We start from the raw sequence: 61,319 nt of genomic DNA, 5'->3' as shown, positions 1-61,319 counted from the left end.
CCTGTCGTACGCTAAGACGCTATTCAAAGGCTCTTAATAAGCAAATTAGGCAATTACCGGCCACGTAGCTTAGAATGGTTGCACTGGTAGTATATATAAAAGAAGAATTAACGCTTGCGTTGGCAGCAATTTATAGCACTCATTCGAACACAACATAACTGAATTGTCCACTTGTACCCGCGAGGAAAACAACAATGCCAAATATTGTGTTTGTAAAGTATTTTGTTCACTGCGATACACCAAGTAATACTTTCAATAATATTGAAGAGGTATTTCTCGCCAAATTTGCCAGTACATTGTTGCACGACGTTGTATTTCATTTTATTTTATGCTTGTACTGCTAATACACAGAGGCTTTTTGAAGCTTCCTTATCAAGCTTCGGGGAGAGCGCTATCTAAGGGAGCTTATATACGAACCCACGTGTTCCCAGCAAAATTTTCACGACCTACACTAAACTGTTGCATCAACTTCCTCCTACATGATTCCGGATATCTTGATAGCACTATGAACTAATTTTTATCATACGGCTTTCTAAACGTGCGTGTATAGAAAAGCTTTATGCTTCTCACATACAAGCAAATCATAGATTGACAGAGAGAAAATAACTTTATTTACATCAAAAAGTAACACGCTGGATTTGTTCTTGCAGGCTGTTCTGTGTTGCGCAGACAAAGAGCATAATAGGCAAATGAAAACAGGGAGATAGCCTCACGCTGAGCACACAAAACAAATTGTATCCAGAGAACCAAGTGGAATTATAAGTCCAGGCATTGGATTTCGTCTTTTATTGGCACCATCTGAAATTATAATGCAGTTGATTTGACAACTTGAAAACCAAATACCCACGGCCTATTCACCATGTCCGAGAAGCAGCAATGCAGTATCTGCGATTTTGTGGCGTGAATGCAGGAAGACCGTACCCTATTTTATTGACCTTCACAACTGAAGGAAATCGGTTAGTTAATTGGAATAACTTACCTTGGAGCAGCACAATAAAGGCCCTCTATAATATTTCAGTGCTTTTACGTTTATCTTCCGCCACTAATTTTTCTTTGCAGCGCTGATGTAGCTCACATTGGAAAAGTTCAGCCTAATACAAATTGTTGGCAGCCACATATGGCGTGAATTATCAAGCAGCTCTACAATTTTACATGGCCCATTAGGACGGTAACAATACAGAGTCTTGAATAAAAATTATTAAATAAACGGATGGCCGCCTTTTAATGCGGACAGCACGGACCCCTCGGTAGGTACAGACTAGGTTTAACGACATTAAGACACACGTGTGAGCAAAAGTGTAAGGAGCATACTAAGCTGAAATAATTTTAATTTCATCGTTCCCTAGATTCTTGAGTTCACTACGGGGTTCATGAGGTAAGAGAGAGAAAGATAAAGTGGAAAGGCAGGGAGCTTAACCAGATATCAGTGGCGAAGTTGAAAAGAGCAAGCAGCCTCCTCTGCAAATAAATATGACTTTTCTTTGGAACGCTTCCACTATACACTTTTGCTCGTGGGTGTTTATCCATATTGATTGGACTTCTACAGGTCAACTAGGACAACGACATACGTATGGAAATTATTAAACACCCTATAAAACTTTTACAGCACCGCACCCGTTGACACCACCATATTTGTTGCCGTGAATGCACCAGAAATTAGGCGACTTTTGATCTCGCCTGTTTAAATGGCCACTGTAGCCACAGGTACGGCTCACAGCCGATATTTCAGCCATCTTGCTGAGTGGGTAGACACAAGAGTTTGGCCAAAGCTTCCGAGACCGTCGAAGGATATCTTTCGCAAGGCAGGCTGTTCAGGCGATTTTATGTTCCATAAGGTTTCCATAAATTAGTGAATCTCACAAGAGGGAAGGAAACAAGACGAAGACAAGGAAACAAGAGGCACGGGGTCGCCAATCTTCCAACCGATTTATTTCGTTGCTCTACACAGTCTGATATAGAGTAATCACTTTTAGGTTTCCGGTTTTTTTTTTTCTAGATCGTCTGTTGCAAAAAACTTATTTGTTGATCTTGAGCTGGATTATTCAGAGTGGCAAACAATACTTGTACAAAAAATCTAAACACTTATTCAACTAAACTAAAAATTACTAATCACGCTCTTAATAGTTTACGGCGGATATTGTAACTTACGAATTGTAGCTGTTGAAATGCAACCCATATCCACTTTAAATTAATTTCCTAAATGCCACCAGTTTGGAGATATGCGCCATCAAACCCGCTATAAAATACAGTGTTGTTCCACTTATTCTTCTTTATTAAATCTCTCTTTTATGCTTTGAAGCACAAAAGGAACTAGAACGCCGATCTACTCCGTCCCACACTTTGTAAAATCGTATCTCGAAACTGGAGTCATCTTGGAGATTCCTATAAGTGCATTAGTCTCGCAATGTCGCCAGCTACAATTGATAACTTATGTGCCGCAATTATTAGGAAGTTATCTGTGAATTATGGTCAATTAGTTAAACAAGTGTTACGATAGCTTGTGCTAGTAATGTCCGTTCCTGCAAATAATTCAGCTCGAACGCAAGAATTATGCGATCTGCTCTAGGCGATATTGAAAATTCAGGAATGCTCAAAAATCACCACGCTGTATACTAAGTACGAACAGCATGCACATAAATTGCTCTACACGGGCTGGCAAGTCCAGAAATGTCAATTATTTACATGATGAAGCTAAAGACGGCGCGCATGCTAACAACTGTCCGAATCTTCCTATGGATCCACATTGCTTTATTTTACGTGCCAGCTGATTAGATGACGTCCTGTAACCCCACATATGTTGAAGTCAGGTGTGCAGCCACAGGTCTTGCAGAGATGCAAAAAAGTGGCTTTGTGCGATCTTATTTTTAACACTCTTGCTATGCTCGTGCAACCTGTCATTCAGGCTGCGCCGCGTTTGTCGATCGTTATACTGGCACCATGACACAGCGATCCTATACGCAACCCATCGTGCACAATCTGCATACTCGACTCGCTGCCTTCTTAGGATTTGGGAGCCTACAAAGCTTCCCAAGGTCATTGGAAGCCAAAACAAAAGAAAAACACGCAACCACTCGCACGCTGAGCAATCTGCAATCGGTGAAAAAAAATGTTTTATGAACCTCAAAATTTTAAGGAGCTTTGCCGTTTCTAGCTTCAAGCAGAGACGGGATAAAAGCAAGTTACTTAGGGTGGCAGCGATGTAATAGCTCATGCACACACCCGCTGCTGCCGGTATACATAGCATCGCCCAAGACGATGAAAGTAAGCCGAGTATAAACGTCAAATCTCTAAACATTGACTACATGAAACATTCCTTCGCCCTAAAAACGTGCCGCGCCATATTAATCAATGGACTGTTACATTGTAGAAAACAATTTAGTTCGAGGGATCTATAAATAGAAGTCCTTCAGGTCCATCAAGAAGGCTTGGTAACCTTTGTGAGGATGAGCTTTCATAAAATCGATCAGCAGATTCGAGTCCTTAATCAAGAAAGCATAATTTAGGAGTATACAAGGAAGCTTGGTTTTTCAACATAAAGCCACTAACTTGTTCCAAGTGTCATTTTATGAAACAATTACCCTTAAAGGACTTCCGGCTTATGAGTTCAAGCACTGAACAACACATCAATCTGATGGCGGTTGATGTGACTTATGCTTTTTTTTTTTTGTTAAAGACAAGCGTAAGTAGACCGCCATGAAATTGGGGATATTTAGTTTGAAGCCGCCAAGGAAGTGAACGCAGGAGGAGGAAGGCGCCTGAAGGCGGAGAGGAGACTCGCGGGCCAGGAAAAGTACAAAGGACTGCCGCGAGCGCACGGCAAAGTGACGCCACCTAGAGGAAAGTATACACTCTGTTCCATACATAGCAGACAACGCTGTGGGAACTAGACAGACTTCTTGCAGTGGCTTCGTTCGCACTTGGATATAGTCCGATGCTTCTTGACCGCGATTGTGGCCAACTGTTTTTTATATAGGCGCACTATTGAATGAAACAAATTTTAATTCAAAGAAACAAACACACTGTGATACACAGCTGCTTATGCGTTGTTGTAGATCGTTTTTATTTGTATTGTTCTTTACGGGGTTTTTTTTATTTGCAACCCACCGCGAGGAGCCTCACGCGCATGCTCGCACGAGCAAACGCTCTGGGCACGCCCAGCGAAGCATAGACGGACCGCGCGGAGTGATAACATTTCTTGACCTAACTTCTTGCGTAGCTTCCACTGCGTTGACTGCTATGTATGGAACGCAGTATAGGTGGCATTGAGCGAAGCAGGGAAAGAGGAAGGAGGCGAAGCCATCGCGGAGGGGCAGGGTAGGCGGAGGCGCCCTGGTTGACCTAGGTTAACCGGCGCTGTCGGACAGGTTGCACGAGCACATTGACAGTGTTAAAAATAAGGTCGCTGTATGCAGCCTTTTGGTTCGCACTAAAAGATGTGTGACAATACATAGTATGCACGTACGTCATTCAATGATACTCCGCGAATTCCGGTTTACGGCAGCGCCATGTTGGGGAACCTATAGGCCTATGCGCGCGCCTGTTAATAAGGTACCCCAAGATGGCGGAAGGTAGCGGAAGCAGACGACAGCAGCGGATGTGACGTCATGTGCATACTATATATAGGACGTCATAATAATTAGCTGACGCGTAAAATAAAAGATTCTGAAGCCGCAGCAAGATTTCGACTTATGCATCTAAGCTCGCCGTCTGCAGCTTTATAATTCAAAGAATTGGCATTTCTTTGCCGGCATGTATACAATGATTTGTGTGTGCGTTGTTGTTTTCACTAAATATACCAGTTGCTTCATCGAACACTACCAGAAATTTTTAAAGATTGACTGTGGCAGATAGCACAATTCTTGTTCATGAGCTGGTCTACTCGAAGAGGCGGACATTACTGGGACAAAAAAGTGAAATGCATAATAAACTAATTAACAAAAAATCCAGATTTAAGTTTTCTACTAATTACCTTATCACCCACGTTGCAATTTTAAAAAATTTCGACGTGGAGTTAGCAAGGCGGCTCTACTTGGAACAAATTCCCTGGATGAGACTAGTTTCCAGATATTAATCCCCGAACTTTGCGGAGAAATGCATTGGCGTTGCAATCTGTACGGAGTATCGTAATCGACGGACACAAAAAAGTGTCCGTCGATTACGATACTCCCTAATGTGAAAATTGAGCACAGCTCTATACGTGTTTTTGTTTCGCGATATATGGAAGCAAAGAATCTGAGACTGCACCGTCTGGCAATAGGCCAGTGCGGTCAGCGCCTTCGAAGAGTGGCGGGCATTAGGGGAACGTTGGCATGACGGGAACGTTGACATCGGAACCAGCTGCGGAATACGACGACGATGAACGCGCGAGCAGTGGCACGACGACGTTCGCGCTGTTATTCCGAAGAACGACGACGCTCAAACGAAGAACAGGCACCCAAAAGCTGCGCTCTAAAGCGTTACAAGTGGCCGATCGATTAATCGTCGGCTGTTTGATTTTCAGCTTATGAAAAGAAAACTTGTGGCGGTTGCCTATTATTACAAGTTCGACTACACTGTTATGGAAAGTGAAATTGCTCCAGTGTGTCAGTCGCACTTGCATAGGGAGTCTGTAGCGCTGTCTTGCGCGCTCATCGACGTTAAATGTTCGGTGATATTTTGCGCCAGTGGCGAAGGTAACGCTGCGTTGTCGCCGCAGGTGGTGTTAGCCTGGCATACATAGCTAGCAATCAGTCGTATGTCATGGCTTGCACTTGGCTATCCTACGCTGTTGGTAGATCTTTCTATTAGAGAGTTTTAGCGTAGCGTTGCTTGCGCATCGCTCCGCATAAATTTCACGCGCATCGGTGGCTGCACAGAATGCATTGATTTCGCATATCTAACCAGCGCGTCTCCCAGGCTGGCCAGTGACGTGCTCTCCGCTTGGCTGTAAAAGGATAAATAAAGCACCTAGACGCAGCCTGACGCTCCGCTACATTGGTTTTACAAATTAGAAATTAGAAAAAAATGAAATTTTGTTGAAATTCTCAGTAAGGAATACTAGATACTTGTAATGTGACCCAAATTCTAACAATAAATTCTTATTCTGATGTATAAACTATTACCGCCGAAAACGAAACGAGTTCATGTAAACTCAATGTGGCTATAACACTGCAAAAATTAAATGTGAGGCATGAAAATGGCTTCAACAAAACAGCGCTTCACGGTCGTTAAATGGCTTCATGTCCGGGTGTCATAATTTGTTTGTGTGATATCTAGTATGGATGTGTCAGCTGTCTTATGGGGGGCTCTGACAACGTGTACAACGTGTAAAAATTTGATATTTCAGCTACAAACTATAAAGAAGGTTACACTTGTGGATGGCGTTAACGAGAAAACATTTGAAAATGCATGTGAAAAAATTGCAGGTGCTGGGATGTTTGTCAAAGAGAGAATTGGGTGCGTTAGTGTGGGACGCAAATTCGCCATGGCACTCCTAAGAAAATATTCGTATTTATTTAATAATAATAATAAATTTTATTTCTGCCTCATGTGTCACTGCCTTGTGTGTCATTTGTCACTAGCTACTGCACAATTAACGTTTATATTTTTACGTTTTTGCAAAGCTTGCATTTACAAATGTTTACCTTTTGATTTATAAATATAGTTGTGCTATCACTTATGCAGTAATTTGATATTGCATGGCAATTGGTGAAGGAATCTCTGTGTGGCAAGCAATTTTTATGCCCCTGTACCACACGTGTTAATAACCCGAAACTATCCGGGAAGTATCCTCGTTATAAATCCTTTACATTCGTAACTCATGAGCATGCCCAATACTAGAACAATGATGGCTTCTTTAGAAATATATTCGGGGAAAACTAAACTGGTATACTCGCAGACACCTTTCCCTGGCTATCAACAGAAATATAGCGGGGCAAAGCACGCAAAAGCAATATTGATTTTGAAAAATGTCTCTCATTGTCTTCCGCGTTATATTCCAAGCTAGGCCAGAGAAAACATAAACACCTTATTTACAACAGCTAAATACGGCAAAACACACGATTGAGTGTTGAAGCTGCATGATTTTGATGTTTGTGCCTTCCGCGTCTGGGCAAACGCCAAACCTACTCGCGTAGAACTTGCACTGAATCCTCCAACGTCCGTTCTGAGAAACCAAAAGCGCTGCCAAACGATGCCGGACTACTTGGCACGGTAACACGTGTGCAGAAGCTCCGCCTCCGTAGGTTTCGCTTCCCTGCCATTGCAAATCCTCCGCGAATGTAGTTGATCTACTTCATTGAATGAGAACAGGAATCTATCGGCGGTGACTCATTGGCCTCACGGTGAATACCGCTCAATGAAAAGGACTTTCTGGTTGAGACTGCCTACTCACCTGCTCTTGCACACAAATTCTCCGTCACAAAAAGCCTGCGCTGTGATTACTTGCATGTGTCGTTTTTGCACGCCTCTGGAAAAAGAACAAAATCAGTTGGTTTGTGTTTTTATCCGGTAGGACGGGTGCGACGCTTCGTTTTGCAAAGAAGAAAATGATCCAGGTTTATAAGTTTACTGACGCATTACGAATCTGATAAACGTCTGCACATTTAGCAAATCGCGAACCTAATTTGCAAAGCGCTCCTTTCATACGTGCTCTGGCCATTGGCCACTCAACTGTTCATATGAACAGTCTTAGCGTAAGAAACTTTCTTGTACATATGGGCCCTGAATTATCCACAAGGAGAATTTTACGATGTAGTTCTTGTACTATCACTTTTCGAAGAGCACATAACCAGTCGTCATGTTGAAGATAATAATGACAGAAAGCGGCCGACCAATGGCAAGCAGCACTTGCGAACAAAAGCTTTTTCAGTTCTCCCCGTATTTCTGTCGTCCACATATTCTGCCAGTCTGTTTATTTGGCTTTATATTCTAGTTTATTTATTTATTTATTTATTTATTTATTTATTTATTTATTTATTTATTTATTTATTCTAACGTCTAAACGTCAGAGCTCAGCTTTGCTCTACGCTTTAGGGGGGTCTCCGGATTAGTACTTTGACCCCATGAGTTTATTTGATGCCCACTGTATTCTAAGTACAGCACAATTCTTCTATTCAGCCCTCACGGGAATACGGCTGATCAAGCCCTAAAGTGAGCCCGCGGCGTCGTTGTCAGCAACACAAGACCTTAGTCATCGAGCCACTAGGGTGGTTGTTTCATTTAAAAGAAAGGACCGACTCCCTCAAAGCGGAAAGCAGAGCCCTCTGGGCGTCCTCTTTGTCGCGTCCCTACGTCTCATGATTCCATGACGATGCTCGACTACTATTCTCTCGATTTTATGTCCCATCACATTCTGACCATTGAGTCGCGGATACAAGCCACATTACTCCACTAGCGTGCCTCCGTAATTCCCACATATTGAGAAATTTATTTTCTCAATGTTGCAAGAGATAATTTGTACTCTGTTTTAAAAAAATTCTATGATGAATTTCCATTTCGCATGTGCGTTTTGCTTAAAGTACAACTTTTTTCCGTCCTGTCGTTTTTTTATACACTATAATTTTCACTGCCCCGACCATGTCATTCTTTGTTTGCTTCTTAAACATATTACGTGTGTGCTTTACGAGCTTCCAGCATGTCTTCTCTACACACAGTGTATTCACTTTTCTAATCCTTCTCCCCTCGAAGCAGGTAACAAAAACGAGGCACTCGCTAGTGCGGCTCCTGTTCTTTTTTTTTTTCTTCGTGGTATCGAGATTGAGACATTGTCGTCTTCATTTTTATTACCGAAGTCCAACCAACTTTACATATTTTACTTGACCTATGCAATCACGTAAGACAGGTGCATAGAACGCTGTTTTTAAATCGAGCTGAAGGAAAGAGATCGCTAGTTCCGGTTGTTACCTTCTTGAACTGATTTAAATCGCTACCAGGCATCAAGCGTATGCCTTGCGTAGACTAATGGCTGTAATTACTACTACTCCACGCACTCTGTGTTTTTGCTAACGCCCATCCTCCTCCGTTGTTTTGCTTATTTCTCTGCTATTACTTCCTCCAACACGCTTCTTAACACGGATTGGTCTGTTGTACATGGAAACTTCGGGTACATGGAACCACCAAGAAAAAAAGTTTCTTTGATCGCCTCTTGACATTTCATAAAACAGCAACTAACTTGATTACTACAACGCCGAGGCTCCGTTGTAATGGACCAAACAAAATAAATTCAAGGAGACTACAAGCGTATTCAAACCTATCATGCTCTTGCTAAAATGGAACAGAGAAAGAAGGCAACGGGACATAGTCCCCGTTTGGTTTTCTGCGCACTTCTTCTAACAGCGTAATACGTCTCCTTGCTCCTGGCGCCCCGCTGTAGTACAGTATTAGGCAACCTAGTTCAGCACGTATCCCAGGTCGCGTAACGGGCGTTCTTTCTAAACAGTCTCTAAATTTCGAACTGTCTCATTGTTAAACGTCACGGTTCGTAACAGTTAAGACCATCACGCTGATTTTGTTCTTGAAGCCCATTCTATGGCATCGCACGCAACAAATATAAACGTACATCGGCAAATGATAAATAAATAGCTTTCACGCGGCAGAGTTGTTGTACGGGGATGGTTGGTGTAAACATCTGAACTGCCTTCTTACGATTTCCAGCTGCGCAGGGACACGCACTGTGGTAGACGCCCCCTCTTATTTGAGATATGGTGCATCTTTCACCGAATAGTGAGTACGGCTGGCAGGTCTGCACGTGCTGTCGTTCCACACAACAGCAGTCGTCGTTGCACTCGTTGTTATTGCGGCAGACGCCATGCGACTTTCTTACCTGCATTTAAAGATAAACAACATCCTTGACATTATTGGAAGTGCCTTGTGCTCTAGTTGAAGCGATTAATAACTTTCGTTCACAAGTCATTCCATTTGCTTTCCTTGCATGTAATTAGGGGCATTATCCTTAAATATTCGCACTTTGCTTCACCACGAACCAAATTATATCGTTTCCCGTTCCAGAAAGAAAGAGAGAGGAGAAAGTTTAAAGGAAGGCAAGGCAGGACCGTTAAACATCCGCACGTCTGGTTTGCTACCTTAGGGGAACTTTCACCTTCAAGCTTGACATTCTGGACTTGCGGCCATTCCGATGAGGCAGGAGCGCGCATTAGTAAAAGCTACTCGAAGCCAAAGACGACAAATGAGTTACCTCCCGTCGTAGTAATCAATGTGGAAGGCGGAGCTTCAGGTGAGGATTCAGCAAACAAAGGCGCTGGTATTTAAGGTATGCCGAATTTAATTGGGCCAACGTAAGCTCGCGAGTAGGCATACGGAGTTTTCCCGCTGCATCCGTTCTTGACATCGAGATTGAATGTAGTCGACATTATCATCTGGAGGTCAAGCGGTTACATCTGCTTTCTCGTGTCCGAGGGTACCACAACTTGGAAACCATTGAAATACGTTTACCTGTCCTTTCTCAATTGCCCGATGGTAAATTTCTGGGGCTTGCGCGGCAAGTCGTCCGTGGAGTCTGCGGTGTAATGTGGAGAGCAAACTTTTGATGGTGTCCTTGAAATCGCAAAAGATGGACCATTTCTTGGGCGATTCCTGGTTGATCAATTGAATAGCAGCACGCAGAGCTACAAGTTCGACAGCCGTTGTTGATGTTTAGTGCCATGTGCTGAATTTTATCAGTGTAGGTTTTGTTAGGAGAAAAAAATCCGCGAATTCTGCGCACTGTGGGAATCGATGTAAGCAAATATGTGTACGCTGATTACTTTGATTGACGATAGTTAGCAGTGATATTGGCGGCAAATGTATTAATTCTTAAGCATTTAGTCGTGGTGAACTAGTGCAGTACGTTACCTTGCGTGCACCACTGCAGTTTGTCAGCGTAGTCCGCAGAACCCACAGGGAAACGTGTCTGCTTGAATCCTTGTTGTGCGTCATTGCTCATAATCTCTGAGAGGGTTGATCATTGTCTATGGCTCACATAGCAGGTGGCAGAAGTATTAAATTATATTTCTATTATGGACATTTACGCAATTCAATTATTATTATAAATTTGTTTGTACACATTGTATACATACAATACGGTCTGCACGACGTTTCGCTGCGCAGCGAAGACGCTTAAGCTCCGCACCACGCTTCTTTCGGGCCTGGGTTTCCTCGACGCTGAGTACACACTTTGGAGACATTTTTTTGGCTCATGTTTACTTTCTCCTTTTGCATGCATGGCCAGCACGCTGTTGAGACGCCAGCCCCAACCGCTGTCTTCAGGCTATGGACCATTGTAATGTTTACACTTTCACAGCCAGCGCGCGATCTCCACAGCCCAGTACCTGCATACTAAAGCAAGCATGACACTTGCCATACGCACAAACTGTGAAGCGCTGCCGCGGCAGCACCGGCCGGGATGCGCGGAGGCGTTCGCCATCTGGTGGTGTTGCAAGAAACCCTATGGTGATGCGAGCGAGACCACCGCAGCAGCACCCGGATAGTCGGGAGAAGAGGCAAAGAAAGCTTCACTTTAATATTGCAGCTGCTGAACTATAGTGCACAGCCGACCCATAGGTGTGAACATGTAAATCGCTCACCGAGGACTTCAGGTAGTGCCAATAATGCTACCTGCTCCAATGCTGCTCAATGCATTTGTGCCTTCTTCTTGATGCCTGGAATGGTAAGGCATACTGGAGGTGATAGCAGAGGCTACCGCAGCAACCAAATCCATGCTGCTTGGACGGAATTCGATGGATGGTAGCGCTGTTCCGTGAGTTGTCAGGAGACGGCTAAAACTCGTATGCGGCCTAGTTGCTGGCAGGCAAGCAAGATAGCGAAAGCGTGTTCTTGCAACATTTCGAATGTACACTCTTAGAGCGTCGACTGCGATGTACGCTGCTACGCCTGGTCACGCACTATGGCGATTGTGTGTGCTGTGGATGCACACTAACGACCTGGCTACTAACCTTTCACTACGGTGGTCGGAAGCCGAGAACATCGTCACGAGCCTTATGCTCGTCCAAGTGTAGCAAGCCATATGAATGATGCTACAGGCCGTAATGAAAAGCCTGGGCCCTTGCAAGCGTCACAAAGCTTCATAAAGCCGGCACGTTTGGTCCTGCACAACTCGGAATCAACTTCGGCGAATTCAGGAATAATGGCTGACGTCGAAGCCGAGAGCAAGAAACCTCGCCCAGAAGACAGCAAATATGACGATACAACATCGAATTATGAGCTAAGTGATGAAGAAGAGATGGGTGAAGATGCACCATTTACTTTGGTCACGTACAAGAAAAAGTGAGCAGAAGGCATTCCAGTTGTCTTTCTCCCAACAAGTGAAGGTACTACTTTTCGGGAAGTGAATCAAACCGAGTTTCTGCTGAAATAGTTTCCACTGCCAAAGAAAGTGCAGTCTTTCAGGACGAACAGAGATGGAAGTTTCAGTGTCAGCGTTGCTTCCTTAGCATCCGCAAAACGCCTTTTGATGCTCTCAAGTGTAGGTGGCCTGGAAGTCAAGCCCTTCATCCCAGAGTCATACACACGAAACGTTGGGAAAGTGAGACATGTGCTTCTGCAGTATACAGACGAACAACTCCTAGACTTCTTGAAAGACGCAGAAGTTATAGCAACACGCAGACAGATAAGGTATTCCCGCCAAGAAGATGGAGCAGTAAAGTCACATCCACTTCAAACGGTAATTCTGACTTTCAGAGACGATCGCCCTATTAAAGGAAGAACTTACCTGGGCTTCACCAGTTATCCTGTCGAGGAATATCTAGGACCAACACTTCGCTACTATAATTGCCAGAGATTTGGGTACATGTAGAAAACCTGCCGCAGTACACGTCGATGTAAAATCTGCTCAGAAGATCATGACCACAAGGAGTGCAAGTCACTTCTTCAACCTAAATGTGCAAACTGTGCGGGGAACCATGCCGCCTCTTTCTCAGGCTGCCCTCAGAACAAGGAAGCGGCACAAATGCGTTGACATGAACTTATCCATGGAAGACAACCGCGACGCAACGAACGCGCCCCAAACCTTGAGATTGTTCATCCAGTGCAAGATCACCCACAACAGTGGGCACCGGAACCACCACAGCCAAGAGAATCAACAAGCTATTCCTCATCGAGAGAAGAAACGACAGTGCAATCAAGAGACCAATCAAGAGGATCACAGTCAAGCGCCCAGTCTTATGCGTCAGTGCTACGGAAACCCAGACGACAACAGGCAGAAAGTAATACACAAGAAAGCTCCAATATTCGTACACATTCTTTTCAGCGACCTTATGCACCTACCGCAGGAGTAATGCCAGCTAATAGCAAACATACCACCGCATCGGTGACACGACTGATTTTGCCAATGCTTTTCGCAGCTCTTAACGCAAACCTATCTGCTCTGCCGGAAACAAACAACCTACCAGAAGTGAAAGCCTTGTTGCCTCTGGAAGCACTATTGTGTCCAATATCCGGCCGAAACTGCGGCAGGCAGTACATGAATAACCGCTACAAATATGTCGCTATATTTCAGTGGAATGCCAACAGTCTTCGAAGGAAGTGTGCTGACTTCCGTAAACTGCTTGTGCAATAAACCTTTCCAATACTTTGCGGGAGGACGACGACGAAGTGCCTTCTTCTTAGAACGCTTCTATCTGTGTTCTCGGGTTTTCGACGAATTCTACGGAATTTCCTGGTGCCTCGGCTCCCGGTTTTGTGGCCATGGACGCGAAGCCTTCCAGAGGCCCTCCTGGCCAGAGGTCATCAAGGCCGTCCCTCACGAGGAAGAGAGGAAGCATGCTCAGTGACACCGAGGACATCCGGCGTCGGCGTCGGCTTCACCGAACCACCTAAAAAAAGGCAGAGCCGCGAAAGGAGAGGGCCGCTTCCATTGTAGCACTCACTTTCTCCAATCAGGCCAAAAAGGGGCTGAACAGCACAAGGAAGTCGCCTGAAAGGAATTTGTCTCAAGAAGAATGGCCTGCGCTTCCGAGCCAGCAATCTCCCACAGAACTACAGATTGTCAAGCCCGCTCAGGAGCCTGCTCCTGCCGCTGATGCCACGCCCAAAGCAGATCGTCAAGTCCTTTCAATGCTGCGTCCCCTCATAGATGCCATTCGAGTGATTCTGTCGAACCTTGGAACTACGTCTGCTCAAAATTCACTGAAAGTACTGGACGCCTTAAACCCAGTGCTTGAGTGAATCGAATAGAGACATGGCCAGCCATCGCCCATCATTTCGAGAGGAAGTCAAGGCAGCGTCATTCATACAATGGAACGCAAGAGGACTAAAATCACGCCTTTCGGATTTTCGTCAGTATATATATACTAATTTGTTCCCAGTCATTGTCATATATGAGCCTAATGTGTCAAAACCAGTCAGATTATCGGGATACGAAGCTGTTATATCCGCAACAACTAATGCATGCAGCAAAGTCATCGTTTTTCTTCGTCAAGAACTGACATATGTTCGCCAGCCGATTCCGCCTCATGATAAAAATCAATACGTTTGCCTAACAATTAAAAAGGGCAAACTCATGTTTATACTTGTTAGCGTTTATATATCGCCTTCAAGTATTTTTGATCCCAAACGATTAACGAACATCTTGTCTGTGTGCCCTGCCCCATATGTCATCATCGGAGATTTTAATGCGCACCATATAGCATGGGGAAGCGCAAGAACAAATGCAAGAGGGCAAAGACTTGCAAACTCGCCTGTAACCACGGCCTTTCACTCCTGAATGACGGCAGCCCAACGTTTATACGAGGCGTGAATTATGGCAGCTGTCTTGACCTAGCTTTCGTCTCCAGCAGTTTCACAAGATATGTTAAATGGTTTTCGGATATCGAGACACACGGGAGTGATCATATTCCCACATACCTTGTCATCAAAGGAATGTCCAGTCCCACCCCACGGAACACCATTCGATTAATTGACTGGACCACTTTTACTTCCACCATGGAGGATGCTTGTCGAGAGGGCTTGTCCTCCGGATTAGAGGAAGCAATCAAGTCTGCAATGCTACACGCCGCGCGCACGCTCACGGTTTCTTCGAAGCACACGGAATTGGATATAGAGTTGGAGCGACTTCGTGCACTCCGTCGTCGTGCGGAGCGGAGTTCAAAATCTTCGAATCCATCGAAGACCTTAGGACAGCCAGACGACTACAAAAGAAACTTCAACGTCGCGTGGATAGATTGGCATCTCCACGTTGGGCAAGATTTTGCCAGTCACTAGACCATCGAAAGCCACTTTCCCACATCTGGAGAACCATACGTGGTCTACGTTCCTTCCCTGAACAACGCTTCACATTCAAAGCGCTGGCGCTCTTCCAGGGGCGGCTAGAGGCTGATGTTGCAGAAGACTTTTGTGAAAGGATCGCTGGCCAAGCAACCGGTCCAGGCATTCGAGCCCCCAGTCGCATCCCTGTTTCACGTGGCGGCCGCATGGATCTTCCTTTCATAATGGAGGAACTAGAAGCGGCTCTTGCTCTATGCAGGCGTTCTTCATCCGCGGGACCAGATGGAATATCCTACCGCGCCTTGAACAACCTGAGTGATGGCGCACGGAGAGAACTGTTACATCTCTACAACTTATTTTGGCAGGATGGCATGGTTCCCGAAGAATGAAAGATAAGCCGCTTGGTCCCTCTCCTGAAGCAAGGCAAGTCCCCACTTTAACCCACCTCATACCGCCCAATAGCGCTGGCCAGCTGTGTGGGAAAGATAATGGAAAATATGATCCTTGCCCGCTTGGAGTGGTACCTGGAGCACTACAACATGTTACCGAATCGCATGGCTGGTTTTCGTCGAGATCGCTCTTCAGTAGACAGTGTTGTTGATCTCGCTACGCACGTCCAGCTTCAAAAGTCACGCAAAAAATTATGTGCAGCTTTGTTCTTGGATGTCAAGGGGGCATACGATAACGTATCTCACGAGGCTATCCCTGATGCTCTTGAGATGGTTGGTCTAGGTGTTCGAGTTTTCCAGTGGATCTCTCATTACCTTTTTATGTGTAGTGCGGTTTTACCATCACATTACCGGTGATGGTAAAACCGCACTACACTACACGTACCGAGGTGTTCCTCAAGGCGGTGTACTAAGCCCTACCCTATTCAACCTCACACTCATTGGTCTCGTTGATCATCTGCCAGCAGCGATCAAGATATCAATGTACGCCGACGACATATGTATATGGACCTCAGGCGTGACACGTCCTCAGATACGTGCAAGACTTCAAAAAGCTGCTACTCTAATAGCTATATACCTCCGCAACCAAGGTCTTGAAATCTCGTCAGACAAATGTGTACTGATGGCGTTCACTCGCAAACCAATGACACCCTACGCCATATCAATAAATGGTCAGATAATTTCTTATGGGAAGACTCACAAATTTATTGGCATAATCATTGATAGAGATCTCTCATGGAGTCCGCACGTGACCTACTTGAAGAAGCGTCTGACAGCAATCTCCCAACTTTTCAAGTTTCTGGGAAGAAAGACTTGGGGAATGTCAGTGCATGCAATGTTGGAATTGTACAGGGCTCTTTTTCTGGGCTTCTTGAGATACAGTTTGCCCGTACTGACCAACACCTGCCAGACAAATCTTCGTGCTCTACAGGCTATTCAAGCTCGGGCTCTCAGGGTTTGTCTTGGTTTGCCAAAATGCACATCGATAGCAGCGACTATTGCGATTGCTCGGGACCAACCTATACAAACACACATTGCGGTAGAAGTGTTGAGAGTGCACATTAGGCACGTTGCCCGTGCCTGTTCCCACCATCTGGCAACACTACCGTCAGAAAGGCCGCAGGCAGCATTTTGTACTACGATTTCGGAGTATTACACCTGCCTCCCGTCAGGCTTCACCCCCGCAACTAAGCCATCGATTCCTCCATGGTGTTTGGCTCGACCCGCAGTGCACCTCACCGTACCAGGAATCAGGAAAAAATCTGAGCTGTCATCACCAGCTCTTAAACAACTAACTCTGCTCCTTTTGCACGAGAGGTACGCCGAACACGTACATATTTATACTGATGGATCGGCAACTCTCCAGTGTTCCTCTGGAGCCGTGATCTTCCCAGCGAAAGCCACCACCATCAGTTTCAAGACATGTCACCCAACGACACCGATGGCCGCGGAACTTGCAGCCCTTCGCGCTGCACTTCGTCTCGTCAGCCAAGAGCAACCTCGAAGATGGTCAATATTCAGTGACTCGAAGGCTGTACTGCAATTTTTGCTATCGGCCCTGCGGCGCGGACCACACGAACAACTGGTATTTGAGATTAGAGAACTCATTCATACCTTAACTGAGAAAGGACACCACGTGACATTTCAGTGGCTTCCAAGTCACTGCGGAGTCATAGGGAACGAACACGCTGACAACGCTGCTCGGTCGGCTCTTCAAGGGGACGAAGAGGAGCCGATACCCGTTATCAAGGACAGATGCCGCTCGAAAACTTCGAATTATCAGCCGGGACATCACGTTTTCCTTGCGGAACACTGGAAGTTTTCTCGACTACCGACTCCACAATCTTGACTACCCTCTACGCCTTTGTATTCCAGCTGGACTCTGCCGTCGCGAAGCTACCCTGCTTTGTCGACTATGGCTAGGGGTGACTTTCACCAAGTCTTTCGTTTACCGAATTGGATGGGCCGACGACGCCACGTGTGAGGACTGTGGTAACGAGGAGACTTTTCGACACCTTCTTTGTGACTGTCCTCGATATAATTTACAGAGACAATCACTCGCAACCGCGATAGCACGCTTTGACCAAAGACCTCTCACAGAGGAACTTATTTTAAGATAGCGCCATCACAAGCCATCGCAGCAGAGGGCGGCGAGGGCACTGTTGCGGTTTTTGAGGGCGATAGAATTGGACAGGCGGCTGTAGCCTGACCAGATGTTGATAGTGCGGCAAGTGTCACTGTGCTGTGCGATGACAGTATTCGGTGCCAGTGACCGATTGTGATTGTGTGTCTACGCTCCTTCCTTTCCTTATCTCTACTTTGTTACCACTTTACCTCCCCCTCCCCTCTCTCCCCAATGTAGGGTAGCCAACCGGATCTTTTTCTCTGGTTAACCTCCCTGCCTTTCCCCTTTCCTCTCTCTCTCTCTCTCTCTCTCCAATACTTTGCATTCAAGAGGCAGGAATCAATGACGACTTTCGCCTCTCGAATTATGTGATATATAAGACTTCTCGTCAAGGTGCTGTTAGCAGAGTGCTCCTGTGCTTCAGAAAAGACCTACCAGCTTATCAAATTCAGTCCAGTGACTCAGACTTCCCGGAATTCATCGCATGTAAAGTATCATTTGGCAAGCTCAGCATAAAAGTGAATAATCTATACCTACAACCTTCAAACCGGATTTCAGTAGAAGCGCTAGTGGATATCTTCAAAATACCTCATTCTAATGTATCTATATGTGGCGACTTCAATGCACACAACATCATCTGGGGCAGTGATCATTGTGATGCACGTGGTAACGTTATTGAGTGCGCCATAGATAAATGCAACTTGGCTGTTTTAAACAATGGGTCACCAACATTTCTTCGTGGGTATAATTATTCAAGCTGCATAGATGTTACCCTGTGTTCACATGATCTAGTGAATGATGTGGGATGGACAATAGATATGGAAACGCGCGGAAGTGATCATTTTCCCATCCTTGTAAATCACCCTAACATGCACTATGATATCAGGCGTTACAGCAGACTAACCAACTGGCAAGCTTTCCGGTACCGCCTCACGGATCAAATTAATCAACATGTAACAGCGGAAAGATTTACAGAATTTCTGCAGGATAACATGAACATATGCACAAAGAAGGCCTCAATTCCAAAAGATTATGCTGCAGTTGACGGAGAGTATGAACACCGAAGATCCATCAGACTCCGATCCGAAAGAGAGTACCGACGCAGTGGAAATTTAGAAGCATAGAGAAACACTCAGAAAATACACAAAATAATGCGCAGACGCTTGGAAAATTTAGGCAAACGGCGCGGGCGCGATTTCTGCGGCACACTGTCTCCTCACACGTTTGTCCCACGAATTTTTCTAGTAATTCGTTCTTTAAGCGGAGCTGTAACACAGAGCTTCCCATTTTGTGCTCTCGCTGTAGCTCGGGACACGTGTGAGATAATAGTCGCAGATGAATTTTGTAAGCTTATTTCCAGACCTCCTTTTTCATCGCAATGTACAGAATTTGATATTTCAGTAGTGTTAGCAAAGCTGCAAATTACTGCTCACTACTGGGCCCAACATCCTTAATTAGATCATACTTTCACATTAAGCGAGCTTCAATGTGCAATTGCATCATGTCGCCAAAAGTCTGCTGCTGGACCGGCCAGCATTACGTACAATATGCTAAGAAACCTCGGACCGACAGGTACAAATGTTCTCTTAGACATCCATAATAATTTATGGATAAAAGAAACTGTGCTTGACTCTTGGAAAGTCGCTCGAATCATACCAATTTTAAAACCGGGTAAGACGCCCTTGTGCCTTGAATCCTTCCGCCCAGTTAGCTTGACAAGTTGTTTATGCAAAGTAATGGAGAAAATGATTGACGCGCGACTTCAATGATGGTGTAATCAAACGTATGTGTTGTCCCACTGTTTAGTAGGTTTTAGGAAACATAGATGCACAATGGATGCAATATTAGATATAGTAACCTCTGCGGAACACGAGCGTGCACGTAGAACCATGACGATAGCAGTATTCCTAGACATCAAGAGGGCATTTGACACTGTTAGTCACGTTCACGTTCTGCTAAGTATGTTGGAACTTGGACTGGTGTGACAGGTCTTTGTGATGGACTTCTGAATTTTTATCAGGTCGCAAAATATTTGTTCAGATGGGCGAAGGAAAGAGTGCTCAACATGCTGTCAAGCAGGGAGTACCACAGAGAAGCGTACTCAGCCCCTTTCTTTTTAGCGGCGTCATGGCTGATTTAGCAAGTAGACTGGGGAACGCACTGATAGTAATACCATGGCAAATACAGCATGTAATACAATACCCAGGTGCTTACAGTATTAACATTTGGCCGAGTTATGGTATGCGTACACATGTGCTTTTGAGATTTTCAAGAAAGTCGCGTATTGATGACGTCTTTACTATTGAGTCTGATAATAGATCCCATTGTTTTATTGCTCTCGGAAAGAAGCTGTATTTAAAAGAATCATTGCGAGTAGTAGGAGGAGGGATATACATGCTGTGGCGATGACGAAAATTGTTAACTATACGGAACAGCATAGGCGTTGTTCTAGAGGACGAAACTGAAATTGCGCAACATAGATTCGTTGTTATAGATTTTGATAGGTACATTAGTAATTCCTATATTTATAGCTACGCGTGTGTTGTTAACTGCAAGGTACCACATTAAAACTTAAATTGGCGGCGTAAATTTGCAACTTTTCCTTTGGAATTAATATGTTCATGGGTGTACTGAATGACCGTTCTTGCTTCGTTCTATTTGCGTTTATTTCCATGAAAAGCTATTTCAGCAGCTTTACGCGTTTATAGATCATTAGATGTGTAAATCTGAAACTGATATTTTTATTTAGGTATTTCTTTAACACACTGAGTATGAATGACAACGCTGACGTTTTCATATATGATACCCCTGTTCTTATAAATGGTATTCAATTGACCTAATGAACAAGTGTTGCGCCAAGACCAAACAAACAAGACAGAAGACAACACGGGTGCTTACTTCAACTGTTTCAGTGCAATTGAACAGTTGAAGAACAGTTAAAATAAGCGCGTGTATGCTGTTTTCAGCAGCGCACATGCATGCATAAAAATACAGTTCAATTGTCGACGGCAGCCAGTTAATTTCTGGACATCTCTGACATGCTGCTAATGCGATGCACTGATACTTTGGCCTGCTGGTGATACGAAAACTTTGCGCTTTCATCTTTGTCGTATTGATGCAATAGTACCGCAGAACGTTCGAGAATAAACACTACTATTGTATTGCGTCGACGATTAGTACAACTGGCGGCTGCTGTACCGCGATCCACTACATTTACTTCAAAGACACCTTCTGCTTCGTGAGCTACTTACTGGAAGTCGATAGGTTCTTATCCCACTATGTGGTGGCCCGCTTTGCACACGTGTACCTTGATTCACTTCGTTGCGAATGGCGCTGTTTGCTACAGTTCCCGCCAAGACGACGATAAGCAACACTGCCGCTGCGGTGATACGAGTGTCGATCGTGGAACGTGCTGTCAAGAACACCATGCAGCAGACGTGGAAGGCAGGTCTCGCTCCTGGACTTCTTGCGTTGAACATGCTTTTGTGTGTAACACGCGGGATCATGCTACGTATTGCAGGCTAACCTTTTATGTTGTCTGTCTGTTTGTATACGACAACGCAACCTAAAAACACAGCCAGACGATCTCGTCCGAGTTTCCTTTGTATAGCGGGCCTGAGAGTTTTCGTAACAAAATTGTTTCTCAAAGAGAGCTCAGTCTTATATGTAAAAATATACATCACACACTTTGTTTTGTGCCGCTTTCATGTAAAAGCGGCAAGATGTTGCATTGTGTGCATCGGAACGTTTAGTTCGTTAGGTTTGCCTTGGCAGAAAAAAAAAGGAAAGCAGTATTATACATGCGCAACAATGGCTTACCTTTGTCTCTGAATTTGTTTCCGCACGTGCAAAGCATATAAAGCATACTCAGTGGGAACAAGTATTTATGGCGAGGTCCGCTAAAATATTTTTCCTCTTCAAAAAGCTAACCGCTACTGAAATCTTCCAGCGCAAGTGTCTGTACAAACAGTTGCATAAAGAACCTAGTGTATGGCTTCGTCATGTGGGTTTATCCTAAATTTGTTACCATGCTATTGTGTTCCGAAGCTTTGGCTGCCAATCAATTTCTTTTTTCTTTCTGGTGGGACACAAAAGCCTATTGTACCATTGTGTCCTTTTCAATAGTGTTTTACTGCATAGGCATGCAGTCAGCCCCGTTTACAACAGGCAGTTATTCGGGAAAAAGCCTTCGCTCAAGGAGAACATACAGGATGCAATACTCAGTTTTAAACACAACGGTTGATTTTGCTGAAGCCCAGTCGTGAAACGGTGTCAGCTCTCAACTTAAGCGACCTTGAGACTTCGAATAGCCTGTCAGAACCTCGCTACATCTGTTTTGCAGAAAATATGCCCTTGTGTGCATGGTAAGTGCATAAGATAACAAGGATCTCATTTGTTCTAGATGTTTTGGCTCTGCAACCATTAGGTGGCGAGTGAATGGAGCCGCAAAATCTTCTTGCGTAAAAGTAAGACCATCTTTAGCTTCACTTTTATTGCTCCTTTATTTTCTCAACCTTTTTTCTTAGTGCAAATTAGCAGGTCTAGGCTAGCTAGCACAGGCCGATTCGTCTGCATGCAAGTGTATTGTATCCATCCCTTCGGACATTCGAATGCTCTTCCTGCTATGAAAGAGTGCTCTCTAAGAAGTATCCCTAAAATTAAGCTCCACTGCAAAACCCACTTAGGAGTAGTTGCGGCAAGATTGCTTAGCCTAAGAAATATCATCATCATCATCATCATCATCATCATCATCATCATCAGCCTGGTTACGCCCACTGCAGGGCAAAGGCCTCTCCCATACTTCTCCAACAACCCCGGTCATGTACTAATTGTGGCCATGCCGTCCCTGCAAACTTCTTAATCTCATCCGCCCACCTAACTTTCTGCCGCCCCCTGCTACGCTTCCCTTCCCTTGGGATCCAGTCCGTAACCCTTAATGACCATCGGTTATCTTCCCTCCTCATTACATGTCCTGCCCATGCCCATTTCTTTTTCTTGATTTCAACTAAGATGTCATTAACTCGCGTTTGTTCCCTCACCCAATCAGCTCTTTTCTTATCCCTTAACGTTACACCTATCATTCTTCTTTCCATAGCTCGTTGTGTCGTCCTTAATTTGAGCAGAACCCTTTTCGTAAGCCTCCAGGTTTCTGCCCCATAGGTGAGTACTGGTAAGACACAGCTATTATATACTTTTCTCTTGAGGGATAACGGCAACCTGCTGTTCATGATTTGGGAATGCCTGCCAAACGCACTCCAGCCCATTCTTATTCTTCTGATTATTTCCGTCTCATGATCCGGATCCGCCGTCACTACCTGCCCTAAGTAGATGTATTCCCTTACGACTTCCAGTGCCTCGCTGCCTATTGTAAATTGCTGTTCTCTCCCGAGACTGTTAAGCATTACTTTAGTTTTCTGCATATTCATTTTTAGACCCACTCTTCTGCTTTGCCTCTCCAGGTCAGTGAGCATGCATTGCAATTGGTCCCCTGAGTTACTAAGCAAGGTAATATCATCAGCGAATCGCAAGTTACTAAGGTATTCTCCATTAACTTTTATCCCCAATTCTTCCCAATCCAGGTCTCTGAATACCTCCTGTAAACACGCTGTGAATAGCATTGGAGATATCGTATCTCCCTGCCTGACGCCTTTCTTTATTGGGATTTTGTTGCTTGCTTTATGGAGGACTACGGTGGCTGTGGAGCCGCTATAGATATCTTCCAGTATTTTTACATATGGCTCATCTACACCCTGATTCCGTAATGCCTCCATGACTGCTGAGGTTTCGACTGAATCAAACGCTTTCTCGTAATCAATGAAAGCTATATATAACGGTTGCTTATATTCTGCACATTTCTCTATCACTTGATTGATAGTGTGAATATGGTCTATTGTTGAGTAGCCTTTACGGAATCCTGCCTGGTCCTTTGGTTGACAGAAGTCTAAGGTGTTCCTGATTCTATTTGCAATTACCTTAGTAAATACTTTGTAGGCAACAGACAGTAAGCTGATCGGTCTATAATTTTTCAAGTCTTTGGCGTCCCCTTTCTTATGGATTAGGATTATGTTAGCGTTCTTCCAAGATTCCGGTACGCTCGAGGTCATGAGGCATTGCTTATACAGGGTGGCCAGTTTCTCTAGAACAATCTGTCCACCATCCTTCAACAAATCTGCTGTTACCTGATCCTCCCCAGCTGCCTTCCCCCTTTGCATATCTCCTAAGGCTTTCTTTACTTCTTCCGGCGTTACCTTCGGGATTTCGAATTCCTCTAGACTATTTTCTCTTCCATTATCGTCGTGGGTGCCACTGGTACTGTATAAATCTCTATAGAACTCCTCAGCCACTTGAACTATCTCATCCATATTAGTAATGATATTGCCGGCTTTGTCTCTTAACGCATACATCTGATTCTTGCCAATTCCTAGTTTCTTCATCACTGTTTTTAGGTTTCCTCCGTTCCTGAGAGCCTGTTCAATTCTATCCATATTATACTTCCTTATGTCAGCTGTCTTACGCTTGTTGATTAACTACGAAAGTTCTGCCAGTTCTATTCTAGCTGTAGGGTTAGATGCCTTCATACATTGGCGTTTCTTGATCAGATCTTTCGTCTCCTGGGATAGTTTGCTGGTATCCTGCCTAACGGAGTTACCACCGACTTCCATTGCACACTCCTTAATGATGCCCACAAGATTGTCGTTCATTGCTTCAACACTAAGGTCCTCTTCCTGAGTTAAAGCTGAATACCTGCTCTGTAGCTTGATCTGGAATTCCTCTATTTTCCCTCTTACCGCTAACTCATTGATCGGCTTCTTATGTACCAGTTTCTTCCGTTCCCTCCTCAGGTCTAGGCTAATTCGAGTTCTTACCATCCTGTGGTCACTGCAGCGCACCTTGCCGAGCACGTCCACATCTTGTATGATGCCAGGGTTAGCGCAGAGTATGAAGTCTATTTCATTTCTAGTCTCGCCGTTCGGGCTCCTCCACGTCCACTTTCGGCTTTCCCGCTTGCGGAAGAAGGTATTCATTATCCTCATATTATTCTGTTCCGCAAACTCTACTAATAACTCTCCCCTGCTGTTCCTAGTGCCTATGCCATATTCCCCCACTGCCTTGTCTCCAGCCTGCTTCTTGCCTACCTTGGCATTAAAGTCGCCCATTAGTATAGTGTATTTAGTTTTCACTCTACCCACCGCCGATTCCACGTCTTCATAGAAACTTTCGACTTCCTGGTCATCATGACTGGATGTAGGGGCGTAGACCTGTACAATCTTCATTTTGTACCTCTTATTAAGTTTCACAACAAGACCTGCCACCCTCTCGTTAATGCTATAGAAATATGAGCACAGCTAAAAATTAAATCGAAAACTGAATAACACACTTTATGTTCACCCGCCTGAGCTTTTATTTCTGTGAAGCGTCTTCAAATACAGTAGTCCAAGTAAATGGGAGAGGATTACGGCATCATGGATGCCGTTTTCGCAGAATGCAAGCCTCGCACGTTCAGTACGCCTCCTAGTGAATTACAAGACCATTGTCGTGTTTTTTATCGACCAAATGCAACTGCCATAGTAACCATGGTACCCAAGTAACTGCGGCTGCTCTTTTTTTTTGTAATCCGAGTGATTTGACGAAAGACATACCCAGTAAAACACGACGTCCAAATACAGGCAGCCCTGTGTAATATAGGTGCAGACAAAAAAGGTTTGCGTATTTGTTGCCGATTTTCCAACGAGTATAGTCATCTTCAACACTAAGCTTCAGTTTGGCCATCCTCAGCACCTTGTACCTGCCACCCAGAGGCCTTGGGTACACCTTCAGCAGGTGGTGAGTGTACCCTGTATGCACAGGAACCAGACACTTAGGGCAAGTCCAAGCATAGCTGTTAACGCCACTCCAACACGAAGCCTAGAACGGCAAACTTCCTTCAGCTGGAAAACATTACGGGGAAGCAAACCTGCGAATAGATTTATATGTACACAATTGTGCCTTCGCAGAATATACTTTTTGACTTCAAGGAGAGCTCAAGATTAAGCATAGGTGAGGCTGTAGGTTTCTCAGATAAGTCTCGTGGGCAAGTCATTTGATCAATATTCTGTTGAACCGACTCAAGTCCCTGAATGCAATGCATGGTTATGCGTAGGCGTAACCACGTGTTTGTCCTACAATTATCGTCAACCAATTTCTGATGTCTTCGTAGATTTTCACGGTTTATTTCTGAAGCGCTCAATGGCAGGTGCTAACGTCCATGAGGTTTCTTCATAATATTATCCACTCGAGGACATCAGGTTGAAAGTTTAGTTTTAGTAGTGATGAATACGGCATATCAGTGTTACTTGTGCGCCTATGCATAATTTCGGAAGAATAATTGTCCAGGAAGGGCACCCGTTCTCCTCGTGGAAAAGTCGCTTCATACGCGCATAGCACATAATGGTGCCGAGAAACAACGGTCCTCTTTTTGTTGAGATATGTTCCTTGGTACCTAGAAGCTATGCCTGCGGTAGAAGTCTTATGAAAGGGCTGCACATTGTCTATTGATACCCAAAGGCTCTGATCCGTGTAATTGCTAACTGATGGGTAATTTCACATTTCATGATCTATCGGCAACACTTTCAGCACAAATACAGATTTCATTCCACATGTAATTCCTTGCTCCCTATCTCTAGTTCCGCTTTGTACTCAACGTGGCACAAATCTCGCAATGACAATCAGCCATCCAAACATCTCGTGTTGCTCGTTTAGTTTACCGTGCCTCTCTCACAAACAAATGATTACCCACTGGGAGCTACTTTCAAACAATTTTAGACTTACTGAGCGACGTTATGGAGTCGTAAACACAAGCAAGTGAACACTTGGCGTTTCCATCTTGCAATAACATTACGAACAGAAACTGCGAGCCTTCCCTGGCCATCACGAAAACAGTTATCCTGAGGTGACAGTGGCAATTATGGCCCTGTGGGGGATAATGGTCGAATGGATTATTGGTATTTGAGAAGACTCATTTAACGAAAACTTTTGTAAACTGTAGCGTACGCCCACAAATTCAACTTAATATATTGTGGCGGTCCCAAGACTCCATATATTAAGCAGTAAAACAGAACCCCTAATCGAGTTCCTAACATTCCGCATTACCAATATTCCGAAGATCTCGTGCGAGAAGCCGAGAAAAGCATTGCGAATACCAGACAACCGCATCGAGAAACGAAAAAAATATGTTGCTCGTTAACGAAAGTGGCGCGATATTTTTTTGATGCAGGAAGAACTTTGCACTGAAACTTTTTGCAACTGCGTAAGCGATTTCTGTGTCACAATATGGTATTGTCCCTACACGAGAAAGCAAAGTTTGTTGCACGGACGTCAGCCATACCCAGATTTCGATGGTGGAACCTTAGCAAGGAAACGCTTTGTTGCCGTTTTTAGGCGCGAGGCTTACGGCAAGAAATTTGCCTTAATTTCGGGAGTCTCTCAGCATGGATTTTCTCTGTATAGAGTTCATGCAAAATGGGTTCTCCTTTTTTAGGTTTTCTTAATAATGCGATTATGATTATTTGCCTTCTGCATGCGTTTTCAGCCCATCTATCTAGCCTCTTGAACGGACCAAGTGGCAGAAGCTTTCTACCAGCTTGGACCACTAGTTACGTTTTTGCGCCCACGACACCATTGCGGTCCTTGCAAGGTCGTTCTACAAGCTTCGAGATTTGACTTTCTTCATATTGCGTCGTCACGCTCCCGAAAATTCACCTTTATGGCGCAGTACAATTCAAGTCGCCTGGCTTACATTTGCATTTTCTTTCATTAAATTTAGCAGACGAGTGCTACGTTGTGTTGTGTAGCTCACTTGGCATCCGGTTAAAGTACATTGTGACTACGGAAAATAAGCGCTTCAATTACAAGTTGAGATACAGCTAGCTGGGCTTTGTAAGATATTTCAAGGAAACGATTGATTAACGGTGGACGGTATAAAATATGGCGCTTATACTGTATTTCTACAGCATACGTTCTCGTATATGCAATCCTCCCTAACCTAATATCATTTCACAAAAGCTTGTAGAAGCTAAGCACAATGTTATTCCGTAAGGAATGCCATTCGAACAGTTAATGACAGACTATTCCTTCTCACATATGAAAAGCATTACGGTACCTTTGTTTCTAAGCAGTGCAACTTTTGACCTAAACGCACTCTGCAGAGGAATGTTATTTTCGCTGTACTGGTAAATAAAAGTTCAAAAATGCAATAAATGTCCTTCTTATATAGAGTGGAAGCTTAATGAGTCCGAAGGTTCCTCCTGAAGTCATGCAATTTTGACATTCCTCGGGACATGATACCAGTTTCTCGATAAATGGGATCACGTTGAATTTGGAGAGCACCAAATGCTCTTTCTAGTGACTATAGGGAACATTCTTCATGCAAAAAGGCCAAGTGCTGGCAAGTAGTTGAAATCCATGGCGTGTCGCTTAACCTACCAGAGTGGTCATTAGACAAGGAAATTCCAAACGTTAAAAACGTTTGCACGCAAATAAAAAAAAAATTTCCCGCCAAATAGATCCGAAGCAACAACTGTAAAATTTTACTAAACGAAATCCCCTCAGGTGGGCTTTACAAGCACGATTCTAAATTTGGAAAATATATTTCACGGTGAACAACGACTACATCATAAATTTGAATAGTGAGAAATCTTCGGCACATAAACATTTCCCGTCTATCGTGCGTAGGGTGGCCCCAAAGCTCGATATTCACTCATACTCAATCACCAATATTCTTTAGCTATAAGCTCCCTCACTCTCATATCTACTCACACTCATCGGCACTCACTCACGTTCCCTGCACACAGCGGGTAAGCGCCAACGAACTGTCTCGTTTGTTGCAACCTTTGCAGCAGAAGGTGGTTTGCGAGGAAGACTCGACGAATTTTCTTCTCGCACTTACCTATTGGGACGAGCTGGCTCGCTTTTGTTTCCACGCTGGGCTTGTCGGTTCGTCGTTCAGTAAAGTCATCGATGCATGGCAAGGAAAGTAAAGTAGCTGCAAGGAACACATGGCACGGCGCTACAAAACGTGACACGAGCTCTCATCTTACCCGGGGCTGCTGTGAAGGGTCCACGGGATATTAGTGCAAGCAGCTGGCCGTGCGAGGCTTTTGAAGTTGTTGCGTACTGCTCATCGGAGGGGGTTTTCACGTTGAGGGCCGTCGTGACACTCAAGATTCTGTGACCAGACTGGATGAAGATATTGATCGCGTTTTAACAAGCTGTAAGAACTGTCTTCATGCGTTGGATACAATACCCGCGAAAAAGTTGTAAATTGGCCATAAACGTATGAAAGATGCTCAAGGCTACGAATCGATATCGCCGGACCACTTCATGGTATATGATATTGATAGTCGTCGGTTTTGAATTCACCAGCTTGAAAGCATGACAATATGGGGTTGATAGTTGATTGCGTGCGTGTGTGTGTGTGCTATATAATATTGTAATAATATAATACTGTATTATAATATTGTAACAAATTTGTACATTGTAGAAATTGCTGCTGATTTAGCGAGCATTGATGAGACATTCCGCATATTGTTTCAAAGAGTATTACAGTCAATGCGCCACTGAGCAAACCAATCAACGCGCCATTGAGGATGCCCAACACACTGAACGTTTTGTGTTGGAATGTTTCTTTCTTTGTCATTCTGTTCCATACCACTTCAACTTCGTGTCAGTGTTGTCATGCTGGATATGTGTGTGTCTATTTCCCCTGCAAAGCATGCACACAGATTCATGCCCAAGAGACTACAAACTACCTCATTATCTGCAAGAGCTAAACGGTTTTCCTGTGTCTATGAAAAAAATATATTCAGCTCAAAATTACATGTTGAAATCTGCATGAACCGTAGCTTTGAACAGACCATACGTATTCAATCCAATAAAACTAACGGCGTCTCGCACAATTGTGTTCACTTTCACTCAATGCAGCACGCAACGTCAAGCAGTGTTATCCACTACAAACGCCACCCCTTTGATTTAATCAGATGGAATGTTTATGTTCGTGTACTACACAACTACAACACCACCGAAATCCAAACACTCAATAAGCTGAACGTAGTGTGAGACGCCTACGCAGCGATATCACGATGACGAATGCGATGTGCGATACTTCTTGAGGAAACAATGGGGACGACAGGTGCACGCACAGAGATGTTTTCAGCTACATTTTTAACTACATTTAAGATTCTGTAGCTGTTTTCTCGCAGTGGCAAATACCTATTCTAGAGTTTTAGTCGAGAAAGCGCACGCGCCCAGTGCTTCCTACCAAATGAAGTATTTCAGAATATCTAGAAATAATCAGAAGATCAAATATTTCAAACAATGCTTCGAATATTAGTCGCTATTTCATCAAGAGGTCGGCAGGTTTTGACATAGGTATCGGCCGATAAGTTCGGGACTGACGGAATAATTTATTTTTTGCTCCGCCAGACAAAGTTCGGTCATAACACCTGTCGGTCAGCCGACAGGTGTTATGTGATCTTGTTTGCTGTCACTTCCAATAGAGTCTACATATAACCTTTGTATTCTATATATCCATAAATGAATTCGCAAATATGCCGACCGGTCCAGCAGCCGCCATGCCAAACCAGGAAGGTCGGCAAAAAAATGTAAAAATATCGCCATCAAATATATTTTTCTTACACGCACGCCTTACAAGTTAATTTTGATTCAGACATGTAGGTGCGTTGTTGATAAAGAAAACTTGAGCTTATTGATGACTGAGGCTCATTCTTGTTTGCAGGTGTTGACAACCTTCACTTTAGATAGGATAGAAAGAGTCTGGTGCAAATCTTTAGATAGAAGGATGGTATAGAGAAAGAGCACAATTATTCAGCTCAACAGATGTTCTTATTTGGAGCAGGCACACAGAGCTGATCAAAAGTAAATATTCTAAGTACTTACAAAATAAGATTCAGAGATAACACATCATACACATAGATATAGATGCCATATGTTCAGAAACTGCAGACCAAGGCTTTCACCTTTTTCACTGTTTTAGTAAACCTTGCTAGCTTTTAGGTTGTTCCGACACCATAAACACTATCTGAAACAGGTTTACTTTGACTGATTCATATTCGCAAGGCAAAACAAGTTGTCCATAATATATTTTTTCTAAGTTGTTCCTATACTCCTTGCGCCTGCCATTGAGACATGTCTGCACTTGCAACAGATAATACTTAGCACACAAAATGGGAACTTGAAATATAATACCTGTTTACTTAATTACCAATGCATGTTTTGGGTCATATCTAGCAGCAGTACCGTCTGTTACCAACTGAACTGGTGAATTAATAAAGCGTACAAAACTTACATTCCACAGAACGCATTCCTTCAAAATGAACGTTTTCGGCCGCATTTCTGGTATTCTGTAGTAATTCATACAGCTACTGCACGACAGCTACCATTTTACACGCCTCGAGAGGTTCCGAAACAATCCCTCGCTTATCTCCATTGAACGTGAATAATGCCGTGACCAATGGTTAAACAAACGGGAATGGTGGCATGGAGTAGAGGTAGATCATTGAGTTTTCGTGCTTGAGATCCTAAGTTCCTATTCTCGTGGAGATCAATACATTTTCAAGCTTGAAGTTTTGCCAGAATTCAGCCAAAAAGAAATCGGTTCATCGGGTGCTTATCTTGCAAGCAGTATTAAACGAATCTTTCGTTGACGTTGGCGCAAATGCTGAAGTAAACGTTACGCAAACATTACGCCAATGTCCCAAATGCTCGCAGAAAATCACAAATAAGATCGTACTTCTCGACAACGAAACGTTAATGACGAAAGCGCAATGCAGTGCGTCAGTCGAGCCACCGTCTCTTCAACGCTCAATACAGGCTTTGGTGGCATTGTTGGGCGTTTCCTTGCTTGCTCTTTAACCATGGCGCTTGCCCTCGGCGGCGATGGCCTATGCTACCAACTTCTTGTGTGCCTCTCTGTTGCCGACTTTACTACTTACCACTGCTAATGTGTAGTGGGTCTCTACCATGACGGAACGGTAACGAAATAGTAACGATCTAATGATAACGATAGAACCACAATGGCCTGATGACCGTGTCATGTCGACTACTGCATGACGACGAAGTCCTGTGGCCCCTGGGGCACCCACCGAGTGGCAAATATCCAGTAGCACATAGCCAGTGGTACGTATTATTATACGTTTTCGTTAAACCGGCAAGACAGCCTCATATAGTACCCGAAAAGTGTGAAAAAAAATTAAAGAAACGTTCGCGTTAAAACGCCAAGCGCCAGTGGGGCTCATTATTCAAGGCGTAACAAAATCAAGAAGACCGACTGAACATTCAAAAGACACTCTCTCGCCAGAACAAAGATTACCTATCTGGTACAGTTCTTGGCCGGTATACCCCTCATGATTCTTTAATAAACCCACGCTTTAATATTCCCAGCGGCTGCGGAGCGTCTAACGAAGACAGCGGTTCGATGAGGTAGGGGCATGACGAGATCTTTTATTTATTTATTCATTTATTTATTTATTTATTTATTTATTTATTTATTTATATAAAGATGCTTTACAGGCCCCTAGACACATTGTGTAAGGGAGGGAAGTAAACTCAAAGAATATACTCTATTCAGTAATTACAACAGACATGTGAATACACATACAAAAAATACAGGCTAAGAAAGGCGCTAGCATACAGTAATGTGGTGTTACGATATGCAAAATTGACAAATCGAATGCGTTTGAACACGACAGATTATTGAACAATAAAATTTCCCACAGTAAAATAGAATCAAAAGAATGACAGAGCTAGCGGGACATAATTAGGCTAAAAGAAAACAGTACTTATCGGATAGTTGCACATTCATAACGGGAAAGCCAATGACAAAAATAATATGTAAGGTTATGTAGGCATTAAAAATTTCGTTCTTAGAAGCCGGAAACTTGTCACCCTCGTAAGCTATGTCATTAGGAAAGTCGTAGCAAAGGCGAGTGGCGGTTGTAAGAGCGAAGTAGTTAAGTGAATTAGTCTTTAGATGCGCACAAAGTTGAACCGATTGTAAAAACGTTGTGAGCTGTAATGAGGAATTTCAGGAGGCAAAACTGATGGAGCTGTAATACTAACGTATTTATGAGATAATTATGGCAGGCCTATATTACGACGATCATGGAGGGGCTGTAATGAGAGGTCGCGTTTAATTTGTGTTCTGCATTTGGTTTAGTCAAAACGGGAAATAAAATGCGCAGCCCTATTCTCAATATATTGGAGTTTTTCGATCAAATATTTCTGATGCGGAGACCAGGTGGATGCAGCGTATTCAAGCTGAGGTCGAATGAATGTTAGGCAAGCTAGTTCACGGATGTGATTAGTAAACTTATGCAGCTTGCGTCGTATGTACCCTAATGACTTTGAAAAATTGGCGCACGTGTAGGCAATGTGACTAGTCCACAAAATAGTCGAAGATAACACCAAGATATTTATGTTAAGTATCATGCAAGACAGTGATGTTATTTATGTGATAAAAACGTAGAATTAGTATGCGCGCTTATGAAAGTAGAAATTTTACGTTTAGAAAGGTTTACCTTCATTAGCCAACTATTACACCAAAGAGAAATTAGTTCCAGACCAGTTGGAGGATTGTATGAACATCGGCAGAATTAATGGAACGATAAAGAATGCAGTCGTCTTCAAAAAGGCACACGCGTGAAGAAATGTTATTGGTAAGTAAATAACATATATTAAAAATATAAATGGCCGCAGAACACCACCATGCAGTAGACTTGAAGCAACAGGTGAACGAGGAAAGGAAAAGTTAATAACTGCTGTGGATTGCTCACAATTAGATATATGGGAAATTGCAAATCCGTGTTAGTGTAAGAGAATCTAGTTTAGGAGCAGATAATTTAAACGTTAGACGGCAATATGCTAGAGGAGGAGGAAGAGGGAGAACGTTTATTGAGCTCTAGAAAAATTGATGAATTTCGCGGAGTCTGATGGTGTCTTCTATCTTCTTAGCAATGGCCGTCTGCCCCTAGTAATGCTAGAAGCTCGAACGCCTTTGAGAAGTCTAGAATAACACAATCAATTTGTAGATCTTCTTCCATGTTAGTATGTAAATCGGTTGTTAATTCCAATAATTCTGTCTCATATGAGAAGTTTCTCCGAAATCCATGTTGATTTCAAAAGAAGCATTTGTCGGCTTCCAGGTAGCTGTAGACAATTTGAGAAGAAAGTCTGATAAGAAGACGTCATTTCTAGCGCTACTCACTGCATGCTTAGAAGTGTTTCAAATATGTTCGAAGTATTGCTTATTTGAGTCCAATCTATTTATCTGGTAATAATTAAATGTGAGGATCGGTAGGGAACGTCTCAGCATTCTGCGCTTGCAGTGGACATTCTCCTTATTAGCAACACTGGAGATGACTTCCAGCAAATGATTCGGTACTTTAACGGACAAGTTATACACGTAAGTTGGTAGACTAAAATGCCGATTGCTAAGGTAGTGTTCAATACCCTGGAGAGGCAGCCGCATATTATCATTTGTGGTCTGTTTCTATAAACTGTGCAAGGGTTTGTTCGAGACAATTTGATGACAACAGAATTGTGAGAAGGAAGTTTGCATAATAATGGAACACACATCACAGAAACACTCTCGACAGACAAAGCTGCGGTACGTTATTCTGGAAAAAATATGTGGAATTACTACGTTCGGCCTACTGGCTCACACAGAGGAAGCCTGATGCCTCAATCCTACTCGTCCGTCTCTCCTCATTACAATCACATAACAAAACACTTTCTTAACCACTTAATATTCCGCCCTTCCCTTTTCAACCTTCCTTAGATTCCCTCGTTCTTTCCTTTCTAAACTTTTTTGCCCGTTTTGCAATACAACTGGTTAGCGAATTTAGCAACTCCTGTACCTTGCTATACCTCGGAAGTCTCGGAAGAGAACAGCAGTTTACGATAGGTAGCGAGGCACTGGAAGTACTAAGGGAATACATCTACTTAGGGCAGGTAGTGACCGCGGATCCGGACCATGAGGCTGAAGTAATCAGAAGAATAAGAATGGGCTGGGGCGCGTTTCGCAGGCATTCTCAGATCATGAACAGCAGGTTGCCATTATCCCTCAAGAGAAAAGTTTATAACAGCTGTGTCTTACCAGCACTCACGTACGGTGCAGAAACCTGGAGGCTTACGAAAAGGGTTCTACTTATATTGAGGACGACGCAACAAGCTATGGAAAGAAGAATGATGGTGTAACGTTAAGGGATAAGAAAAGAGCAGATTGGGTGAGAGAACAAACGCGACTTAATGGCATCTTAGTTGAAATCAAGAAAAAGAAATGGGGGGCATGGGCAGGACATGTAATGTGGAGGGAAGATAACCGATGGTCATTAAAAGTTACGGACTGGATTCCGAGGGAAGTGAAGCGTAGCAGGGGGCGGCAGAAAGTTAGGCGGGCGGATGAGATTAAGAAGTTTACAGGGAGAACATGGCCACAATTAGTACATGACCGGGGTAGTTGGAGAAGTATGGGAGAGGCCTTTGCTCTGCAGTGGGCGTAACCAGGCTGATGGTGATGATGATGATGATGGCAATGATGATGATGATACCTTACTCATACGAATAAATGACTTCTCTACGTGCGACACATGTATTGCCCAGGAGATCGAGCAGAGTCGCCTTCTGGCGGTCATTGGCTGAACCACGGATAGTGTGGATTGCGCCGCGCGTCATCTGCTAGGCACTACGCACTGTCTTGAATATTTTTGAAGGCCGCTTCTTCCGTGACTGGAGCACCGTCCTAAATGCTGGTCTGCATATTTTGACGTTGTACAAAAGCAATCAGCCTTGCGCTGTAGTAAGATCAATGAATGCCCGTGCCGTACGCGTGATATGGGATTCCCGCAGCCTTCGATCGCCATAATCATATCAATTTTGTTATCCTTTCGTCTTTCGTGAGCATCACAAGATGTATTGTTCCTCGTTTCAAAGAAATGAAGCAGTAGCAGCAGGACATGAATACCGCGCTTCAGTGACTTGTCACGATGTGTTGATCACTCCGCAAGCTCTGCGATATCGTGAAAAACGAACCGGGTAGTGCGAACGTCACTCAGCAGTAAAAAAAAAAGGGGGGGGGGGGTTCGTAAGCATGCGCTCATACCATACCGCGTCATGCACTTAATATTGCGATAACTGCATTAAGATAATTGCGATAATTGTATCCCTCTCACTTAGCAAAAAATAATCTGAGTATCTCCAAGCGACGGCAAACAATGTTACCTTGGTTCGGTGCAGCTACGTAGCATTCGCATATTTCTATGTATGGTTCAAATTGAGGGAAACACCCTGTATACTTCTTTGAAATTCGAATTATTTTTCAGGGTTCCTTCTATCTGCCCTGATGAAGGCTACAGGGCAGGACGCCACCACAGGTTATGTTAGCCTGAGTGAACCGCCCGTATACCGATAGTGGTAAGGCATGAGATGAACTAGAAAACAGCCGATACTCTAAAAGCTTTATTTCTTCAAGTTTACATACCGTCTACAGATTGACTATAGATAAAAGTCACTAATTTCGGCCAAACCCGTGCACTGTAACAAAGCGCCGCTACCGGCGGATAATAAAGGGCAACGTTAGTTATAAGCCACTGGCGTTGTATACTGCTGAGGTTACTTTAGAGCTTATTTGTAGAATAGCATACACGTATTCCACATTTGTTGAGCAGATTATATGACCTACGTAGTCGCTCTAGGCAATGCCAAGACACTCTTCACAGTTGTCATAGCATGACCTTTGCGGCAGTAGAAGAAAGAAAACAAAACGCCAGTCCAATCGTGTTATTAGCTGTTATGAATGCCAACTTTACTAACAATCGGATTCCAAAGAGACATCAAACTCACAGCACAGAGTGTCGTACTTTTTGCCGCTGACAACGCAGATTTTGTGAGCGGACGCTAAACCGATGTCGCGCATGTGGTGTGCGCGTTGTGTGTAATCCGATTCTCAGATACTTTTCACGTTGTCCTCACATCTTGGCTGCATCACTAACATCCGGTGGTTTTTCGTAGACTGATACCCTGCACTATAAACTCATCAAAGTTTCTCGTTCACTTACAGTATGTGCCAAATCATCTAAGCCCACCCAGCCCTTCGCAGGCGGTATGCCTGCGCCGCCCAGCATGTGCCGACATTATTACTTTATTGATCGCTTTGACGTATCATCGGAACAGACAAATGAGCACTAACATGTGCGCAGGTATCGCGTTTGGGGGTATGCTAGAAGATACGCTAGAAATGCACTGTATGGACTCGTCGTCGTTAATGCAAGTGGCTAACGGGCCTTGTAACGCCTAATCCCAACAAAGTTCTAGTTCCATACGATATTCCACAGCGTTTGTAATACAGCGCGCCAATGCATTTCCTTCATCCACAGAAAAACTGAAAAAATGGAAAAGAAAAGCAACTTGTTTCACGCGTATGGCACGCAGAGAGAGAGAGAGAGGGGAAAAAATTAATCCAGTTCCTTGTGAAATCTGGCGAAACAGCGGAGCTGTGGCTCTCCTGTGTTTCCCTTTTGATTTTCTTTTCTCTATCTGTTCTTTTCTTGCGATTATCTGTTCTTTTATTGTGTATATGTGTTCGTGTCTTGTGATTATCTATTCTTTTCCAGTGACTAGCTGTTCTGTTAATGAGTAATTATTGGTTTGGTGGGATTGTCCTCTCAATTTATTGCTAATCTGTACTACTGCAATCTTGTCATTTATAATCTATATCGTTGCGTTGAGCTGAGATCTGCGGTGCATGTTTCCCAGGTAAACACACGGGAACCCCCAACGCTTCGACGAGCGCGCGCTGACGCTCTAGACCTTCGGCGTCCTCTGTGTCCAGAGCGGGTACGGGCTGGAGTTCACCGGGGAGCGCACTGGGACCTCGTCAACGTTAGACGTCCATGGAGCGAAAGCCCGTCCGATGGGCTCTCTCTCTCTCTCTTATTAGAATGAGCAAAGGCAATGCGCAAAAGACCAGGACAAAAGAAGGACACAAACGACGTTGTCGTTTGTGTCCTTCTTCAGTCCAGGTCTTTTGCGTCTTGCCTTTACTCATTCAAGTATGAACCAACTAGCCCAAGCAAGAGTTTTACTCTCTCTAATATACACCTCTTCTCTCTCCTCCTCCTCTCCCACCACCTGACACGCGCTGATGAACTGTCACCCAAGCTGAGAACCGTCACCTCGAGGACGCTTGCTAAGGCGTGGCGCCATCTTTTGGGCCAGCGGGGTACCTACTCCTGGCGTGACAGACGTTCTCTGACAACCACGCTCAACGGACATTGCCAGTTCCTAAACATCCCCGCTGTTAAAAAATGAAAAGGGGAGAAGCGCTCGGACTTCTCGGAGCGCGCACGTCTTCGCCGCCCTGAGCACGTGCGCATGCGCAATGGCAGAAACGGCGGCGTGCCATCTGCCCGCGTCAATTTGAACTCTTAACGACTGCGCCACGCACGTCAACGGTTGTTGCGGCAGTGTGCGATGTCGGCCTGTACCTTCATCTCCGTGTCTTCTTTGCGGCATCATACGTCAACTACACACCGTCAATAGCTCCCGATTAGGTGAGCGCAATTCGTAGTGCGAACGGGCTGCATGTAGTGCAGACGACTGGGGCATAGTGTCGACTTGTTGTTTACATGATTCGAAATGCCGCTCTTGTTCTCGCTTATACCATAGGCTCCATCCAGTGAACAGGCGGCGCCACTGAGCAGCTGCAGTGCCACGCTGCTCAGCGCCACCTGTGGCGATACGCGGGCCACTGAGAAAGTGGGAAGGCCACGAAATTTAAACTACATGCACGTGTCGCTGAAAGCCGCACGTATACATCCGTGATTCACCGTTTCTTTTTTTTTTACATGAAGGTGCAAGCGTGGTCCACGGTGATGTCGCAAACACTTTTTGCGGGTCTCGGCGTATTACACCAACAGGAGAGTACTTCTATGCTGCTGCGTTAACCAGAGGGACAAGCTGTACACTATTTCACATGTTCTCTCCGCAAAAGAAGTGACCCGCCTGGAAGTTCACGCGAAGGGCAGTTCGCAGCAGGCAAAACAACTGTACGAAGTCATCCTGCACGTGAGTAACACTGTGACACTGTGACACTAAGAATGAAGTCACTAAACTGGCACCCGGAAAAAGGTGTGCTTCTAAAGGTTCACCGATTTTCAATCGCCGCCTCCTTGTTGGCGATGCGTGCCTCATTGCACTCCGACGCGTTGTAAACCGTCGCCTATCGTTGGATGCCCATGTCACATTGTTACTTTAGATTGCCATAGAGCTGGATCTCGACCCGGTGCACGGTAACTATGCATTGCCATTTTGTTCGATCTGCGTTCAGTCGATCGCGATCGGCGTATCGAGTTCAAGCTTCACGATCGCGATCGTAGGCTGTCGTCAGTACCATCATGCAGAGTGAGCTAAACTAATTAAATTTGAGTTGTTGGACCGTGTAGCAGTGACCATGCTCAATCGAAATTGAGAATTTTGATCCGTTCGGGCGCAATGTTGATTTAAAGGGACTGTGTGACACCGTGGTGCTCTAACGTTCTGTGTTCTTCGACGTCGTCTGGAACGGTGCGAAACGAAAGCTTTTGCGGTTTTGAAGCTGTTGTAAGCTGTCTGTCATTGCTCACTGCTGAACACAGAACCAAGACCTACTTGCCGATGTAATCGGCGCAACTACGAGTTGCTTCGCGCTGCAAGTGAGACAAGCGAGCTCTTATTTATCAGGTCTTCTTATTCGTCAGATTATTCTCGTCAGCTTGCCGCACTTTGTAAACGTCCGGACAAAGCGTCGGGTTGTTGTAAAGAAGTCTTTCGATTGTGCGCTTTTCTCTATTCACGAAATTCTTGGAGGATACCCTGGTTGATTCGTCTGGACCCATTCGGAGCAATCTGCAACTGGAAAATTAAATTTATGAACCACGAGTTGTGAATTTATATGATGCCAATACTCGTTTTTGATCATGCACAATGATCGAGGTTCATTATGCCCTTTCCACAAGGTTTGATTTCGCCTGCGATTTCGTTTTCTTGCATATCCGCTTTGCTTTTGCGAGGCCATTTCCCAAATGTAACGTCGCAAGAAAAATCACACCATGTGAGACTGCGCCTTTGACGCCAGCAGCCGAAACAAGCATCGTCTATGAATTGGCGCTCGCCTGCATAAAGTAAGCCTCCTCGGCATAAAATATTGCTCGTCACAGACGCCAGTGTTATCTTGATTATACCGAATGCTAAACCTACACTATGCAATAATCAAATCAGCACAGTCGAGACAAATGTATTTTAACTGTTGAGCAGCTGACCCGACCATGATCGCTGGCGTCGCACAGGCTGCGAAAGGCGCATGTGCAGCACGAATTACAGAACAAGCTCTTCTCACAAATACGATGACAGAAGATGGCTCCCTTTACTCCCCTCACAGCTGCGATCAAATTATATTGCCGTTCTAGTTCGTAAGGCCCGCCAGGGAACATGTACCAATTTATCACGGGCTGGCCTTCTAGGCTGTGAGTCCCTTACGCAGCAGTATCTCCAATAATAATAATAATATTTGGGGTTTTACGTGCCAAAACCACTTTCTGATTATGAGGCACGCCGTAGTGGAGGACTCCGGAAATTTTGACCACCTGGGGTTCTTTAACGTGCACCTAAATCTAAGCACACGGGTGTTTTCGCATTTCGCCCCCATCGAAATGCGGCCGCCGTGGCCGGGATTCGATCCCGCGACCTCGTGCTCAGCAGCCCAACACCATAGCCACTGAGCAACCACGGCAGGTGAGCAGTATCTCCAGTTCCACCAGTTGTTGTTCGCACCTCCGTAATTTCGACGCTTGCCCATGAAGCGCATGACATTTCACTGTCGCAAGACGCCTCCGAAAAAAAAGGGGGAGAGGGCTAATTAACAAAGCAAAACGGCGCTAATTGTGGCTGACACGAAGTGCAGTGGGCGTGAAGTAATACATGTCGAGCCGGTCGAGTCGCAGAGCCGCCTTCCCAGAGTTGTCGCTTCGCTGCGGCAGATGGCGCCAGAGTAGCCGCAAACTCGACTGTACCGAGCTATATGGAATGTTTTACGCAAGCGACAGTTCACACTTGTTGATCTTAGCGTCATAGTTGATGTGCGTAAAAAAGGAAATACATCATCGTTTACGTTGATACTGAACAGCCACTAAGCGGATTGTGTGTGTTGACCAGCCGCTGTGGGTAGATATTGTTTCGTGGCGCTCGATCGGGTCGCAATGAACGCCGCGCCGCATGTAGTGAAATTCTCGTGACGCACTTCACGTAAATACCTTGTAATTATGTCAGCGTGAGCAATTTTCAAGCAGAGATGTATAGTTTATTAAAAGCGAGTGCACTCGGATCAAAGGTCCCATTTGCAGGGCATGCATCAGCAATGTGTGCTCTGCCTTTTTCGTAGGGTAAAAGTAGCAGTATTTTTCAGGCTCCTGGCAAACAATCTAAGTACATGCAACCGCAAAAACTTTCGGAGCACGTAGCCTGCGATAAGCTCAGTCACTCACAGCTTCGCAGCTTAGGCGAAAGAAATTTGGGAATAAATTAGCCGCTCGGGGATGCACCTGTGCACGTTCAAAACTAAAGGTATTGGGTTCGACGATACGGGAAAGATATTTTGTTTTGGTCTCTTATCTGAGCAATTTAGCAGCAGAAGTCATTTTTCGTGCCTTTTGAAAAGCGTTCAGCGCCTTTCGATGCTTCGACGTTATGCAGTTTATGTGCTGGCATTCACTGTTTATGAATTGGTTGTATAGGCTGGTGCAGATTCGCATTTTGACAATGCCGCATTGCAGAAGTCTTTGCTATGCGTATACATAATATAATAAGTGTTCCGGTTTTCATACTGTTGCATCTAGTGCCACCGTCTCGGACACACGGTATTATACTACGTTCACTGAACAAAAAGAAACGCCAGATTATCCATTTGGCGGTCTTTTCTTAAAGGGACCCTCACCAGGTCAGGCCATTTTGTGCTGACAAGCGTAGAGCATACAATACACGCCAGCGATCGTGTTTGCAAAGAATTACATCGTTACGCGCGGCGGAAAGGTCTGAAATTTCAATCCGAACGCCGCTTTCCCTTCTCCTCCCAGCCACTGAGCTCCAAGCCGGAGGGTGATGTACTCGCGTCTGTGTGCCTACGTATTCGCGTCCGCATTGTGACGTCGTTCGTGGTGACACGTGACTTCGAGAATTGTTCAAGGCACCATCTGTTATTTTCATGATCCGTTGCTTGAATTGACGAATTGAACTGTAATGAAATAATAAAACACACAAACGAAATGTCTGCGTCTCTTTTGTTTCACTTCGCACCGAAGCAGGAGAGATGTAGTTCCGCTTCGTCTGCTTGTTCCCACGGGCATGCAGTCACGTGCGCAGGTACCGAAATATGCAATTCTCTACCGTGTTCCAGCACGTGATCATAAACTGCGATCCACTAGTGTCTGCCTCAGTAGTCGTGTAGCACTGAATTATACCGCTAGTCATGTGTCCTCTTGCACAACGCTCACAATCCTGCGCTGCGCTAAACGAGACACTCAAAACAGCTCGTGCGCGACGTCGTCAGCGGAAGTGCGCAGTGCCGAAAAAGAAGTGAGGAGAAAAAAATGAAGGCGCGCCCTGTGACGTGTCCGTCTAGCGATCCTCGAGATCTGGTATGGGAGAATGCAGGGAAGGAATTTCGCTTGCGGAGGCTAAGCGGGGCGAGTGGAGAAAGCGTCTTGCTATGCAGTGGAGCTCGCCTCTTGAAATCATGGGTTTGCAGCACTGAAATATTTCTATCTCGGCTATTAATGGAGCCGATTTGAAAAATTTTTGTGGCAGAACGCTCCCTAGAGGACTCGTAACAACTGTCACCGTATAAACAAAATTCTCTATGGGGCCTGGTGCTGAAGGGCCCCTTTATCGATAACCTGCAGATTATCAAAATAATTTAGTGGACATTGCACTTGTTCTACCCTTATCAGCATACCTGAGAGATCGTAACATGTTTCACCTGATAAGTAAGCTTACAAACCCACCTCATCCATGTGCATTCTTCTGAAAGTGTGGCAAATAATGTATTCATCTCGGAGTATGAGCAAAAAGACATTGCAGACTGTTCTAAGCGGAAATTAATTGCAGTTCTTAACGTGACTGTTCAAAACTGCAGTCACTATTCCGAGAATGTTTGTTTAGCACGTGCTTAATGCATTAACTGCCGGAAATATGCAGAGTCCAGCGGTGCATCTTTGTTTCAGCAATTATTATTATAGGAATCGTTCAGTATTCTCGCATTTCTTTCTTATTTTGATATGTACACTATGTGTCGTATGAACCTCTCTTGAAGCGAAACGCACCGTGGCTGGCACCGGCGATCGTTACAGTTGTCTAACTGCTCATCATACTGTAGCATGATGAAAGATTTTAAAAGTACTGATTCGTATTGGTAAGTAGTCTTCAGTCCGGGCTAAGAACTAAACGAAGTTAACTAGAGACATAAGTGAATAGAGAAAATTATATATAAAGCTATTATTGAACCGTAAAAATAATACTCATTGAATAGTTTTCGCTCACAATATTGCATCTGCTTTCTGTTGTGGTTGTCTGTGTCCTTGTCTTCCGTATTGTGCTTGGGTTACCATGAAATACGAACTTGCCCAAGCCCTTGCCACCTTTATTGAACAAGGGATTCAATACAGTAGAATGTAATAGTACATGTGAAGTGACTGACGTGTTATTCCTATTATCTAAAAATTATGCACTGGTAGTAACTTGGCAAGCATTAAGCCACAATATTTTTTTTATTTCACTTAAACTGCGGTGGTCATAGACTGCCAGGTAATTTTCATGAAGATAGCCAGGAAATACGTGGAAAAATATCAGGCAACTTGAACATGTCAGTATGGTATGCTGTCTTGTTATATGCCATACAAGGTTTCCAGAGAAGGTTTCCTGGACCAGGACGAATTTTTCTTCAACTACGAGGCTTTTCTTTGGAGGAATCCCTATGGATTTCCTTTGTAGCAATTGCTACAATTTGTTGAATGTCTCATTTTCCCTTTATTCATTATTTCTCTCCTCCTTGCGTGTTTCCGCAGAACTATTACGTCAAACTCTTGCCTTTGCTTTCAGTTGTCGCTAAATTCGACTTCGCCATGCCATCTGGTCCTGGGTTCGAGTGCCGGACCAGGCCACATTTTTCTTCGACTGCGAGGTTTTTCTTTCGAGGAACCCGTATGGGGTTCCTTTGTAGCAATTGCTACGTTTGGGTGGATGTCTCATTTTCCCTTTATTAAGAATCTTTCTAATAAATATATTTTTGAAACATTTCACGCCACAAAAGAAATTGAGACAAATTGGCACCCTTTCTCGAAAAAAATGAAAGTGAAGCATATAGTCATATCATTTCTTCCTAAATATTTTTTGCGTTGATTAAATGTCCTAAACCTCGAAACCCTACAAAACGTACTCATGTTTGAGAGCACCTTAAATAATTTACCGTGATACCATTCATTAAACTACAGTTTCACTTTTGTTTCCCAGGAGGTGCATATCTATCGTGCCATGACGTAGAAAGTTTTCAGGTGACATTTCTGGTGCTCATGTGGTGTACTTGCAACCGTTTCAATATTCCCAAGAAGCCTCATTGTTTATAAGAAACTGAGAAGTGACCATATCAATGCACTCAATCCATCTGCCTTCCCTTGAAGTTATGGCCAATTATGCATTCATTTAAGAGTATGGGAAAGACACTTAAATGCGTATTAAGGAAAAAATTTGAATCTTTGGCATGATACTGTCAATATTTCCGTCACTCTTCTGGGCGTATAATTCTGCGCGCGCCTATTTAATTACCAGCCAAAAACATATAGACAGTCCAACAGGGTAACCTTGTTTCAGCAATTGATATAGAGATTATTTGGGCTAAGGACAAAATTGTGGACTTGTGATAATATGAACTTGTGATAAAAGAAGAATACTGTTGCTGCAACACAAGAAGCAATTGTGGCTGCTTAATAGTTCATCTTGCCATAAAATGAAACATTGTAGTATATATTATTGCTGATTTATATTGACAAGCAGCAATTAGTCATAGTTAAACCGCAATAAGTATTGGCCTAAATTGTTTGAGCAAATATATTAAGCTTGTTAATTAACATACAAATAATACACAATGCTAATTTCTGCCTCACATTGCTGCATCTACGTATTTGCAGCATACACTTACAGCACCTTTGAAACAAATGACACGAAGGTCAAGGCCAGCCTGGCGACCTTGCTTGCCAAGGGGAACTGGTCTGTATATCTGTAGATAGCCTATTTCGATCATAGCGTAATACCTCAGCTTAATAATGCATTGTATCACGCCATAAAAAGAGAAGGTCCACGATGGCGGCCAAACACTTCGTCATGTACGAGACGTGAGGGCTTCAAGACAAGTCCCTATCAATGAGGACGCCAAGAAAGCAGTGTGTTCGTCTGCATCGTACAGTTTCGTAATTAATGCGCGAAGCATACGGGGCTATCGCGTTGCAAGTGAAGTCAACGAGTGCACATTTCTCAGGGGATAGCTCCAGGCCTTGACTTCTTAACTAGTTTTACATGGCCATTGACGCCTTCTGAAGTCGTGCGCGGACTTGTAGACGTGTCGCGCCTGAAGCCCATGTGCAAATGTCGTCTGCATATACGGAGAGCTGAACGGTTTGCGGTAACGAATCGGCAAGGTCAACGAGCACCAGGTTGAACAAGGTCGGGCTGAGTACTCCACCTTGCGGTACACCACGAATGGTATAGCTAGACGGCGTTGGTCCGTTTCATTCAAAATAAAGAAAGGTCTTCCATTCAAATAGCTGCGTATCCAGCGAAAGGCGTCTCTACCGATCCCTACAGCTTCTAAGGCGTCCAGAATTGCGTGACGATGGACATTATCCTACGCACCTTTAACATGAAGGAATATGGCCGCAGTGATTCGCTTCAGACGTTTCTGGTGCTGTACATGTGTTACAAAGTCAATAACGCTATCTGTTGACGAGCGTCCGCGTCGAAAGCCAGCCATTACCTCTGGATAAACGTTGTAAAATTTCAAGCACCATTCTCACCGTGTAAGGATCATTCTCTCCACTACCTTGGCGACACAGCTGGCCAGTGCGATCGGACGATAAGATGACAATTCCAGTGGAGACTTGCCAGGCTTGAGGAGTGGAACAAGGCGACTGGATTTCCACGTGGTAGGGACCAGACCGTCACACCATGATGCGTTGTATAGGCCAATAAATGCATCTCTGGCCTCTTGAGCAAGGTTTGCAAGCGCAGAGTATGTGATGTCATCGGGCCCAGGTGACGAAGATCGTTTGCACCCAGCAAGTGGGGCCTCCAGTTCTTCGATGGAGAAAGGAGAGTCCATACGAGGATCTCGGATGCAAGGGAGGACTATAATAGGAATAGGTGCGCGAGGTGAATACGTGAACGCCGGGCCCGCGATCCTTGCGCAGTTATCTTCGGCTACGTCGACTTGTCGGCGTCCTTGATGGAGGGCTAGAGATTTAAATGGCCGGCGCTGTTGAGGAGCTGTTCGAAGTCCGCGGACTGTCCGCGGATCCAGTCCGCGGTTCCAGACCGTCCAGCACTTGCAGTGCCCCCCGAGCAGATGACATCTGCATGTCATTTACCAACATGCGAATGACTTTCATTAGAGACTTGATTATAGCGATTACTTGCTTGTCTTGGGGGGGGGGGAGTCCTCGCACGCGATCTGTGCCGTCATTGGTGCGTTGGTAGTAAACCGTCGATCTTTGTTCTGCTGGAGGACTTAATGTCGGAATTGCAGGCCAGGCGTTTGCAGAAGACGTATTCAATGCGTCACCAGACACCGTGTTGCTAATGTGGGTGAGCGTCTTGGGAGCACCAGCAATTGGAAGTAGCCTCTTTTTTACGACCGTCTCATTATTTCTGGTAGACGAAGATCGTCTGCGGTGGACTCGACGACGTCGCACTTTGGCGGTGGCTTCTCTGTGCCTTGAGTTGTCTCTCACCATTTGTTTTAGGACTTTCAGCTCTGTCTGGTGTCTCGGGCAGTCTTTCGACGACGCTTCATGAGGACCAGAGCAATTCGTACACTTGTAACCAGTCGCACGGCAAGCATCAGCACTGTGCTGTCCACAGCATTTTTGGGCACACGGTCAAATTTTTTCATATGCTGCTGACATGCCCTATCTTCAAACAATTACGGCACTAAAGTGGTAGTGGAACGAACGGTCGCACTGGATGAGGAAAAAATCGAACTTTCACTTGTGACGGCAAGTTTCCTCCCTTGAAGGTTATCCTCACACAACGTGATTCTCCTAGGCGACGTATTTCAATAATAGTGACATCTGCTGTGGCAGGTTTAACCAGTATAGGCAGATAGTTGTCGTTGATTGATTCGTCGACATCATAAATTACACCTGATGAAGTATCGCTGTCCTGTGGTATTATGGTGCGAACATTAATTATTCCCAGCCCTTTGACTGTTCTCTGTCCCTGACATCAACCGCGAAAATGTTCTTACCAGTGTTGATTCTCATATCTGTAATCTCATTCGGAACAAAAGCCTCCAGTGTAACAGATATGGCTTGTCTGTTTAGCCGATTCAGGTCGTTGGTTGGCGTCTCGGGCAAGAAGAGGATGGTATGAGCCATGTCATTGTTCTTTGCCATCGCCATCGTCCTTGTTGAAGACGAGGAAGCAGTGACGATTCTCCTCTTTTCTTTTTGCCTCACTACTGTCAAGTAATCACCATCATCCGATAGATCCTCGTCTGAAGTAGAGTAGTACAGCATAGTGTCCTTGCTACCTGTGTCGCTCTTGAGGTGGTTGCGCTTCCTAGGAGAGCTTGATGCTGTGACGTCTGACTCATCCGGACGCCTAGCGGACTCTGCCTCCATCTCCGAAGGTCCCGGGAGCGGCGTCTCCCTAAAGCACGCAAAAATGCTCGTAAAATGAGAGCAGTAGAAAACGGGGTTCCGCACAAGAGCCCTCTTCTTCATCTAGATATATGGGACAAAGCATAGGAGTTATATCGCTAATTGTGAGCCTAAATCTTGCGTTATATGGCATCCGTGCAACACGAACAGCTCATTATTACTGCAGCACGCAAGACGCCACGTGGGTTGTTGGCCTGCGTGCTATGAAGCTCCTGCCTGGTAAGCTGTTTTTCTGCTTTCTCCCACAGGCTTTAGCACACATTACAGTGAAGAATGAGTAAAAGCGTGAGTGGTTTACCACATAATTATGCCAATCAGGGTCGCCCCCTAAGTCTGCTTTTTCGAAATTCCTTCCTCAGAACCGGCTCCTAAGGGAAAGTTAAATATGGCTGTCGCTTACGCAAAGTTATACAATGTGAAACGACTGAACAACTTGAATTTGCCTCAACCGAAAATATATAAGGAAAACGCATCACAAGCCGAACCTTCATGACACAATACTTGCGCTGACGCGATGTATAGGTAAAGCAGTAGGACAACGTATCGCGATACACCGTACTCGCAAGAACTATGCGTCTGGCTGCCTGGTATCGCAGCTTTTTTCACGGCACGATAGCTCGCAGGAAAAAAAAAAAGAAGAAACGATAACCAAAGAAAGGGAAAATAAGACTCGATGTTATTCTACACTTAAATAACTGATTTCTAGCACAGCTCAGTAGGTATTCTAGATTACTTCGCTCTCATAGAACGGAGTCTAACAATTGTACTTCAGTATTGTTCAGGGAGGAAAATGATAGTTTCATTTGTGTTTTTTTTTGCACGTATTGAATAATAGAAGAGCCGTTGTGGCGTGCACAGTGCGGTAACGTTCTTTGCCGCTTGCAACTCATCGTCCCCTACAGATGACGCACTTCACCGCTTTCTTAAGTCAGCCTCCCTGTGGGGCATCAGCGAGCCACTTGCGCATTTTTACTTTTTCAATTCATAGGGTCTGCGTGAAGCGATTCTCTTACCAAAATGTCTTAGCGTTTCTCTATAGGTCATCAGTAAAAGGCTTCCTCCTTTTTCTTTCTAAAAATGTGGAGCCCTGCTCTATACAATGCGTGTGGAATTTGTCAACGCTTACCCCTGGTGCCTGTGCCTTTAATAAACCCTCGGTGCCTGCTACATAACCTTCTTAAATACTCGGTCACCGTGAAATATGTTTCGTGCTTTTGTAATTATAACCGCGTTGCTTCTTCTTCTCGCTGCGATGGAGAGCTCAGGTCACAGCGTTTTCCGTGAGGAAATGTGTTACGAGTTTGAAGAACGCGCAAACCTCGCTGTATTCACTACCCACGCACAGCCACCAAAGGAGGTAAGTGATTAAAAACTGTGTTTTCTCTTCTGAATTCGGGTTAGATTGTTAACAGCTGGCAATTGTGTTAAGAGAGAGAGAGATAAATTTATTTACAGAAAGGCAGAGAGGTCGCCCTGAGCTATAACTTGGTCTGGCCTGCTACTCTACTCTGGGGAAAAGGGACGGGGAGGGAAAGGGCTGATGAATGATGATGGTAGAAGGAATAGATGCGTATATACAAATTCACAGAGTTGTGGTATCTCTAAAGGCGTGCGTCCAACCCAGTGGCTTGGAGAAAAGCTACAGCGGCTCTTGTTACCAGGGCTGCGCTGGTTGCATTACGCCAAGGACCTAAAAGAAACTCGTCCGATAGTGGTCTCTCATGGATGTTTGCTATGGAAAAGACAAGTTGCTGTCATTCTTGCGCGTACGCGGGACACACGCAAAATATATGTTCAAGTGTTTCTGGCACCTCACAGCATTCACAGTTTGGGCTAGTATCACTGGCACCTATCATATTTCTATAACGGTTGGTGAATGCGACACCAAGGCGAATCCGGTGCACCATGCTCGTGTGGTTTCTATTGAACTTGTGAGGCATACGAAATCTCATTTCTTGGTCCCATTTGTGTAATCGCTTGTGTCGTCGATCTGGTTGGGCCCAGTGTTCCAACGTAGAGTTGTGGTTTACGCGACGAAGTAGGGCGTTTGTGTCTGTTCGTGAGAACGGAATGCGTACTTCACAAGCATTATCTAAAGCAGTTTTTGCTTCAGCTTCTGCCTGTTCGTTCCCTATCACGCCACAGTGTGATGGTATCCACTGAAAGGTGACATTGTGGCCATTTCTTGTTGCGTGGTCGAGATACTCTGTAATTTCTATAGCCATAGAATAATACGGGCCCCGTCTGAGGACACAGTCAATCGTTTGCAGAGCTGGCTTGCAATCGCAGAATATCGTCCATGCGTGAGGACGCTTCTCGGAGAGAAATCGAAGTGCTTCCCGGATAGCAACAAGTTCTGCGGCAGTTGATGTTGAGCTATGGTCTAGTTTAAACCGGCGAGCGATGATCATATGTGGAATGACGAAGGCTGCAGTGGAGGCATATAGTGTGACAGATCCATCGGTATACACATGTACAGTATCTCCGTACTCTGTAGAAATGTGCAACAGGGTGAGTTGCCTGAGGCCAATAGATGCAACGAAAGACTTTTTAGTAATTCCAGGGATCTGCAATGTAACGACAGGTTTAGGCAGAACCCACGGGGGTGTTCTCGGAATACAGTCGGGCGAGAATCTCGACGGCAAAACACTCTGATGCCGCGATATAGTCATTGAAAAGCTGGAACCTGGGTGTGTGGTAGGAAGCGATGACAGAGGATGGTGCCTGTGTCGGGTCAACACGCGGAGGTACATTCGAAGAGGCTCGCAGAGCAAGTACACCCGAATAGGACAAGCACGAGCTTCCGCTATTGTTCCATTGGTTGACGTGCATCGTGGGAGGCCCAAACATGTGCGCAATGCCTGAGCTTGAATGCTCTCCAGCGCGCGCACACAACTAAGTCCCATCCTTGAGAGCGCTGGCATGCTGTACCGTATATACCCTACGAATAGTGCTCGGTACAATTGGAGTAATGACGACTCCGAGGGGCCCCATCTTGTTGCTGCCACGACGCGAAGGACGTGAACAAAACTCTTCAGCTTTGACTTCAGTGCGGCGACGTGTCTTGACCAAGATAATCCCCGGTCTATGACTAAGCCAAGGAATCTGTAGTGTGTAACCGTAGGTATCGCTACGCCGTCAACAATGATCGGATACCTGGTCATTCGTTTTCGCGTGAACGTAATCACAGAACATTTTTCAGTTGAGAGTCGGAGGCCCTGACGCCGAAGATACTTAGCTGTGATTGTCACTGCACGTTGAAGCCTAGCACGCATTTGGGGACGGGTGGCTCCAGATGCCCATATGCATATGTCGTCGGCATATGTGCTAATCTTTACCGTGCTAGGAAGTTCGGATGCAAGGCCAATCAATGCAACATTGAAAAGAGTTGGACTGAGAACTCCCCCTTGTGGAACACCTCGATGTATATGGTACTGTCCGGTGTCGCCATCACTTGTCGACATATACACCGTGCGGCCACTGAGGTAGCTAACAATCCATGTATATAGTCGGCCACCGATGTCTAAATCTTCCAGTGCATCAAGGATTGCATAATGGAGTACATTGTCGTATGCACCCTTAATATCCAGAAAGACAGCTCCAACTAACCGACGTCGACTTCTTTGCTGTTCAACAGTGGAGACCAAGTCGATAACTCCGTCAATCGAAGAACGGCCTCTTCTAAATCCGTGCATAAAATCAGGAAAGCAATTATTTCTCTCTAGAAACCATTCCAGTCTTGACAAAACCATTCTTTCCATTACTTTTCCGACGCAACTGGCTAAGGCAATCGGTCTGTAGGAGGAAAGCTCGTTGGGGCACTTTCCCGGTTTAAGCAGCGCTACAACGCGACTGCATTTCCAACCATCTGGAACATTTCCTTTCTCCCACGTCGTATTATAAAAAGATAGGAGAAGACGTCGTGATTCGGTGCCAAGATGGCAGAGTGCAGCGTACGTGATTCCATCTGGTCCTGGGGCCGAGGAGCGTCGAGAAACTGAAAGCGCAGCGTCAAGCTCTTGCATCGTAAACGGTACTTCGAGCCGCTCATCAGGTGACGGGGGTGCGATGGTGACAAGGGATGAAGTCACTGCATTAGATGCGTCCACAATCAGTTTACAGTAGTCCTCTGCTACCTCCAATTCGGTCCGGCGTTGATGTAGAGCCACCGCATGGAATGGGTGTCTTTGTTGTGGAGTTGCCTGGAGACTTCGTATGACCCGCCATATCTTAGATAGAGGCTGTCTTGGATCTAGGGATCCACAGAAAGCCCTCCAACGCTGTCTGTCAAGCTTCTCCAGATGTCGAAGAACATGTCGTTGAGCTCGGCGACTGCTCGAAAGATCGGACGGTGACTTTGTTCTTCTGTATCGCCGTTCTGCGCGGCGACGGATCGCACGAAGGGCCTCATATTGTATGTCGACCGACGACCTGTGCCTCGGTATGCTGACTTCTCTAGTTTTGTCCCGCAGGGTAGAGGCAATGATGTCCTCTATTTCGGATGGAGATGTCATACTCTGACAGGCGGTGTCGACAGAGGTCTTAAATGCAATCCAGTCTGTTTGACGAATGCAACGTGAGGCTGAACGGCGAAACCAGCTAAAGTGAACGTAAGTGGGGAGGTGGTCGCTACCATGAGTCTCTAGATCCGTCGACCAGGATGCTGAAGACAGAAGGCTCCTTGATACAAACGTTAGGTCAAGACAACTGCTGTAGGACGTGCCACGAATAAATGTAGGAGACCCGTCATTGAGCACATTTAGTCCCCGACTACACATAAAGTCAGCCAGATATTTGCCACGAGAATTCATCGAAGTGCCACCCCACAGGGGATGGTGCACGTTAAAGTCACCAATCACAATATGAGGGCCTTGCGATGCTTGCAGCAGAGACGTCATGTGCGAGCAATCGATCCTCGCTCTTGGGTGGATATATCCTCCAATCACTGTAACCGTGCGACATCTGTATTTTATGGTGAGGCATACGTAATCATTAGTAGTATGCGATGGGACGTCATGTCTGAAATACACCAGGTCGTGACGTATACAAACTAATACTTTGCTCGAGGTTTGGTCGTTACGAGACCACATCTGGACATAACCAGAAATACGGAAAGAAGAATCCATATTAGGTTCACAGATAACAATAACTGGAAATTGGTATTTAAATACCCGCTGTCGGAAATCCGACAAACGACCACGCAGACCGCGAGCATTCCATTGCATAACAAACGATTGACGCATTCGTTCTTCAAACATTATCGCCATACTTGCTTAGTGAAGAACCACTAGCAGTGGTTCCAAGACTTCAAGTAGCTGCACGGCAGCCTTGGCAGCCGGGGTATTTAGGCCGGAAAGAATCCTGCGCATGGGGCCCATCAAATTTTTCACCATACTCGTGACGTCAATGTCATCCATCTTTTCATTTTCTTCAGTACGTGTAGGAGCGGTGCATAAGGGCGTTCCCACAGGCCTTGATGGTAAGGAGGGCCACTGAGTCTCCGATGTGGCTAGTGCCGATGATGGGTCGCCTTGCACTTTTGCGGCATACAAAGGCTTTGAGGCACGTGCTTCTTCATTCCTGAGACGAAGAGGGGGTGGATGTTTCACTTGAGCTGTCGTCCCTCCAACGCGAGGAGGGCTGCGATCCCGTTGATGTCGGTTTCGTGAACGACGTCTGCGGTGGCGGATAGCCCTTGCCGCTTCCCTGTGCGTGGAACGATCTCTACCCATCTTCTTCAGAAAACCCATTTCCTTCCTGATCTTTGGGCACTCTTTTGACGTTGCGTCATGAGCACCAGAACAATTTGGACATTTCGCAGCAACGTTGCAATTGCTGTCTCCGTGAGGTCCACCACATCGTTTGCATGTTATTGCACCCTTGCAAACTGCACTGACATGCCCAAGTTTCATGCACCTGTGACACTGTAAAAGCCTCGGCACGTAAGGACGTACCGGATGTCTCACATATCCAACCTTGACGTGTGTTGGCAAAGTTTCCGATTGGAACACTAATTTCACACATCGGGAACGTCCAAAACGGTGAAAGCTGAGCACAGGAGCTGACGATGATAGTAGTTTGGCCAGGTCAGTGTCTGTAATGTCAATGTCCACATCGTAGATGACGCCTGTCGTCGCTTCCTTGCCGTATGTGGGGAATGCGCGAACAGGGATGCTTCCCAACTGAGTGATGTTTTTCAGTGTCTCCAGTATGGTCGGTGTATTGACTTCCACCGAGAGGATGTTCTTTCGAGCGTTTATACGTATTTCTTCTACTTGACCATGGGCAGTTCGTTCAAAATATTCCGACAGGCTCTGCCTGTTCAGTGAGTTGAGGTTGTCTGTTGTCGTTGTTGGTACATATGCAATAGTGTATGATTGCTTGCCACTTGCCTTTTTCGTCGCTAAAACCAAGGACGTAAACTGCAAAGAAAAGAAATAAAGAATATCACGATACCTTAGCTTTTCTTCGAGTTCGAAGAATAGGCATCGGCTCATCCGCCCCACTCCATGTATGTATGTTGACTACAGCACCTGTAGTAAGGCTGACTTCATGATCACCATTTTGTTCGACATGTGAAGCCACTTCGACTATTTGTTTTTAAAGGAAAACGTGATGATAGTGAAAACAAGAATCGGTGCTCGTAATGAATGAACTCTCTGAAGGGCTCTTTCCAGTCACCGACCAGCTCCGCTCGTGTGTGTGCAGCTTCAAAATTTGCCGGCATTTGCTCTGGCAAACATTTCAATGGTAAGAGCTTTTTAGTGAATACGCGCTTCGATCTTCAGGCATTGGTTTCACACCAACCGTCGTTGGTAACGAAAAAAAGAAAGGCTAGAAGGTGCGATTTCTTTTAATGTTTGGGTGATGCTATGCCCACTACGGGGTGCTTTGCTGGCGGAAACGGCTGGGTGGACGATGATGCGGCACCAACTGGGGAACGACAATTTGAGCATTGGTGAAACTTATCTTCTTTTAGCCCGTCTTAGCATGGAGATTAAAGTTGGTGCAAGGTTAGGTTAAAAACAAGTTGGGGTTAAATCGGTTATGAACAAATATTACGGAAGCTACCGGATTGGATGCGCGAATTATAAAGGTTGAAACCAGACTCAGAATTCCGGGGGAGTGTTCCGTGTAGCAAACGACTGTACGGCTGAAATGACAAGGCTCACGTGTTATGTGGCAGCGTCGCCGTGCGGCAACTGCGCGCCATGCACCCAGCCATTTCCGGCAGGGGGCGCACTCCGTAGTTGGCATAGCATCATCGAAATATTAAAACCACTCCTCGCACCTTCCTGCCTTTCTTTTTCTTTCCCAACTACCATTGGTGTGACGCGAATGCCTCAAGAGCGAAGCCCGCGTTCACTAAAAAGCTCATACTACTGAAATGTCTGTCAGAGCAAATGCCCGCAAATTCGAAAGCTTCGCGTACATGAGCGCAGCTGGCCGGTCACTGGAAAAAGCACTTATGAACAAAAAGCTTTTAATTCTCCCCTGGTCCGTGCCATTTCGCGTGCAATATTTATGGTCCAGAAAGGGTCTGCGAAAATATTTCCCGAGCATGAAAGTATTTTATCGAGAATAAATGCGCTAATTACTTTCCAGTGACAATACACGTTTGTCTATATACATTACGGGCAAGTAAATAATTACCGCACTTTCGAGAACTAGAAAGAACATAGTGGCGATGAATGTCAGCGTTAATGCGTTCAGCATTCAAGCATTGTAGCGACACCCCGTATCTGTGAGTACACCCCTATTTACAAACTATCGGGGTCATTAGCAGATTTCTGCCGCATCATAGTCTTCACGCATCATCATGTGTCATCATAGCGTCCCGCATCTCCGTTGGCTCGAGTGAGGAGCTGAACACGCTCTCACTCTCGACCGGGCTGGTAGCCGCCGCCTCCCACTCCTTCGATCGCTCCTTCAAACAAATATAGGGATGGCGGCAGGGCTGGTTGGGCGCCGTCAAGTCTTCCTACAATGGTGACCTAGGGAAATGCACCTTCCGCTGCTCTTCCAGCCCCTTCAACCGTTTGGGCCTCTTAAAGGGTCCCTGAAACGTTTCGGACAAATTTGGCAGGCGCGTACGATACAGCTACGGTAGATGACTCGCACCACAATTTGTGGGAAGCGTGTCATATTAAGAGGAAGCTTTAGCTCGGGCCAAACTCCGACGCAGACTATTTAAATACATGTAAAACGCAAAAACGCTTTTCTAATAACCCCTGGACCCATATTAGTGAATGTTTTTGCATTTGAAAAATGTAAATTCAAGTGACTGTGGGACATGAAATTTCGAATTAGGGCCTGAATTTTCATTGAATGAATTTTCAAAAATTCGAAAGTCTGAAAAAAATAGAGGCACGAAGCTTCCAAATTAATAGCTTTCGGTCAAAACAGATATCGCGGTTCTGTAAACGACATCTAGTAGATTATTCAAAGCAAACAAATTGGAAATGTCAATTCGTATATTACGTGAATTTGTTACCGTGTAATAGGTGTCTGCAAAAGCTGTATTTACACATTACTAAAATTTTTTTTTAAATTCATGTATAACAAACCAATTTTGTCCGCTTTAGATTAACTATGAGATGCATTTCACAGAATTGTGATATCATCTTTCACTGCTGAGTTATGGAGTTGTAAACTTGATAGTTTCGTCTTCTGAAAATTTGCAATTTTTGCCAATCTTGTGTGAAAAATTAATGATGACAATCAAAAATTCAAAACCAACAGTCATTAAATTTTAAGTTTTTCTTTATATGCAACAAACCTCGTCAAGCTTGGTGCTGTGGTTGCCTAGAAAAAACTAACTCTCCTTTTACATGGATTTAGATAGGAGCACGCGAGCTAAAGCTTCCTCTTAAGAGAGCTACAGACGATTACGAGTTACCCTCCTCCATAGCCATGCATTTTCTCCTCAACTCGTTAGCCAAGTTATCGGGGCTGAGCTCCGCCTTCACTGGCTCTGCGTCATGATGGGACGTCGTGTCGTCTACTTCCGGTTGTCTTGGCGCAAGCGCGCGAAGCCTCTCCAAGCTCTCCGCCAATCACCTGGCAGTCCATTTCAAGAGAGAGCTATCGAAGCAGCGTGCTTTGCGAGTGTGCTGTCGCAACGCCGAGCATGCCCGGTATGCAACTTGGGCGTTCCGACGGATGGGTGGAGGTGTAAACTAAAGCCCCTCCACAGGCACCGGGCGGCCGTGGTAAGGCGCCAGCGGCGCATCAGCGAATTGCTAGAGTTACTGTATATGCTAATTACGGTAGGGGAGCATGTACAGTAACTCTACGAAGTGCTGGCGAACAGCGCTGCGAACGGCAGAATACAGAGCACTGGCATGTGAAGCAGACGACGGGACCAAGGCGCTCAGGGTGCGCCAAGTCATTTCGCACTACAGGATTTAAGGCCTGACGTGCCGGAAAACGCATTATTGTGTGACTCTCTTGAGGAAGGCCACCATTTGCGCGAGCCAGGCCACATTCATGACACCATGTAATATATAAAGCAGAAAATTTGTGCAAATTGCGATTGAAATACAAACTGGCAACAGAGCTCCCCGCGGTAAGCGAAAAAAATCAGCACAAGCATTTATATTTCAGTTATTATTTTGCTGCGCTCGTTAGCATTGTCGCGTACTTAATCATGTAAATAGGGAAAGCGCAAAAATATATGAAATATATGCCACTAGGAATGTATTCGTGGGGCGGGTCTGTGTGTGCCACTGAGTATCTGCCCCAGGGGTTAACGGGCGTCTGCCGCTCTTCGATAAACCTTTGACGTCAAGATCGGTCATTGCAAGTATCACAACGCCACACCTACACGGTGACACTCATGTAATGCAATTTTAAAGCGAAAGCTTTACTGGCCGCGAACTTGCGATTACGCCGTGGCAGTGCTCCGAGGAGGCACATAACGTCACACCGCGTTCCTCGTCGTTGCGCTCGCCTCCGGCTTCGCCAGCTGCGTCGCATGCCTGATAACATGTCGGAAGATTGAAAAGGAGAGCTCGCGTGCGCCGCAACCACAGTTGAGGCGGTAGTATGGACGGTGACATTTCTGATAAGCAGGAGGAGGAGGCCTGGAATCGACATCGGAACGAGATGAAGTCTATTTCAAGTGACAATCGGCGACGACGTTATGGTTTTTTTTTTTCGGCTCTCAAAAAGCATCTTCTTGCCAAATATGACCCTTGAACATCACGTTTGTGCTCTTTAAGGGCTCTGCATGAATATATCTAGTTAAAAGGCTTTCGCCGCTACGGAAGTGATCCACCAAGACTGTTCTGATTTTCTCGTCACTCAGGCATTGGTGAAGTATTTGTCACAAGACTGCAACGATTACCAGAGCGACTACAGTGGTCACGAGCGGTAACACGAAAGTTTGTGCGTGTATGAGTCGGTCCCAGTGGCACTGTATACGTCCAGTCAAGTTCGTGCATTAATGGTGGTATCGAACCCCTGACGCCGCAGGCACAGCTACACGATATTCAAACCAAACGCATGCTTCTCTCACGCCGACGCCAACTGCAATCTGGCACCTCTACGACGAATGCTTCTAGAACGGAATTGCCTGTATAACAAGGTACTCGATCGTCTGCGCTGTAGCTTCCATTCGGCTACGCTGTAGAATTAATTAATTTCTCTTGAATCACAAGCGGAAGTGTGTCAGTTAATCCCAATGTCACCTCACGGCAGATAATGCTTTGGGACGCTGTGCTACCCTGCCTTCGTAGTGAGCTCTCATTCACCAGTCATTTCCTCGTAGGAAAACGCTACGCAGACTCTACGAGACACTGTACCGGCTTCGGATTCGGTCCAGGCTGTACCGTTTTTTCCTGGAGTAATATTTTCACAATATATTCACTGGCGCGGACAATCTGTCTCGTGTGGCACATAGAAACGAAGCGAAGTGTGACCCGACTACCTCGCTAATTGGGAGATGGCGAGAGGCAGCGCGTGGGTAAACCTTTGATAAACCTTTGATAAACCTTTGATAAAACCACTTTCTGATTATGAGACACGCCCTAGTGGAAGACTCCGAAAATTTTGGCCACTTAGGGATTTTTAACGGGCACCTGACTCTAAGTACACTGCTGTTTTCGCATTTCCCCCCATTGAAATGTTGCCGCCGTGGCCGCGATTCGATCCCGCGACCTCGTGCTCAGCAGCCCAACACTATAAGCAATTAGTAACCATGGCGGGTGTTTCAATTGCTGAGCACTGTACGTAATATTGCCCATAGATCGCCCATATCCCGTGTTTTCACCATACCATCTCGTGAGGACGCAATGAAAAACGATTGACGTGAATGTCCTAACCAGCTTCAGTCATGTTTCATTAACTGTTTGTGCAACCGAAAATGCAGCGTCTTTGACCAGATTTCGTTTCACTTCGTATTTTATTGCGCTAACGAAAAACAGAAAAACGGCGGCAAATATTAAATGGACAGGAGGAGGAGAAGGAATAAACGTTCAGTTTCGAAGCAATATTCTTGGGTAAGGCACAGTTCTACTCTAGGTGGGAGGTCTCCTCATTCCTGGAACCCTCTGGCATTCGCTATCTACTGTTCGTTCGCCAAGGGAATCGGCGTGTCTTTTATTGATTGTGATGCCCCTTGTGGTCGTGAAGTGAACGACCTAACAGCTGCGCTGTGTGTGGGTGTGGCAGCATCACTTGTCGCTATATTTTGTGTTATCACCTGGCTAGTGTCCTCTTCCAGCGAGGCCAGAGCGGCGTAACGGTTGTACACAGGAAGATATGTCGGTCGTGCGGGCAGGCCTTCTGATAAGCGAGGTCTTTTGGCCGCTGCTCGAGCTACATTTTCATCCGATGGAAGGCCAGGGGCTTCCGTCGTCCTCGTGGCCGAGGTGTGCGCCATGACTGCAGGGCTGCTGTGCTCCATGCTAGTGGTATCTATCCTCAGGGTACTGTCTTCGCACGCCACACTCGTCTTTGAGAAGGAGACGCCCCCGCCATGGATTGCGATTGCATCGGTGATGTTCCGCTCCCTCGACACAGCGGACGGCAGCTTGCATGCTCCGCGTAAACGCGGCGACTGCGGCATTCTTACTCGCGAAGCCGCCCACGGACTCGGGCTGGACGCTGCAGCAGGAGGGTGTAGAAGCCAACGAACCTTGTAAATAGGCGTCAGTAGTTATTATGAACCGCCAAAGCGGTCCGTAAACAACAGGGTTCCAGTAGCAGGGAAAAAAACCAACAAACGAGGCGAACCTCCACAGCTACGGAAAAACACATCCTAGCAGAACAAGCGCTGGGAACGCCCCCCCATTAGCAACTTTTTATGTGTCTATTTCGTTACGGTCGCGTGATTTTTCGCTGAGACCACGTAATTCCTTATATGGTACTAGCCAGGCTAGCAGTGTGTCTTTCCGAAAACGTATTGGCTACGTTTTAATTTCAATTTACCATGCAAAATATTTTCAACCGCTTCTAATTGCATCTTTCCAACTGCAGCTAAAAGGCAAAGGTGATCACTGCAGGAACACAAACGAGTGCGGGGAGGATCTCTGTTGCATGCGGCAACAGCACGTCACAACTTGCCAACCGTTTTCAGGATATGCTGCAAAGTGCACCAATAGCCAGGTCAAAGGCGGATGCTACTCTGAGGCCTGCCCTTGCGCCGCTGGAGAACGTAAGCACTTATTTTTCTTTGTCATTTCTAGTTGATGAGCATAGCACACAAGGCCACGTGGAAACGTCAATTATGTGCAGCGCTACGACCTGCGAAATTAGTCCCATTTGCTTGAATGGGATTACCTCACGTGTATTATTCGAGCACGGCAGAAAATTAGGTGTGTTGCGGAAATTAGGAAATTTGCAGGCGAAGTTGGAATCAGCTACCGCAAGACAGGGGTAATTGGAGATCGCAGGGAGAGGGCTTCGTCATGCAGGGGACAAAAAAAGACAGAGTGCTGCTGTTGCTTATGATGATGATGATGATGATGATGATGATGATGATGATGATGATGACGACGATGACGATGATGATGATGATGATGATGATGATGATGATGATGATGATGATGATGATGATGATGATGATGATGATGATGATGATGATGATGATGATGATGATGATGATGATGATGATGATGATGATGATGATGATGACCGACGACGACGACGACGACGACGGAATGCAACAGTCGAAAATCGCTGTTCCTAGCTCACCAAGGTAACCCTATGCGACAGCGTTACCACGTGGGGCGTCCCGGCTCGGACCGCCACGAACCGCAACCTGTTTTCCGGCGAGTGTGCTTTGCCACTTCAGTGAATGAAAGCACACAGAACGCGATGCGCTAGCGTTTTGATTCACCACGTGAGTCTACTTAACCGTCTCCATATACTCTTTCCTGGCACATTAGTAGGATTCGCCTTCTTCGTGCATTACCACCGCATACATGGATGCGTATTTCTGGAAAAGCGATCCGCCGCTTGCCGCATTCATGTGAGCGCGGCTCGACGACACTCTTAGAAAAATTGACGCAATTGGAGGCTTATCTTGTCGCACAA

The 61,319-nt window shown here is 45.2% G+C and overlaps 1 protein-coding gene across 1 annotated transcript; it reads right to left on the bottom strand.

Moving 5' to 3' along the window:
• Positions 1-588: 588 nt before the first annotated feature.
• LOC142587624 (uncharacterized) lies at positions 589-21,385 on the bottom strand. The gene is made up of 4 exons (XM_075698788.1): positions 21,024-21,385; positions 9,625-9,802; positions 7,373-7,447; positions 589-798 (listed from the first exon to the last, which is right to left on the bottom strand). Exons 1-3 carry the CDS (start codon positions 21,276-21,278, stop codon positions 7,419-7,421), a joined length of 462 nt encoding a protein of 153 aa, XP_075554903.1. The 5' UTR covers positions 21,279-21,385; the 3' UTR covers positions 589-798; positions 7,373-7,418.
• Positions 21,386-61,319: the final 39,934 nt, after the last annotated feature.

Source organism: Dermacentor variabilis, chromosome 7 (assembly GCF_050947875.1).
Source record: "Dermacentor variabilis isolate Ectoservices chromosome 7, ASM5094787v1, whole genome shotgun sequence".
NCBI lineage: Eukaryota > Metazoa > Arthropoda > Arachnida > Ixodida > Ixodidae > Dermacentor > Dermacentor variabilis.
The sequence above is the reverse complement of the archived record's forward strand: the minus strand, read 5'-3'. Positions and strand labels throughout refer to the sequence as shown.

Coding starts and splice junctions, on each gene's coding strand:
- LOC142587624 (XM_075698788.1), bottom strand. CDS start 21,278: ATGATCCCGCGTGTTACACACAAAAGCATGTTCAACGCAAGAAGTCCA. Junction 9,803..21,023: donor TAAGAACCTATCGACTTCCA/GTAAGTAGCTCA, acceptor CTTTAAATGCAG/GTAAGAAAGTCGCATGGCGT. Junction 7,448..9,624: donor TCCCTGCGCAGCTGGAAATC/GTAAGAAGGCAG, acceptor TTCTTTTTCCAG/AGGCGTGCAAAAACGACACA.